Raw genomic sequence first — 72,089 nt, forward strand, 5'->3', positions numbered from 1 at the left:
CCAGTCGGGACCCCATTCCAGGAAAACCGTGATGTCCCATAAGTGCCAGCCGCTCTGAATGTCTGATATATGAACCGACGGAAGTTTTGTTAGTCTTCTCCGTTTTTTTTCATTTTGTGTCTGTGTGTAGGTGTGTGTGTGGGCGTGTGTGAGGTGAGGGAGGAGGGGGACAGAAGGAACTAACCATAGCCCGTTTCATCTCAACTTGGTTCATGGGGAAAGCCCACGATTGCAGCAATCCAGCCAGAGCAACGGAGGCATGTACGTGACAGCCCTCCGCAGGAGGAAGAGACCCCAACGCTGCGTTGTCGCTCGCCTCCTCCGACGCGCCGATTGGCTCACTGGAATCGTAGTCTTGGCCGTTTGCCAAGTTAGGGTGAAGCTGAGTGTAGGTTGAGAAAAAATAAACTAACGTTTCAACCCTCCGGGGAAAGAGCAAAATAAAAAAATAAAAAAAAAACGTTTGCACTAGCATCCGTTTGTTTACGTAGGCGGGAGGGACAAAAAATCTAATTTTACGTGGGACTGTGTGGAAGAGGGGAAAAAAGAGAAAACTTGTGCGCACCTCGCAGGTACGGTCTCTTACCGCACCTCCGAGAACGACGAAGCTCTTCCCGCGTAGTTTTTCTTCGTTTTAGTGCCTTCGCCATGGGTTTCACAGCCAAAGTTCGGATCGAATTGGCCCTGCTTTTCTTCACGTTCAGCTGTGAGTCCTGCCGGAACACCAATTCCCAATGATATTATTGCGGTTCTTTTTTGGGTATTTAGTTCGAATCAACATTATTCGCCTAATCACTAGAGGTTAACGAAAATACAGTAAGTGTGCAGGCGAGCTGTTGTAAGCTTGGCGTTATGATATTATCCCGGGGCTGGGGCAGAAAAAAAAAACAAAAACACTTTACACTGGTAGGACATAAAACGAAAAAAAACAGACAGGGACAGCCAGCCTTTTAAGAAGTTATCTGTCTCCCTTTTATTTTTCGTTCACCGTAAACTTCTTCCCTCGTCTGGCCGGTCTTGGGGTGATGGACTACGGTAGTCTAGATTGCTTTAAAATAATTACCGTAGTTACTAGACGAATAGCCGCACTATTTATGAACAAGGCCCTTGTGCCTAATTTCCCGCAGAACACATATACAGTCAATCATCGCGTTGCGCATAAATAACATAGCGAATAACTAGATCGAGAACACGAGTCTCCATACAAATGCAACATTCACAGATGGTATCTTCGCGCCAAGACGTTATCTCTGCCCTGTAAACAGCTGGAATCATGCTGTCGACCGCGGTGATTGGCAATCCGCGTGATCCGCAAAAACGCGAACCTTCAAGTTTTCTTCATAAGCAGTGCGTCTATTACTAAAGTAAATACGGTATATTACGAGCGATATAAAAAGCAGTTCGCTTGAATTTGGCCAAACATTGCACAGATGTAGCAACGACAATCAGGCAAACTTTAAAAGAACGGTCTAGAATCTTCGGAATATTTTTTACAGTTCATTCTCGTCAACGACAAAGATGCGTGTAATGAAACTGAACAACCGATGATATGATGATATTCTTTTTCTTTTTCAGGTCTTATTCTACTGCCCGAAGGAAAAGGTGCGAAGGTGCATATCGTCAAGCAAAAATCAGGTGAAAACAAGTAATATTTCTCCGGCCTAACTTCACACAGATTCAGGGAATGAACTAACGTATTATGAAAGGATAGCATCAAACACCCTTTTCCCATGACGAGATTTGATACGATTGCCTTCCGCAATCCACATAAAAAAGTAATATTATAGAGAATTATTGTTTCTAAATGGATTACTACGTCTTTGAAGCACTTCAGGTGCCCGAGCTATGCGCGAAAAAGACACATATTTACCGTTCCGGGACGAACAGAACGCAAATGATTTACTTTCACTAAGAAATAAATAACGGCTATTATCAGAAAGCTGGGCTACAGAATAGATTCCAAAGTTTGCACTTTTATATTATGTACATTTAAGCACCCAATGCTACATTGCAAGCAAAATATAGGAGGTAGGTCATGTAACCGTCCTTAAACTTTGACTAGGACATCGAACATTCCCTATGGCTGATGATCAGACGAGCTGGGATGAGAGATTGAATGTATTACTCGAGTGAAGTAACATAATTCAACCAGTGTATTTTTATATTTTTGTTTCTTGATTTGCGTGATAGCTTCTTCCTCGTGCATTAAAAAAAGAATAAATACCGGGACACATAATATTTCTTAACGCCGTACTAGATCTTGGGAACACTCGAAAGACCAATATGCTCAGTTTGCACCGCAGAGAAAACGGGGACGTTATAACCAAAACACGAACTTTCCTGCATTCACTGAATAACTCCGCGCCACTTTCCTGCCCATTAACTGCAAGACTCCTATAAACAACCGTCGGCGTCTAAAATACAAATCTGGTTAAAATCTAAAAGCACCGGTCAACACTCGCTGACTTTAAAAAAAAAAAAAAAAAAAAAAACGAACACCAATTTCTGGTAACTCTTGCTTCACCTAGAACTGATTTTGTTTAAACCCTCTCCTCCTAGACTCCAATATTTCGTTTTTTCTATCATTTTCCCGCTGATAATCACCGTTTTCAGAGTACGTTCGAACAGATAAGCGAAATACACCGATATTTGAGGAATAAGTGAAGACCAGAAGACTTTTGTCGATTTATTTTCTAAATAAAAAGCGGAAAATTAAACGCCTTTATTACGCATTACAATGCAACGTCTGCTCGCTCAGAACTGGCCTTGCAATCTCAGCCGACGTCTCATGATTCATAAAAGACAACATCGTAAATCGGAGACACATGAAGCTCAATACCACGAAAGACATCGCGGAAATACCCGGGGTACTGAGAGATAAACGTATGCCAAACTTCGTTTTGCTCGGTCTAAGAAAGTGGATTTTAAAAATCTACCTTCGGAAATTGAGACAGCCAGAACAAAGTCATAAATTTCTCGGGCGACATGTTAGCTCTTTTGACTGGCACACACGGACAAATGAATGGGAATTGAATGTAAACTAATATTACGCTTAAAAAAGAATTTAATTTTCGGAAGAGTTGGTACGATGACAGAATTTCAACGGCGCTCGAAATAGAAAATTACAGAAAAAAAGGCGCGTTTTGTGTGTGCTTATTCTCAGTCTTTGTGTATGAGCTCTGCTGGAAATGCAACTCGTTAAAAAAATATATATTTCATAATCTGTGTAGACATAAATGCTTGTTAACGAATAGGCTGCCACGGGCCGCAATCCGATAAACCACAGCGTTGCAAAACTATACAGCATGTTTTTTTTTGTTTTTTTTTTCCAAGCCCATGCAGACTGTGTTTATAAAAACCGTGTAAGCTGCACTAATGCAGTGTGTGCGAATGAGTTACACGGCTAGGGGACATAGTATAAGTGGCCAATCGTTAAAATAAGTCTATTAAGCAACTAATATGTCTCGATTAACTACGTTTTAATTAGCAAGGATAAACTTATGCTTCCAATTAGAAACTTGCTGGGAATAATCGCAAACCACTAAGTCAGTAGATTTGAGAAAGACTTAAAGCGCGTGGGAAGCGTAATAATGCGCTACAGACATCACCTGTATAACAAGCACAAGGCTGGCACTGTGACAGCACGCCGGCGTGGTTTTCCGTCTCTTATCATCTGCGTTTTCGCATCGTCAGCCGTGCGCCTGTAACACGAGTGATAACTTTAGCACACCATCCCATCCCGCTCCATGTCTTTCACAAATTCACCGATTCAGTGATCAGTGTTTGATGACGTTCAGCAAGTTTATGATTTGAACCATTAGTTTATTTTCACTAACTAAAAGTTAATTCACACATTTTCGTTAATTATCCGAATTCTCTTGACGATTAACACCCAACAAACGTCTTATCCGCAGAGGCCCCTGTGGCATCCTCCTCTTCTCCGCCTCAAGTGAAAGTCAAGAGCTCGCCGGGTACGAAGAGATTTCCTTTTATCTCGAAAGAAATGACGAAGTACGCGTCATCAATTTGGTAAAAAGTACTAGCTGTACGGTGCTGCAGATTGTTAGCCGGATGGTACTGGGTATTCGAAAACATGATAGCGCTTGAGACGAGGACAAAGGAGACTGGACAACACAGAGCGCCGACTTCAAATGTTTAATCATCGTTAATTTGGTAATATATGCACTGCGAATGTCGGCGCTCTCAGCCAATCCCAGGCCTCGTCGCCGCTTTCCTCGCTCAGTGTAGCGGGAAAATGTATAAAAATGTAGATTTCTCTTCGCTCCTCGAAACGACGATTGTCTCCCATATAATTTTAAACGATCGCACCTTGCATTTTGCATTACATTCGTTATAGGACTTCCCAAAGAAAGGTCGCCGCCATTTTTTTTTTTTTCACTAACCATATGTTTTTTGTTTGTTTGTTTGTTTTTAGGAATGCAATTGCCACTCTGGTTATTTTGCTAGTTTCTATTATCCGGGTTATCCCTTATTAAATGTCCTCCAAACCAGACAGGATTCTAGATTGCGGCTAGAGGAACACGGAATTGTTTTATTGCTTCCTGGGTCCGTTTCCGAATCTAAAGTGTGCGGCTTCGTTTGCACGAAGCACCGTGGAGCCGTCGGGCGGAGCCGCCGATAAAGTGTCGTCACGGCGATTCTCCAGGCGGTCAATAAAAGTGTATGTGATGTCACGAACTAAACTTTGACCATGGAAAAATCAAAGCGGAAGGATGAGAGGTCGGGGGGATGGTTCGCTGCACTGAACGCAAACCGAAACGGGAGAAAATGGGCAGTTCTGTGGACGCCATGGGTGGGAGGTAAAAAGCCCCTTTTGTGGGAATTTTGATCGGCTTCGAGGAGAGGAATATAACAAAAGTGACTGGCCCATAGGGTTCCGGAAAGGCGATAAATGCCCTTCCCCTCCCGCCCCTGTTTGGCCAAAATTTGTTCAACCTGCAAACCCTGCGAATCCTGCAAACCCTGCGAATCCTGCAAACCCTGCGAATCCTGGAAAACGAAACAGGGATACGTCACCGGTAACATCACACCACATGATAAGAATTCCTGTCTTCCGCTAACCGCAAGCAGGAACCATGTCTGGTTTAGACCACTCTTTACTTTTTCAGTTTTCAGTTAGCCGATAACCTCCAACTCCAAACTAACGCCCTGACCAGTGCCACTTTATGGTTGTAAGGAAGAACACAAAACGTTCTAGCAACCTGAAGCCGCCTCTCAGTAATACCTGAGTTTTTCAATACGCCACCGGTCACGATACTTCGGCCAAAGTTTGGTACATGGTCATAAACTGCCGCCAGAAGCACCACTGCTCACGATGGGGCATTTTTGGCTGGCAACTCTAAATTTGTAAATACAAATACTTGTAATCACGAATTTGGTGGGCTAACTGAGACTGGGGTTTCCAAACGAAAATACCCCCTCCGGAACAGTGGTGCACCTGGTGGCAGTCTATGGCCCCGCACCTAACTTTGGCCGAAGTTTGGAGACCAGTAGCTTATTGAAAGACTCTGTTACTACTCTCGCCTGAGGTTTCAGATATGGCTATATTTCACGACGTAATGAGTATACGGGGTGTTTATTTTTAATTCGAACATACTTTTAAAAAACGGGATGAAAGTTAGACGACTATTTATCGGGCTCGGCGGACATTAGATGAGGTTATCATCGACAAGCAAAGTTGACTAACTAAAATTTGATAATTAACTTTTTAACGATTGGTTTTACGGGCAATGCAGCAATTGTAGTATTCACAGCAATTACAATTAGAGCGTCAAAATTAGCTGTTGGGCTAATTGGTTTTGCATATGTACAATATACCGCAGTTTCATCGCATTTGTCACTTTGTTTACCTCTTTCACGATACACACAGTAAATATCTAGTTGTAAGTAGTGTTCTTTTCTATCTCTGTCTCCTTCCTGTTTTGTCCTTGCGCTACATTGTGAACATTACAATTAGAGGCTGGACCAGTTGAAAACCGAATTGGAAAAGATGTAACTTTTTTCTTTTTTTTTAATATAGGCTCGCCAATTTTTTTTGTTTTTGGTCAGTTTTATAGACGTTTGCAAGTACGTCCTCTGGGTGACGCCACCTAGCTGCTGGTGTGGGCAGATCGTTTGATTGCTGCTTGACAGTCAGACGATCCACCCACTCCAGCAGTTCGATGATAGCGGCGCTCGAAGGACGTACTTGCAAAAGTCGCAAAAACGCTCCGCAAGCCCCGCCCACAATGACGCCGAGAAGAGTGATCTAGTCGTTTCAGCCCCGTAATCACTTGTATCGATGGCGTGTCCACCAAGGACACGCTGCCGAAATAGTGACGACAAAACTAAGATGACTACGTCACTTTTCTAAGCGTCATTAGGGAGTTTTAGAATAGCGCACGCTAAAGCTTTGCGTACGCAAAGAATAGCGTCGTCGCCACTGCGCATGCTCCGAACGCAAACCAGGTTTTGCGCTTTGCGTGCGCAATTTTAGCGTGCGCTATTTCTCGGAAATAGCGTGCGTACGCAAAGAGTCTTTGCGCTTCTCCAAGGAGGATTCATGATGAGAAGTTGGCTAAAGCCAAGACGAGCACAGTTAAAAAAATGGCGGCTTCCAGGATTATGTCGGCGGCTGCTTTGGCGGCGTCGTGAGTGCGACGTCGGCGGCATCCTCGCGACTGCGATTTTCAATCCGGGACGACATTGTACCTGGTTTGGCAACGACCCCCGGCAACTTGATGCTTGCGACGCGCGAACATTTCTCGGCGAAGGTACGATGTACGAAGGTCAGTACGCGAGACCTCTCTTGCCGAGGCGACGCAAGCGGACACGACTTGTCAACCGCTCGCGTCGCATTCTCATGTTTAAACAATTCTAAAATAGTACTCTGAACCAAAAAAACTTGTTTTTTTTTTTTTTAAAGTTACAGCATTTTGTGTGTGAAATAAAAATTGGGACTGTATCTTGGTGGCGTGGCAAGCGCGAGGTGCTTGGGCTTTTGCGTCGCGGCGGAGAAACGCTATTCTAAAACTCTCTTGAGTCGCGTGCGCTAATACAAGCGCTAAATTTAGCGCTAGCGTGCGCTAAAATTGCGTACGTTATTCTAAAACTCCCTATTGTGGACAGACATTGCGGCGTGAAATGTGAAACGTGAAAATAGGTCAATAGATATATAGAAAGCTATTAGCGGCGAGGTGTTTCGGTGGCGCCCTCCTATGGTTCCCTCTTGTGACGTCATTACCTTGCGAACAACAAGTTCGATGGTGTTTGTAAATAGCATGGTGGAAGCCTGAAATCATTGCGCTCTCAAAGCAACACTGCCAACACCGTCGAAATTAAAGCTCTTTCATTCCTCTTATTTCCGTCGATGGTATACCCTTTCCGACGTCATAGCCAGCTTTTGGGCCAATCGTGGAAGGCCGACCACAGCGACGCTTTCGGTCGCGCACGTCGCCAATTGCATTATTGCAAATTCTTTCAATTGGTCTGGCATCTAATAGTAATTGCCGTACATTCTGCGATTTCCAACATAACCCCTAAAACCATTCATTAAAAATTTATTTAACGGATTTTATTCAATTAGCTTAACTACAAAGAAGATTCTTCCCTCAGCTACTGTCCACCGAGCCTGACAAATACATGGCGAAAACGGCACTCGTCTAAACGCCTTCGGTTTTAAATATATTCGAATTAAAATTAAACACACTACATTTTTATTTATTTAATGTCTATCAGCGTGTAATTTTAATTTACGAAGCCACTCGTTGCGAGGGCAGATAATCGAGCGAATGGAATTTTTTTGTTGGGACTATGTGCTACATTCACATCGTACTCACAGAATTAAGCCTGTCTATTTACTCGGTAAGCGGGTCTAACTGTACAGTCTCCGGCAATATGAAAGACCCACTGGGAGCGCGTGGCCGAGGCGGTGGCTGGCGGGGGCGCTGCGAGCGCTCCGGGCAATTCCATTCTGCTTCGAGGGGAGGACGCTCACTCGGGGCTCAGCACAATCTGATAAGCGCGTTTCGCTTTAGCTGAGCCCGAGTGAGCGTCCTTTCCTAGAAGCAGAATGGAATTGCCCGGAGCGCCTCGCAGCGCCCCCGCCAGCCACCGCCTCCGCCACGCGCTCCCAGTGGGTCTTTCATATTGCCGGAGAGTGTACATGTTTGTCTTATTAATATTATTAGTAGTATTTCCTCGTCCTTCTGTACGAAGAACACTAGAAACTAATAATAAGAATGGTGATTGGTTCATGGAAATTGATTGAAAACGTTCTGGACCAGAAAAGCAGACTACTTGTAAGTGGGGTCAGGCAAACCTTCGAGACATCAATTAACATAGTAACTGATTACTCTGTTAACACTACCCAGTGTTTCCATTCAGACTTGTACAGTACACATTACAAAAACTCAAATTACTTGTAATCAATTACCTTTTGGAGTAATTTTGTGATCGTTTATTTATCTTTATAAGGAAGTGATCACGAAAGTACTTTGATTACTTTAAGGAGTAGTAAAATTAACTCAAACCGGTTAATTATTTTTCTGCCGTTCGTAAATGGCGCCTTTTCATCGCACGAGTTTCCTGCAAAGGAATCATCGAACCGAATCGGAGGACGGCTTAGAAAAATGGGTCTATTAAGAAAATGAGCAGTTCATAATGCGGTGATTTGTAATTTACTAACGGACAGTACAAAAGAGCGGTTTTGTAACCGGCAAAAACCTCTGCCGCCCTCGGAGACGCCGAACGGTTACTTTTTTTTTTAGAAACCGGTCAATTACTTTTTGTGTCGAGTAATCGAGTAATCTAATTTAATACTTTTTTAAGCGAGAGTAATTTTAATTGTAATCGATTACTTTTTTCGAGTAACCTGTACGAGATTGTTTCCATTACAAGGAATAAAACAAAACATACAAAACAAAAGCACTTAAATCATAACTGAGCATCATGAATCTGCCTCTTAAATTTGTTGTATTTTTTGTTTGGTAAACGTTTCTTTTTCTTTTTTTTTTTTTCTATTCCTTGTTGATGATGATGTAGCAAAGGAAAACGTTCTTGGTTGTTTCTGGACACATAAATAAATATTATTATTATTAATAGTATTATTATTATTATTATTATGAAAAAAAAGAAGAAGTGTCCGAAGGCAGTCGCTCTTTTTTGATCGTTCTTCATATTTCCAGTATTATTCATATTATTTCAACCTGATGTGCTACCGGCGGACTGTTCGTGGCCCACGTCGGGCCCTGGAGTCGCCACGGGCTTAAGGCGGCGTCTATTTGCCGTCTTGACTGCGAGTTCGCCGCCTTGAAGATCACGACTGCGGCCCCATCCACCTCCATCGGTGTCCATCAATCATGCAGCCAGCGGTCGTCGTCTCATCTTACCATCGACGTCCAGCGACCGTCTGAGACTTGATGGTGATTCAGCGACCATGCAGTCCTTTGCGGAAACCGACTATCAACGCACTGTGAGACCTGGCTTTCCCGGTGACCGTACAAGGCTGTCGTCGAATCACTGTTTTGCCGGTGTAGCTTGTCTCTTCAGCTGGCGGCGGGCACACCCCTGGCCGCTGTAAGGTCTTCCGGCCTTGTTCAACGGAATCGCCACCATCAGCACCGTCCTTGGTGTGTGCTGTGTGGTAGCTGCTCTTGCTCTGCTAAATCGTTCCCATCTACCACCGCTCGAGCACCGGCAAAGTGTATGCCTCTGCCAGGTTTTTACCAGTGATTACGCTTGAACGCTTCGAACACCGACCTAACTAGATGGTTGACAGCCCGACTTGCGTTCCACGATGCACGCGCATATAAGCTTCGTTTCGCGCTTAACAAGTGAGCATACTGTTCAATCTTTTAGTGCATGACTCGCAAACGTCGATCTGCATTTTCCTATATTTATAGCTTCTTTCACCTCTTCCGTTCTGCCATGGCCTCCACTAACTGTTCCAAGTGCCACGAGCCTTTACCTGTTGATGGGAGATACCTGATTTGCGCGAGTTGTGAAAACAGCTACCACCTCGGAAAGTAATGTGCCGGTGTTGCTGCGAGCACATTTAACTCCATGAGTTCAGCGAAACGAGAACAGTGGTTCTGCCATCTGTGCCGCACCTCTGTGACTAAGTCGACAGGAGGAAGCTTGGAAGCGGATTCGCATATAGAGTCCGCGTCATTTGCAGCCCAGTTGGCCGAAGTAAACAAGAAAATCGACTTGATTCTCTCTCTCAAGAGTAGCGTGGATTCGCTCGCCCATCTTCCGGCAAAAGTCGATGAGCTGCTCACCGTTAAATCTGCGGTTGATGCCATGGAACAATCTGTCAATGAGGTGCTTAAGTCAGTAGCCTTCTGTTCAGCTCAGTATGACACCCTGCTCAAACAAGTGGCTGAGCAGGATGCTACTGTTTCAGAGTTACAGACCGAGGTGAATTCTTTAAAGTCCTCCATGTCAATCCAATCAGAGGAGATCCAACGACTCAGGTCTGAGCTCAACAACTCCGAGCAATTTAGTCGTCGATCTAACCTTGAGATCCATGGCCTTCCCTGCAGACCCAATGAAGATCTTTCGGTTGAGCTTGATGATATAGCAGAAAAACTCGGCATTTCCGACTTCCATCCTTCAGAGGTTGAGGCCGTTCATCGCCTGCCCTCTTCGCGTGATACCATTCCCATTACGTTGGTCAGGTTTCGCTCTGCGCGTGCTAGGGACCGCTGGTTGAGGTTGCGTAGCTCATTGGGTACTCTCGCCCGTGAACGAAAACTCCCGAAACTTTTTTTTAACGAGAACTTGACACAGACGAACAAGGAGCTCTTTTGGAAAGCCCGGGCGAAAGGCAAAGTAAAACAATATCGATATGTCTGAGTTAAAAACGCAAAGATCTACGCAAAAAAAAAGCAGAGCACTCATTCACATTACTTGTGTCAATGACTTAGAGCTCATTGCCTAGCAACCATGACCTTCACATTTTTTGACTGCGATGATTTCAATTCAATCTTGAGTAATTTTGACTCCTCAACTAGCGGGTTCACCATTTTTCACACTAATATTTGTAGTGCTGGAAGTATTGGGAGCAATTTGGTCTTATAGCCAGTTCCCTATACGATCTTGTCGACGTGTGGGTCTTAACGGAGATAAATGTACCAGCTCCTTCTGTTGATTAATTCTCAATACCTGGTTATCAGCAATTCTTCCATACTCGCCCTGACAGGACAGGTGGAGGTATTGGGATTTTTGTCAAAGATTCATGGGGTACAGAACAGTTAAAAAATACTTTCGTTCATGCAGAGTCTGTCACTTTCAAAATTTTCAACTCGGTATACTCTATTGCATTAGTCGCCTGCTATCGCCCTCCATCAGAAAGCGCTTCGTCTTTTTTAGTTGAATTGAGAGCTTGCTTGACTGACCTTCAGGCCGAGGAACAACTTTGCGTAGTCGGCGACATGAACCTTGACACTTTGAAACCCACAAAGTCAACCGTATGTGACTACTTGAATCTTCTCTCAGAATTTGGTCTCAACTGTACAATTCAAGCACCTACCAGAGAGGAAACTTTGAATGAACACCTTGTTTCTGCTTGTCTAGACCACATGAATATACGCACTCACGGCCTTTCAGTTAAGTCTGCTGTCATTTCGCAAAAACTCGCAGATCACTACTTTACCGCAGTTCAACTGGTTTCTGATACGCCTCTAAGATACGCCTGTCCGGAGACTAAACTTACAGAGGTTGTCGATCGGAAATTATTCGACAAATAATCTCTTCTTATGATTGGGGACGTTTACTAACATATTCAAATCAAGAACTCTACACGAAGTTTATTAATCTTTGGCAGACTTTTACAAGATGCAGTAAAAAAATAATTACTATCAGAAAGGGGCGTACGGAACATATATGGTTGAATAATGACATTATTGCCGCGATTAAGTATAAAGAGATATTATGGACGCGTTGTCGTCGCTCTCCCGATAACATAGACCTGCGGAATGAATTCCGAAGTGAGCGCAACAAAGTCACTGCATTAATTCGCTCCGCTAAACGTAACTATATTAAACAGAAGTTAATAGATTCCCGTTATGATTCCCGTGTAACTTGGTCTGTTGTAAACGATTTACGAGGAGGCCACAGCGCGAAACATTCTGTCGACGAGACGATCACCAGACATTTCCCTTGTAACAAACAGTCCACGGCAAATGCGTTTAATGCACATATTGGGAAAACTTCAAATGTTTCACGCGATAGTGAAGTTTGTCTCTCAAAAGCAGCTCCGGTGAATGTAGCGTCTGCCTTCCTTCCTGAAATTACAGAGCAAGGTCTACATAGTATGTTGCTTAGTTTCAAACCGGGTTTGTCTCCTGGAATTGATAACGTCCGGATGGCTGATTTGCGGAGAAATTATGCACCATTGAGGCATGTGATACTAAATATGTTAAACGGCTTCATAACGTCAGGTAATATTCCAGAAGATCTCAAAACAGCCATTGTCAGGCCTTTATACAAAAATGGGGACCATAGTAGCATCGAAAGCTACCGTCCTATATCTATCTTGCCTTCACTGGCGAAACTTTTAGAAAAACACATTTTCCAGACAATGTCAGCGTTCTTAGAAGAATTTAACCTTATGTCTCCCCAACAGTACGGTTTCGTTATGGGTAAAGGCACCCAACCCTTACTTGAAGACTTTTCCGATGTTCTTCATAATGCATTTGAACATAATCTTTTCACGTGTGCACTCTTTCTAGATATTTCTAAAGCTTTCGACTCAGTCTCACATAAGGTACTTTTAAATAAGCTGTTCAGCCTCGGCTTCAGAGGCCCTTTTTACAGACTGCTAGAAAACTTTCTGTCAAGTCGTACACAACTCGTTTCGATATGCGGAGCTCGGAGTTTGAAAATGTCCCTAAAGGCTGGTGTTCCACAGGGCTCGATACTATCGCCTCTTCTTTTTAACATCTATGTCAATGATCTTCCTAAGGCGGTCAACTTCTGCACAGTATTTCAATACGCAGACGATACTGTCCTGTTGTCGAGTCATGTACGATACCATGAGGCTGTTGAGCTACTCCAATCAGATGTATTACGGCTCATGAACTGGTTTTCAGCAAATGTCATCAGAGTAAACGCGAAGAAAACAAAACTAGTGTGCTTTCGTAGTCCACTAAAACAGGTTCTTTTAGACAAACCAATTTTTCTTCACACGTCAGACTGTGTTTCTTGCGAATGTGCGCCAATTGTTTATGTGAACTGTACGAAATATCTGGGACTTTATTTTGATTGCGACCTGTCATGAAACTCTCACTTCTTCTATATTTTCAAAAAAATACGAGCCGCTTCGTGCACCTTATATAATCTTCGCATACTTCTTCCCATCACAACAAAAAGACTTCTGATGCACGCCCTTGTTTATAGTATTCTCCGGTACGGAATAACTTAAGTGAACTCCTTACTGAATGGCATCCTGCGTAGTGTAGCTTACGGTTCTAGTCTCCAAAGATCTGATAACCTCTTTAATGACCTCTCGCTACCAACTTTTAAATCACTATTTTTTGAAAGAGTAGTGCTGAGGCACCACTGGGATAACACCTTTAAGACCCCCAACACCGTCTGTCGTGCCCTTCGAGACGTGAGACCATATCAAACGCCGCGCATCAAAACACATTTTGGAAAATGCGTTCGCCTCTATTATGTATCCCATATTTTTAACAACCTCCCTTCTGTGCTACTCGACGTAAGTTCTCGAGGAGCTTTGAAACGTAGATTGAAGACTCTTTGCCTAGACATCATTTTTTAAAGTGCCGATTAATTTTTTTGTTTTCATTTTGTTTTCTACTTGATGTGATTTCTGTGCGCTGTGCACTACTCCCTGTTTGTATATATTTCTCTCTGTCACGCGTTCTAGATCTCTGAAAAATTTATACTAACTTGCTTTGAGTGTGCCTTAAGTAATTTGTAAGGAACTAGTCCTACAAGCCTTTATCGCTTTGACGGTTCCGATATGTGTATATAGCTGTATTTGAAGCACCTGCATTAAAATATTATTATTATTAAAATATTATTATTATTATTATTATTATTTTTACAAGAAAAAGGGTTGCTTGCCAGTTAATTTTATAGGTATATAAAGACACACTGAAAAGTCACGTTTAAAGGGATCACGTGCAGGAAGTTCATTTGCCTGTTTACAATGTCCTAACTTTTTTTTTTGTTTATTAAAATGCTGACTGATTTATTTTCAATGTAGTTCAGCGAAATCTTGTAGCAATATTTTGTGATCGAAATGCTCTTTGTGTACTTTACTAGAGCGAGTACCAAATAACCACCACTTCCCTACTACTAGCAGTACACATTACATTTGACTCGAATAAATAATTGAGAACAGCACAACCATAGTGTGAATTCAAAGAACATTTTGTATCGAAGAGGCGTATTACCACGCACAACTCGCCCGCAGTTTTCTCGTCCCGGGAGCTCTTCGGAAAGTTGTTTCTAACAAGCTTAAAGATTACTCGAAGTTGTTAGAAAATAACGGGTAGACTATGGCTTACTTGAATACACAGGGTGCCCCAAAAACAATTTACGGGGATGTTTTCACCGAAAAAATAGAATTACGCATCGCCGAATTACGCACCCAAATCAAGCTCTAGCGATCGAAACCAAATGCCAAAGTTTCAAACTAACCTTTATCTTATTAAAAAGTTGTAATCGATATCCTGAAATTTTCAATGGGAAATTGTGGCCGACGGAGCTCTCGAATACAGGAGCTGAATGGCGCCAGTTATCAAAAATGGGCGCCATTTTGCCCTTTGAATTTTCAAAAAGTCACGTGACTTTCGGTTGAGATAACGGCTAGTGATGACATTTTGGCACCCGGATCGGACTGCTAGCGCTACATTTGGGCGGAGAATGAGCGTTAGCCGATGCTTTAGTTAAAGGGAAGCCTTAGAGGTCCTTGAATTCGAACGAACACTAAACGCTGTAATGTAGGCACCTTAAACATTATGTGTCGTAAGTTTTTTTTCGACCTTATAAGTAGGACCGTCGTATTAGCCAGCCAATAGACCGATCTCATCAGCAAGTTTCGCTACGCCGCCGCAGCCGTGATACATTGTGGGACCTTCAGTCTCTGTGCAGCGGGGCTGCTGCGGTCGCGGGCAGAGATGCAGTGAAGATTTCGCTGACTGCCTGGCTCGCACGAACGCCGTTGGCAGTGTTGTTCCACCGAACTGTTTGTCGTTTGCTCCGTTGTTATGGCAGGTTTCACGTGTTTGCGCTCCTGGCGGCAGCAACAACAGCACCAGACACAAGGGTGTCGGGTTTCATAGCATTCCGAAGACGAGCAGTTGAGAGAAGAGTGGATCGCTAAAGTTCGCCGAGCGGGCAGTAAGGGGCGGTAATGAGTCCGCTTGTTCGAGAAAACTAAGCAATCAACGTTGTGTGCGCGAAAGCAAACTCACGCGGATTCTGATTGTCCCGTTGTTGAGAATGGATTAGGACAAAACTGACAGAACCCACGGAGTGACCCCAGGGTCGGAGGTGCTGTATAATCGTGCTTGCCTCCGATCGTGTTTACGTACAGATAAGCATCTCCTGGTCGGTACTCATTTTCTAAGCATACGACCTGTCTTTAACGGTAACATTCAGCACAATTTTTCTTTGTGTTTGCAATTTTTTTAAGTTTGTGTTTAGGACTGGTCACACAAAACGAAATTATGAAGTTTTTTTGTTTTTTTTTGTCATAGCTTTCGCTCGCTCACCAACTGCGTTTGGGTAAGGGGAATAGACGCCTCAAACGTAGAGACCAAAGACAAGGCTGGCGAGCTAGTGCCGCGAAATGTTTTCAAACCCGGGTCGAGGGTAGAAGCAACGAACAGAAACATGACATAAGATAGCATCGGTGAAGCACACTTCGAATGTGTAAACTAATCCCTCGTTTACAAACATCTCCCGGAACTTTTTGCCAGAGTAGAAAGCCGAATTATGAACAATAAAAAAGAAGCAACGCGAAATGTTTCACAATTCAGGAACCACATGACCTCAGTGTCCACATGCATAAACCTTCCAAGTATTTACATGCGTTGCATAAGCTTACACTAAACGCTAGCCGTATCTTTAACAAACAATCTGGCGGGGCTTTCTAGATATACAACGACAAATGTCGCTAACAAGAGATTACGCAACATTCACTGTTCCCTCCTGAGGCGCGTTTATGTACGAAATCACACGCACATGCAAATCAACCCCGCCATTAATATTCCTGCTCCTGAACTGCATATAAATTAAAAAGGGCTTAAATAACCCGTGAATAATTGCTCAAAAGGAATTCAATGAACCGATGGTGATGTTCTACAGTATTCCCTCCTAAACACTGCAAACTAACTTTGCGGCAAAAGAGTGAGTCAAACTGGTGCCCTTTCGAGTGGGTCGCGTGTTCAAATACCAAGGACCCAAAACAAAAGTTGGGCAACATATTGATACTTCCTTAAAGGGATGCTGAACCGAAATTTGGATTCAACAAAACACGGCGGCAGAAGCGTGCAACGGGATGCTATACAAACACGAAAACATCTTTCATACAGCGAACTCTCGAACGGATGACCGCATTTTTCTAAAAAAAAGAGGAGGCGCATTTGACAGATATGTGGACGTCTTGTTTCTCCGAGAAGAGTCGAGAAGGAGAGAAAACGGCCTCGCGTCTTCTCCGCCTCGCCGCCTTGAGGGGGCGAAGCGGAGAGAGGAGACAACGAGATATGTTGACGTCACGCGCCTCGTCGGCCTCGTAGTTTTTTTTAAATCCAAATTTCGGTTCATCATCCCTTTGAAGCTGGACTCCATGGATACATGGGACGAATATGATGCAAAAAATCAACAAATTTTGCCCCGCGGCTTTTGCTCTGCTCGTGGCATCAGCACAATGACTGCTACGCCGCGCGCAAAGCGAGCGTGCCGTCGGGCGACGTTCGTCCGTTATTCGTGGCATAATTGGCTCCGCAAGGTTCAGCCCTAACCCCCCATTCACACTGGAAGCGGATCCGCGTTCGCGAAGCGGTTGCGAACGCGGTTGTATGAAGATTCAGTGCAATTGCACGCGCATTTGTTGTCATCAAACGCGCGTGCAATTGTACTGAATCCTTATACAACCGCGTTCGCAATCGCTTTGCGAACGCGGATCCGCTTCCAGTGTGAATGAGCCTTTAGAGTGAAAAAAAAAAGCGGAACACTTCAGCTTGTTCTGTCAGTGTCTTGCGTCAAAGAGGAAACAAAGCGACGGCGGCAGCTAGGCTTTCGACCTGCGCGTGCGCACAGTATCCGCGCCTCTACCGCGTCCGTCGCGTCCGTCGCGTCCGTCGCGTCCGTGAACTAAAATTATGGCGGTACCCAAGGGGACCTACGCAAGTTGCTCTGTTTATAGCAGATCAGGTTAGCTGTCCCCGCGAAGCTGGTATGCTTAGCATAGCAGGTGCGTGGGGAGAGCTACGACTTGGTTTATAAAGTCAGCGTACGTAATATCATGTCATAGATCGCTTCATCTGACGTCAATTACGCCACATATCATACTATAGTTATCTGAGGCGACACGATCTCCTCCACGTATCAGCTCAGGGCCGACTCGCCTCGATTCACTGCATCGCCACGATACCGAGGCAGACTACTGCAGGGCGTATGCGAGCATACCGCCACCGGAAGAAGCAACAAAGGCGACAGCAGGGAGCCGGCGAGCGCCGTTCCACAGAAGGAGCTGAGGTGGAACGGCGTAGGAGAACGCTCCAAACCTGCCCTTTTCGCTCAGCACATTCGGTGCTCCCCGGTCTTAATCAGCATAACCGAGCCAGAGATATTTTTATAGTGATTAAATAACACTTTTTTTTGCCCCGTATAATTTAGTAGACTCTGCGCGCTAATTAATCAGCGTCCGCCATTGTTCGGCCACGTAGTATGAGCATCTACTGCATGGGCACGAAGGCTACGTCGGCATTCGACGTGAACCTAGCTCGGATTGTATCGAGAACGATTGCTCAGTAAGCATTCGGTGAGAACTCGGACCCAATAGCATGTTTCGTGGACAGGATGGGGTTTTTAACAGCAATGCTATGACAATGAATGAAAAAGGACCGCGAGCAGGTGTTCACAGCTTTCCTTACCTGCAGCCTCTCCTCAGGGACCGTCCAATGCTCCGCCACAAGAGCCAGCACAGGCGCCACAAGAGCCAGCACAGGTGCCAGAAGAGCCAGCACTGAACCAGACCTCGGGACAAGGTACACAATTTGTTTGCATTTCGGTGCGACTAAGCACTCGTAACGTACGAAAAAACAATTTTTTTTTTTTTTTTTTTTTTTTTAAGAATAGACCATTTTCAGTATTCACTGGGCGCCATATTCGTGGGTGCTGTTTAGAGCGCATGCTCAAAACGAGCCCACATTAATAGGCTGCTATGACCGGCAATCTTGAGGGTGGGGAATGCACGTTACAAAAGAACTGTGGAAGCTCGCCATCAGCACGCGCTCAGCAGTCTGTTCCACAAGCAACACGCGCACGCCTTGCCTGTATAAAAGATCCGAAGTGAATAACCAAAATAAAGCGTCCAGGAACGCGCGTGCAAGATGCCATTTGTTTTAGGTATTTGCTTTGGAAAAGTTGCTACTGCTGTGAGGCCAGCACGTGCGGCGCGTGGAACACCAATCCCTGCATTCCCCTTGGTGCTTGGGTAATATAGCAATAGGAAGTATTCACTGGCGGCCATAGCTGTGTGCACGACTGCTGAGCGCGTGCGGATGGCGAGCTTCCACAGTTCTTTTGTAAGGTGCATTTCGCACCCTCAAGATTGCCGGTCTTAGCAGCCTATTAATGTGGGCTCGTTCAGAGCATGCGCTCTAGACATCACCCACAAATATGGCGGCCAGCGAATACTTCTTATAGGTCTATTGTGCCTGTTAAAAAATACCTGGCACCTCTATGGACAGCATAGATTCGATATGTACTGTCGGCCTAGAAAAGAATGAAGATCGTCGTCGGGCTCGCGGGGCTAGCCGGTGCTCGGGTATGAGCGCGTGAGGAGAACGAGCCTGGACACCATCGAAGACAGTTATCGCTTCTTGCATAGCCACAAACTGGCGCCCCAATGTCGGAACGAAGCGACCCCCATTTCTGAGGTACGTTCGGCCTGTTTGCCTCGGATACCCCTCAGACCCCTTGTTAGCTGCACCGCGCGGTAGAAACCATCGGTAGTGTTCAAATGCCGAGTCTAACTACTCGATCCCGTGTCCGAGCCGATCCGCCGAGCAAGGGCGACGCCGCTTCGAATAGCGACGGCGCGCTCGAGTCACAGTCGAACCTGGAGGTTCCACCACCTGAGGCGGAACTGCCGATGCTACTAGCCGCAACAGCGGCAGAGTCGACCGCCGTGGTGGCCGGCCCCGTTTCGGACCAGTTGGCCGTGTTCCTGGCAGGGCTGTCGAGACTTTTTCCAGGAACACCGGAGTCCTCAACCGTTACCGGTAACCTTGAATCGGCAGGAGACACTGCGATTAAATATCCACGTCCCAAAATATGTCGGTTATGCCAACAGTACTTATACTGCTCTCGTCTTGTTATTTTAGTATCGCCTCAGGTGTTGGCTCTATTTCCCGCGCGCGGCACTCGATGTCCCAAGCTCATGACAGATTGTCCTCAAAAGTAACTATTTAACGCCTCAATATTTAGTCCGCTGGCACTCAAAGTAGAAGGCAGGGTAATGTCGAGAAAAATGGGCATGGCATTCCGCGTTTTCTTGGGATTCTCAACATGGATGGATGAACGAACGGATTGATACGGCTGAACCTTTTTTAATCGGGGGCGGCTCGGGGCACCTAGCCGCATGCCGATGAAACCAGTCGTTATCGGGGACTAAGCGTAACGGATCAAGGAAGATTCACGAACTTCGCAAATTAGCGTAGGTTTTCCGCTAGGTTTAGCGGGCAATTTACCCATAATGCACCGCGCGGTTACGCCAACGGCGACGCCGACGGCGACGGCGACGCCGCTCAAGCTGGAAACGGGCGCCTAAGAGCTGCGCTCTAAAAAGGAGAAGCAACTCACTTAAAGTCAAGTGTGTTTTTCAGGAAGAAGCCCTGTGGCATACTACACAAATTACACTAAAGGCGATGTGCATTTCGTTGAAGTGCACTAAATTAGCCCGTCTGACCGGGGTATCAGCTAGCGCCTCGTAGCCAGTGTTTTTAATGTTAACAAAGCACCAGCAAATTCTAACTGCGGCCGCGATCCTGTTGGTTGGTCGAAGAAGCACTGGAAAAGAAAACGAGAGTACGGAGGGGGCGCTCTCATCGAAGGCGTCCCAACCCGTTAGTGCAGAAGCGTCTGCCGACTGGCTCGCTACGAAGCGAGCTACGACAGAACAGGCGTTTGTCGTATCAACCTCTAGTGCGGGGCCACTGCCAGGGGACACAATGATCAGAACCATTGCGCCGTTGTGTCGTCACCAGGCAGAAATCGAGAAAAGAAAACAAGAGACGTGACAAACAAAACAGTCGGTGCCGAATCCCAGTCACCGCGGTAAAATATGTATTTAATCTGATTACCTCAAATACCTGGTTAATAATCACCTCTTTGCCGTGCGTTCTGTGTTCTTTCAGCTCAAGAGCCTTTGCCGCCTCTCATACCAGAAGGTAGGTTTACTAGCAACCGGCAGGACTAGCTGAGAAAGCACGTACCGTGGTCTTTGCGCTTCGGGCGATGTGAGGATACGGCGAGGGTCCTTCGTTTTCGCGTAAAACCCGATATTTCTTTGAATTCGGAAATCGAATTTCACCAAGTTCTAAATTACTCCGCTCCGAAAATATTTGATAGCTTCTGTCCTTGGAAACAAACCTAGATTCCTGCTGGGTTCATTGAACTGCACTGACATATTTTATATTTTATGTCTACTGATAAGTATATCCTTTGCGCTTTTCTTTCCGCTTCAACCAGCGCAAAATAAGAAAAGTAAAGGATGAACAACTGCACTCAAAACTTAGTTACGAAACGAATAGCAAATATGCTGTTCCTGTATAACTGAAGTGATATCGTTGTGCATTGCAATTGTACGCGTGAACTGAGATGTTAAGAGAACATTAGCTCAATTCAGATATTATCAAATGTCGGACATGCCTAGCACAGGTTGCGCATGCAGAAGATTATGTGAACAACATGGAATATTAAAAATCGAAAAGCCCAAGACAGCTCTTATACCATGTTTGTATGCTATCTAAAAAACATAGAAGTTAATTGTAAAAAAAATCATCTATTGAAACCGAATAATGCTTTTTATTGTTAATTATACACATATATTTCTCAAAATTACCGGAAAGAAAAAAACGAATTCTATAAAAATTGCACGAAAAACCCGATTTCACCCCGATTGTCACTATGGAACAAAGCACCTAATTTTTACACCCCGATTTTTGAAAAGTATAAAATCAGAAAACGAAGGAGCCTAGGTCAATTTTGGGCAGTAACTAGTTACTAGCAGAGGTCGGCATTTTAAGTCGCCCTCACTCACCCTCACCCTCACAGCCACACTCACCTAAGCCCCTCACTCACCCTCACCCTCACAGCTACACTCACCTTCAGCCCTCCACTCACCATCACTGAACCTCACGGCCCTCACGCACTCACCGCCCTCACGGCCCTCACGCCCCTCACGGCCCTCACGGCCCTCACGCCCCTCACCGCCCTCACAGCCCTTACGCCCCTCACTCACTAATGGCCCTCACGCCACTCACCGCCCTCACGGCCCTCACGGCCCTCACCGCCCTCACTGCCCTCACGGCCCTCACCGCCCTCACGGCCCTCACGCACTCATAGCCCTCACGCCACTCACCGCCCTCACGGCCCTCACCGCCCTCACGGCCCTCACCGCCCTCACGCCACTCACCGCCCTCACGCCACTCAACGCCCTCACGCCACTCACCGCCCTCACTCCCCTCACCGCCCTTGCGGCCCTCACACCCCTCACGCACTCATGGCCCTCACGCCACTCAGACCAGCCTCAGAAGGGGCAATTTCGCCCAAAAACTTTACGTCGCAACACCAGCAACACCAGCCCGCGATCACACGCAGCAACCAATTGCTGCAATTTGCCATCGTCATCATAAAATTTTATTTTTATTGTACTATTTAGACACAATTACGCGTTATAAACGTGTTTTTATGCATTTAAATCTCGTTAAGAATACTAATGCACCTTTCTGAAACAGTTTATTTCCAAAAAAAACGATCGATTTCAAACCAGAACCAAGTCTTTCGGTGTAATCATCACCAGCACGAGGTATCACGTGAAAATTTTGCGTCCCTGATTGGATGCAGCCGCTTCAAACGTATTCGAATTGCTCCGAGTTGCTTGCTTATTTCGAGCCGGACCCGATCTCAGCAATTCGTGTCGATCTAGGGAAAGCTAGAGAACAACCCGCCATTAACGCCCAAATTTCTGAGAAAGATGCTCGATCTGAAGGGGGCCTCACGCACTCACCGCCCTCACGCACTCATGGCCCTCACACACCTCATGCTCTCAGCGCCCTCACGGCCCTCACGGACCTCACGCCTCTCATGCCACTCAGCCCTCAAGCACTCATGGCCCTCACACCCCTCACGCACTCACCGCCCTCACACCACTCACGCACTCATGGCCCTCACGCCACTCACCGCCCTCACGCCACTCACGCACTCTGGCCCTCATACCCCTTACCGCCCTCACCGCCCTCATGGCCCTCACGGCCCTCACCGCCCTCACAGCCCTCACGGCCCTCACCGCCCTCACGGCCCTCACTCACCCTCACACTCATGAATTTTCCTGATTCAGAAACTCACTCACCCTCACTTCACCTGTGAAGATGAGGGTGAGTGAGGGTGAGTGAGGGCCCTCATGAGTGAGGTTTGCCGAGGTATGGTTACTAGTAACGCGTTACCGGTAACTAGTTGCTTTTTTCGGTAACTTTTATCTGTAACGTGTTACTCTTTAATACTGGTAACTGTAGCAGTGTTACTTTTTTATTGGGTAACTGTAACTGTTTAGGCCGTTACGGTTACTTTTTCTTACTATATAAATTAGAACCTACTCCGCGGACATGGTGAAATTGCGATCTTGAAGTATTTATCACAAAACTCTTCGCTGACAAAAAAAAATAATAATAGAAAAAGAAGCGTGATTACGCATTAAACAACAAAAAATTGCCTGGTTTAGCCCACGACCGAGAATGGACGGACGAGTCAGCACGAAACCGGGAGATGAAGTAAGCAGCATTCGCGGTGGTAGGGGCGGCAAACCATGTCTGTTTCATTGACTCTGGCTCACTCTTCTCCTGTGGGGACCATCTGCGGGTGTCGGTGGTCGTGCGACATGTCTCCAAGTATTCCGTCCGAGCTGTGTCTACACCCCACCCCCTTCTCCCCTCTCCCTTTCCCTTTGCCAGATATGTCCCTGCTGTCGTTGTTACACCCAGCCGATCGCCGTTTCCTCTTCCCTATTCGTTTTCAAGGAAGTCGTCCCCATATTTTGCAGAAAGCCGGCGCTTGTTTAACTTATTCATTCCCTTGGGAGCCGCTCGAGTAAGCACAAAGCTAGGTTCGAGTGTAACTGTCTTTTTTCGTAGGTAGCCTCAAGAAACATTCTAATGGAAGGACGCTTTGTTGTGAAACCTATGGAGCGCTCCAGATGAAGTGATGACGCATGTATGCGGACTGGTCTTCCACAATTGGCGTTTCGGACACAGACGCCGCGGTGGTAGTTGGACACTCGTGGAGCACCAGAAGGCCTCACTTTGTCTTGTTTTCGGATTTTCTCCTATATTCTTTTGAAGCTATTTTACCTGCTATGTTTAGGCCTGCCTCCGAGCATATCCCGTAAGGAGATTATGTGATCATCTGTGTCCTCCTTCGTTTCGGAGCGAAAAATAAACGAAAACATTCATTAACGCGGGCCGATGACTATTTTGAAAAACAGTTGATTCTGAGTTATAACAAATATTGCAAATAAATTACGCGCATCAAAATGCTCAAACGGCGAATGACGCAAAAAGGAAACACCCTTCGGGTTTAAACTTTTCTAATCTCTCAGTTAACCTTTTTTTGTTACTATGGTGTAACAAGTAAAATAATATTCTTTTGGTTTGTGATTTCTTGTGTCCATTTTTATACTGTAACGAGAAAGTAACGGCGTTACTGTTTTTTCAGTAACTGTAACACGTTACTTTTGGAAGCCGGTAACTGAAACTGTAACACAGTTACTTTTTCCCCCTACGTAACTGTAACTGTAACACTGTTACTTCTTACTGGTAACGTGCTTGTGACTGCCCTAGGTATGCCCCAGTAGAACAAGGGAGACCATTTCAATAATCGGGTTCTGCGGAATCCTTGTCTGGACAGTGGAATTGCGTTCGTTCTGAGCATGCGCAGTACCTCTCTTTTGTAAAATAGCAGACGCAGCTCATACGAACAGAGACCAACGGCTCGGCATTTTCTGCCCGGGTGATGGGCGCTGGAAAGATCTATCGGCGACTTTCCTTACGTGTTTTCGAACCCCCTTTCACGGCTACGTCTTTTGACCGCCAGGTGCTGCGAAGATCTGATTCGCCCAAGAAGGCTGACGAGCGAACCTTCCGCCGCAGCTTTCTGATCCAGCCGCTGTGCCGTTGGTCTCGCTGGAGTCACCAAGAGGGCGTGGTGATCAAAACATGTAACGGGACACTGTTCTTAATCTAAAACAGGGCGATGAAGAAGGACAGGCATTTTCCTCCTATTTCTTCCTCAAGTAGAGTTGAGGCCATTTAAACCGGGGAGCGCCTGGTTCCATGCAGTAGCTCGTAGCGTCCCTGCCTCATGTATACGGCCCATGCCACTCAGCTTTCTTGTTTTACTATTATTCAACAAACAAAAAAAAAACGCATGCAGTAAACTCCGCGAACGGATCTCCTTGTGCATGTAAATGTGGGAATATATCCCTTACAAGTTATAGGGAGTTTCAGCATATGGGATAAAATTATTATGTGCTAATGGCGAAATTCCCGGACGAACTGAATCCGAATCGATTAGTACCAAATAGTTGACGCATTGAATTCCAATCGATTAGTACCGAATAGTTGTCAAAACGCCAAGGTGGTTTTGACGCTTGGGCGTTTCTAGCTTGCCGCCAAAGAGCGTGGCTAAGAATGGCCATGTTTCCATACGTGGTAACAACAATGACACAATGTTGAATTCGTAATTTCTTTACTTGATAAAAAAAAAAAACTCAAACGCCATTTTTTTTTTTTTTAAGTGGTTGTTTAGGTCCGATTGATGTTTAAACCTTTTAAAGCGGAAGCTGTTAGTGGCCCGTCCCCCGGTTTTGCGACGGTGTGAGACTAAAAGAAAATTTCCCCCGCTAAATTTGGCGGACACATTAATGTCAAGCGACTTGACGTCACAGGACCTAGACACAAATTCAGGTTCCCCGCTAAAATTAGCGGAAAAAATGCACGTCCCGTGGCTTATGCGCCAATTCAGTTTCCCCGATAAATTGAGCGGAAGGATTGAACGTGACGAGACCTACTGTCACGTTCAACCGAGACGGACCCCGAAATCAGAGAAACAGAACGAACAGGTTACGAAATTCCACCGTATGTATACATATATTTGTATAAATAAACAAAGCGAAAGGCCTTAGCACACCTACAGTACAGTATAGTCCAAGTCGCCGAGAACTAAATCTCCGCCCCGGGCACACACGACCTTGAAGTGTCCCTGCTCGTGTGCGCTTGCGTGTGTCTCTCCCTGATGAAGAACGTGTTGCCGCTCTGACGAAGGACGCCTCGTTGGTTCACGGTCGACTCCAGTGAGCGGGCCTCGGGTGGGCTTCCACTGGAGCGTAGCCGAAGTCACCTGTGTGTTCGCCGTAGCAACGCTGTTTTTGTTTTTTGTTTTTTATTCCTTCAATACTCGTCCCCCTCCTCGTCTTCCTTCGTTCTTCACGCACCACGCCTCGTTCATCTACTCATCTTCTCTTCTCCGGTTCACAATCGTGACACTCACCCACCAATTCACTTTCCCCGCTAAATTTTGCGGGGAAATTGATGTCACATGACCTGACGTCACGGGACCAACAGGCAAATTCAGTTTCCCCGCTAAATTTAGCGTAAAAATTGACGTCACATGACCTACGCATCAATTTAGTTTCCCGTTCAATTTGGCGGGAAAACACATCCCGACCTTTAGATCATTTATTCATTAACAACGTATCGACGCTAAATCAACGCAACGTCATTTAAATATCAGATCACCGTATGATGCACGATCGGCGTAATGTCGATCGATCGTCATCGTCATATCGTCGAATAAGCAGCAATGCTGACGCCGTCTAAATGCAACACGTCATGTGATCGGCGAGCATTTTTTTTTTTTTTTTTTAGAAAGCTTAACAATGAAATATACTATCTGACTATGAGGATACCCATATGTTGCTACGAACTGGAGTGGCGATTGCGACATGATTTATATGTTATATTTGCAAGCCACCACCAGGAACTGCCTGGCTTAAGGTATGCCGTCTCGGCACTCCTACAGAAATGTTGAAGGCCTGGTGTGCATGTACTCAGTGCCTAGTTGCGTGCAGTATTGGCGAAGGCAACGCCAGACGAGGGGAGGAAGGGCAAGCGCTAAGAAGACTGGAGAGGAGGAGAGAATCTTTTTTTCCTCTCTTACGTTCCTAGTGCTCTCCATTTCTCCCCTCGCCCTCCATCGCCATCCTCTCCCCTGTCGCCTTCCTAGTGCTCGCCCTTTCTCTCTTCCCCTGGAGTTGCCTTCGCCTGCACTGCAAACAAGTAGTGGCACGGAGAATAGGCAATAGTGTTTCTAATTGCTCGATCGCACTCACGGGGTTGATGTGCTGCGTTTGCAATACAAGCTGCGAAGAGCGGACGAGAGCGTCGATCGTTGCAAAGTGCCTCCAGGCTTTGCTCAGCCTATTCTCCCGCTGACCGCCTCACCACACGACGTCGCGCGCACGCGCGGATGCAACCAGTCGGCGGAGGATGCGTCCGCCACAAAATTGCAAACACCATCCATGGTGTGAATTGCTCCCTCTCTTAAATTTAAGTGCTCTGTGAAATAGACAGACGGAAGAATGGCGGCTGGTTCCCTTTGAATCTGGGTGGTGACTTGCGCCACCCAGCCAAATCTGTTCTTGTTTGGCAATTTCACTTCAAATGAAGTCGTGTTTAAGCCATGGTAATTAGATTTAACCTCTATTCGCCCCTTAATTTTAGCCGCCATTCCTTCAATCTTTTTTTTTCCTGGCTTTACTTTACAAAAACACTTTGTTTGACCGCTTTCATCGATTCTCAGGGCGCAGAGGGACTGAGCCTCTTCGCGTGACGCATTTGGATGGCCGAGCCCTTTACATTTCGTAATGGCATGCTCCGACGTTTCAATTCCCTTGCTGCTTGTTGTATTCATTGCTTAGTATATGGCCCTGTACGTTTTAGTTACCGAAGCCTCTTGCCAAGCCTTAAGCAATAACCCACTTCCTGTAGAGTCTAGGCCTTTGGAAACGGGGACCTCACGCCTGTCGAAACCTGAGGCAAACACTTCCGCGGGCTGGTGGTGCAAATGTGAAAGAGGCTAACGGGAAATAAAAGTACCCAGTTGGAGTTGTCGAAACAATTAACGTTCCGCGATTTGTATTCCTTCTGCGCAGAGTGCGATGATGCGAGCTGCCTGCAAGAGTGCCTGATGGGAAGCTTCGTCGACGCTGGTCCGGACTCCATGAGGTTCAGTTTCGCGGCATGCAACAACGGCACCTGCCAATGCACTTACCAATCAGGTTAGACTAGATTGCTAACATTTCAGTTTCCAATTCTCGATCGGGTCAACTGATTTTATGCAACGTGTTTACAATAGCGAGTTCGTTTCACACGCACTAGCACCTTGTGATTTCTCTCCCAGAATCCATCGCACTCGCGAAGTGCCGCACGAAGAACCGATCCCGAACGAACCTTCCGAGTGCTAAGACTGCAGCCCGATGCTGACGCCACCTACGTTGTAGCGACCTCAGACCTGATTTGCGATGACCTCAAACAACTCGACTGTCGTAGAGATATTTACAGACGGCGTATGTTTACGCAACCAGCTCACCACAAAAACGCTGTAGGAAGTAATGAAATTTGAGGGATCTTTTACTTCGTATAACCGTTCACACTAAAGAAAACTCTCAATGCTGTCCGCGCAGAAGCATGTTCAGTTTTACGCGCAAACCATCGAAGGGATACAACCAGGGTGTCGAACCGAACCCCAACCGAAAACCTTTAACCGAAATAAAATCGTAACCGAAATATCAACCCGAACCGGAACGAAACCGTAATTTTATCCGGCGGTTAACGGTCCATGGGAAAGCGGTTCGGCGTAATAAACTGCGAGCAGCGCATATATTTCCTGGTGGCGGCGCGGAGTGAATTAACTAATCGCGACGGTGGCATCATGAGCGCAGTGTTTACTGAACGAAACGTGAGCTATACATGAAGACGGGACAATGGTAATGAAACAAATAAATGAATTTCCCCTCTCCGTGCAGTAAGACTTGGGGTTGACGCGGTGGCGTACACTTGTCTCCTCCGTTTCTCCTTCAATGAACCGCAGTCATCGCTACGAGTCATTGGAGTCAATCCAGTGCAGCTTGAGTGTCACGTGACCTTTTGGGAGAGAGGCCACGCGATGCGCGGGTTGTTGTGGTCACGTGAAACGTTCCCGTCGCTGGATTGGCTGCAATGGCTCGTAGCGACCGATGCGGGCCGTCATAAGGAGAAACGGAGTACATAGACCTCACTACGCCAACAAAAAGTTATAATCTTTTTCCCGCTATACATTATTTTTTTAAGAAAACAAAAAGCGAAAATAAAAAAAAAAGTCGACAGCTGTCAGTGTTGGTTCGTCGGTTTGTTCTGCGGAGGAAAAATCTGGAGCCGCCACTCTGGAGAGGCGAAGCCACGAAGATCGCGACACTGGAGTTGCCATCGCTGAGACGCCAATCTCAACGCTACCTGAGGAAATTTGTGTTTGTTTTGTTTCGTATTGTATTTTAAGTGCAGCGTGTTTCTTTTTTGTTTTTTTCTTCTTTTTTTTTTTTGTGCGTCATTGTTCGCTGTTTTTCACGTTTTCAACTCCGTCACTGGAGGCGGGTAAGTTGAGAGTACGGTGCGTGTGGGTGCTGGCCGATATACTTCACATGCGAGTACTGTACTTTGGTGCTGTTTTCGAGCGCTTGTATGACCACGTAATTTACGTCCAGTGGAGTTTACGATAAAAAGTCGGGATCAAAAAACGAAATTAAACATCTGTTTGTTTTGCTCTCCTCGTTTCCGTGGCACGGCTTTTGTTGACAACTTTTTGTAGTAGTTTTTAATGAAGATGCCACCGAATCAAACGCACTTTTATTTTCTTAACAACTGGGAGTTGTGAACCTTTCTTATTTAGCGCACGAAATGGACGCGCCGCTGCGGTCTAAGGTAGAGCTTTGAACCAGTTTGAACCGGTTCGCGCTTGTTGAAACCGGTCACCGAATCGATATTTCAACTGCACCATTGAACCGGAGCCGAAACGGAGCAAAATGCAAAAACTACTAAACCCAAACGTGAACCCAACCGAAATTATGACCGGTTCGACAAACTGTATACGACCTAAAAGAAGTTCGTTCAAATCTCCCGCACTCAGCAGCAAAACGCTTCGCGGCACTTTTGATTTCGATGGTCGAAGTCAGATGGATCAGATTTTATCCCTTGTGACAGCGGAGAAAACAAGAGCTTTCACACACAAAATACTACGGGGCAAGATAGCTGGCGTAGGTCAATGTTAAACGTGATAATTTTACCCCGGCCTCGAGTAAAATCACCACGTTTAGCCTTCTCGGGTGCCGAATAAAAGCGCCGCAGGTTTCTGCTGGTCGAGCTTTGTCAACTTTTCAAATTCTCAACCGCACACTGATTGGGAGAGAGATATCGTGGCCGCTGATGTGTTTGTCCAGAGCCTTTAATTCACCACTTGTAGATCATTTCAGCATTTGGATACCACAATAGAACGACTCAAAAGTTGAAAATAAATCACAGATTGTCGATTGCCTTGCTTCCACGCGCCCAGAATTCAAGCTCTCGTTCGCTTCCGTCTTCCTAGGGACGCGATTTCAAGGGAAAAAGCTTCACTTCTTTTTTTCCGTTCCCCTCGATGCGAAACACCTTTTAGCAGATATTTCCCCGTCGTCTGCTCTAGCCTCTCGCTCCTCACCTGAGCGACGCATGGTGGCATTGCATTATGGCGCGCGCTCGATTCTCCCGCACGCACGCGGAAAGTGTAGGCACTCCCGGAGTGCCCGCCGAAGCAAACTCGCTCCACGCGTGGGTGTCGAAAGAAATAATACGTTTTACTCCGCGAAAATAGAATGAACTCAGCTCCGAAAGCATCTGCGTAGTTGGAACGGCTCGACGCGTACATGCTTCGCAGTTTTCTTTCGAATAGACGTGTTCCAAAACTCGAAGCGCCTCGTCGCGGTGTAAGGCCACGTTACGCATTGCGGGAAGCAGTGGGAAGCAAAATCCACACGCGCTCCACTCGTGGCCTGCGGGTTTCCATAATGCAACGCCCTCTCAATTGGAAGGGGCCATAGCTGCCACCGTCTATCGCCGGGGAAGCTTCGCCGAGACAGCCGTCTCTGTTGTACTTGGCGAATACGGTATCTCGGTACGTCGGCAGCAGCCCTCTCCCTCACCGCAGCGCGAAAGCGCCATGCGCGTACGTTTTATCGGCCGGGGGGTTTCCTAATCGCTCGGGATGGATTTGGCGCTGTATGCGCCCTGTCCAACGCAAATAAGCAAAGTCAGGTATTTTCTTAGCCAACTGTTTGATCGGGTGGTTGAACGTCTGCAAGTGCACCCGCCTTCCTTTACCTCTTCGCCCGCTACGCTCCTCACCTCGGGACAACACGCGCATTCGCACAGACAACATATCTACGCAGCACTCGTACGCCACGAACTAATAGGACCGATCAAGCAGCGTCAAAAGCTCGTCACTAGGCCTTTTCTGTTTATGATTGGTTCGGCGATAAGAGAACACGTACGGAAACATGACGTTTTGGACGCGGTCTTCTGGGTCCCATCAGCTCATAGCGTCGGCTGCCTCTCAACTTAAGCTGAAACAAAGTGTAAACCATCTCAACTCACTGACGTCACGCAACAGCGGTGGCGCTGCTGTCGGTACTGCGCATGCGCAAACGCTTCACTCCTCCCGAATTTGGTATCTGCGCAAGCGCAGAGCCCACACCTAGTGTGGGCAAAGCGGGCTTCGTTTGTAATTGCAGGGTCCTCCTAATTAAATCATCTTGAGCCGAGCGAGGCACGAAACGGAGAAAAATGGCTCAATCACTTAGGCGCTAAAAGTGCCTACTTTAGTTCCAGACGTCACGTTCACTGAGAGAAAACGCTCATGTTTTACCAGCGAAAACAAACTGGTCAAAACCGTGATTCGGTTTGCATTGTTGTATTTGTACACCTTGAAATCGTGATGACTTCCGATCTCAGTTGGAGGCATACGGCAGCCATGTTTACTTTTAAGGTGCTCCTGTGCGTTCCGGTGGAAAAATGCACGTGCATTTTGTGCCTTCTCATTTACTAACACGTATCCATGAAGTCCAATATTAATGCATTTAAAGCGTAGTTGATTTTTTTGTTTGTCCTAACAGTGTGCCAGCCAGAGAGATGCTTCAACACTTGCACCAAAAAATACCAAGAAAAACTAAACGGATCCACCTGCATGCAAAACCAGTGCTACTGTGTGCAATCCAATGGGTACGCATTTTATTCCTCTTACAAACTACGAAGATATGTCAAACATATGCGATACAATTTCTCGGATAAATGTAGGTATGCTGACGAGGGTGACAATTGTAACAGTAATAATGTTGAATAGACCACACCGATTGATTCTCGGGATATAAGCTACCGTTCCAGAACATAAAAATCTTCCTTTTCTCGTTTTAGGGCTCCCGAATTCACCGACGGTTCACAGCTCCCGCTTGGTTTTCAGAATGAATCACCAGCGGGAGGTAATAACTGAAGAAATAAAGCTGTACCTTCGTGGACTCGTGTTGGAATCCTTAATATTCCTTGAATCTGGCACCTAGCGTTGGGTAGCCGATTGCGTTCGTACGCATCATAATGAATGAGCGAAGTGTCGCGCTGCCCCTTCGTTTTTCGTTATGACAGAAAGTTTTAGAAGTATAGAAGACACAGCAAGACACATCTATACATACAGACTAAAAGGTCAAAGTCACGGCGCATGTCCTGCGTTTGATTAGAGAAGCCGGCTAAGCCGCCAATTCAACACCGGAGTTTCGTCTCCGCGCACGGGCAGTGTGGAGCACGCAACGCTAACGCGAATGCACAGTACGCGCTTCCGTTCGCACGTTTGCGCCAGTTTTAGCAGGTCGTTCCGATAACGATAGCCGATAATTTGCCGCCGCCTTTGCGCCATGCATCGCATCACTACCCTAAGATGATACTTATAACGATACTATAACGATACGTTAACCATGCGATACCGATACACAGAACAGTAATGCGCATTTAGTAGACCGTTTTGAAGACGATACATCCGATACAGTCGATGATGATGATAATGATGCGGCTATTTCCCTTTGAATAGGGAGGACTCAAACAAGGTTTGTGCCCAAGCCTGAGGAGTAGGTGTCTTAATGCTCCCTGAGGTGGATCTTCTGCTACTAGTCCTCCAGTCTCCTTTTCGTGTCTGCAACAAGCCTTTTTGTGTCGTTGGAGACTACCTTCAGCCCCGTAGATGGGCAGACTGCTGGAAATTGTCCGATTTCGCTGTCAGTGAAGCTCAACGCTCCAGCTAGCGCTAACAGCTCATTCACACTGGAAGCGGATCCGCATTCGCAAAGCGGTTGTGAGCGCGGTTGTATAAAGATCCAGTCCACTTGCACGCGCACTTGATGTCATGGAGTGCGCGTGCAATCGTACTGGATATTTATACAACCGCGTTCGCAACCGCTTTGCAAACGCGGATCCGCTTCCAGTGTGAATGAGCGGTAAGGGTTTCGAAAGTCTTGGGCCATCGTCCTGTGACCGGGACGGCTTGAGTCTCGCGCAGTTTAGCACGATGTGCTCCACCGTTTCATCGTTTACCCCACACACCCTACACGTTGTTGACGTAACCGTGGTGTCGAAACGGCGCCTATAAAATAGCGTCCGGAGTGTCCCGGCACGTGCCTCGAACAAGAAGCGGCTATCCAGGCTGTTGTCACACAGCCGGACTTCCGAGGCGATGGTCATTTTCTTGGCGAGGTACACCCCCCATGTCGATTTCGTTGGGGCGTTTCGGAGCCATTTTTGAGTCTCGTAGTCTCGGAACTTCCGACATCCACTCCGTCTCCGTCGACACATCAACAGGCTCCGAGAAGAAGCCGTACTTGTGTTGATGTTGATGGAAGCGCTTCTGCCAGCGGGTCTGCAGACCAGTCAAATTGGTGTGATTGGCCCTCAGACCTGCTGGTCTGAGGACCAGCGGGTCTGCAGACCAGTCGCTTGATGCGCTGGGGCGCTCCCTAGTGGGAACGATTTGCACTTTCCAAAATTAAAAATAACGAATTAAAAGAAAGATGTTTAACTGAAGGAAAATAACAGTTCTTACATTTAATACAATTAAAGAAACATCAATTAAGTTTTATAAGCGGCAGAAATGGCAGAAATGCACCAGAAAGTTACATCTAGCCAAGTAGAGACAAGCCAATCTAGTCCCCCGGTGGCTTGTCACGGGAAGCCATAGGAAGCACGGGCGTGAGCGAGTTGAGTGAGGGAACAACTTGATCCATGGCGACGTGCGTTTTCGAGGATCCCTTGGCCTTAGCTGTTTTGAGGTGGGACGAAATCGAAGAACTCTCCTTTCTGGATATGGGGTAGGTCCGGTTTAGGTTTAGGTCCGGGCGAGGCTACTTGGATGGGCTCAACATAGATAATGAAGCTTTCCGCCAGCAGTTTCGTTTTGGGCAGATGGATTTAGCGGAGCTGTGTAGCGCGCTGCGAGTCCCTGATACAATAAGGACGGCCCAGAACGTCGCCATCCCCGGGCAGGAAGCTCTTTGTATTCTTCTGCGGAGACTCTCTAACCCCAACCGCCTCTGCAACGTGGAAGGCATGTTTGGCCGCCACTCTTCGAGACTTTCGAGTGCGACGACCGCGGTGCTAAACCATTTGACGTCTACGTTCGGGCAGCAGACCGCGGATCTGTCAGCTCACACGTGGCTGAACCGTGCAAGCTTGGACGAGTTTTCCAAGGTAAGCATATTGTAAAGTTAAATTAAAAACACAAAAAAAATTGCAGGTGCATTGTTGGTTTTGCTTTTGCAGGCGGTCCGCGCGATGGAGGCACCTCTTCAGAATTGCTGGGGTTTTGTTGATGGAACGGCCCGCCCCATTTGGCGACCCACGGAGGACCAGCGACTTTACTTATCAGGTCATAAGCGTGTGCATGCCATCAAGAATCAGGGCATAATCTGTGCCGACGGAATCATCGTGGAGATGAATGGCCCTTACCCGGGACACCGACACGACGCCCGTAAGTCAATGGCAAAAACTCGGAAATCAGAACCTACAGGTTCTTGGAAGAAGCGCTCATAAATAGAGGTACAGCCTCTGTCACAGCCAAAATAAGTTGAAACGCCACAAGGCATGACCCTTGGTACTATCAAGGCAGCCTGTCGCATTGTTCTGCAAACCGTGATGGGGGACCCATCACAGCAAACCGTGATGGGGGACCCAACACAGAGTTCCTTCTGCACTGGCGGCTCACCTCTGCATTTCCGTGTCGTCTGCGATTGAGCGAATGGTTGCGACATCTCTTCCTTTCGCCAAACCTCAAAACCCACGCACGATGAAGAATAAATCTGTTGCAGACCTTCTCGAAAGACATTGTGCTTATGATCCCACAATAATTGGTGAACGATTTAGTGGCCGAAACACAGATGTCTCCTTCTATTTGGCACAGATACATTCGAGAGTGCCAACAGAAATTTGCAACCTATTTTAGAGCATTACAAAGAATGGGAACGACAGCGTGATTGTTGGTAACGGTGAATCGCATAGATCACACCTACAGGAATAGGCTCGACTTTAGGATACACCACGCAAAGGGCGTTCTCGTGTTACAAGGGGCAGGAACCGCTAGCTTGCCTGAGCTGCATCGGCGAATAGACCTTTTTCAAAGCACGATGCCGCTGTCTGCAGCACTGGGGAGGCGACGGCGAAGTCAGGCGAGCAACTGTGCTATACCTCTTGCTCTCTTCAGTGTCACGAAGGGGGAGGGGGGGGGGGGGGTGCAGGCGAAGACTGTGTGGCCTACCCTTTGGGATTTTTGCAAAAAGCCTATTCTTTCCCATTGGAGCGGGAGCTTCAAGATGACCCGACCATTGAGGCATCCATCTGTACAGAACTGCTGTTTCATAAGCAGAGAACACAGAAGTGCAGGGTGGCACAACGAGCGCAGAAAGGGGTATGTCTTGGCCTTATCATGCATCACACTTTGCAGAACAGTGCGGCAGGCGGCTTTGAAGGTACTGCATGCCACACAGTCTGGCTTTTCAGCTCACCTTGGCCGTGAGAGTACAGAAGAAATCCCAACATTTCTTAAGAAATACTATTTCATGCTTAAATGCTGAAAGTAAAGCTGGTGTTCTTTGGTCAGGGAGTTAAACTCTTAAACTAAGGTGGAAAAATAACGTGACAGAACGAAGGGAGGCAAACACTTGTCCTGTTGCTTTTTTGTTAAAGGGCGTTGTATAAGCTTGGGACTCTGGAATAAAAGAAGACAAAACTGAGAATGGATCCTGGAATGGCAGTCCTTTACTCCTATCCTAACACGTCAGTTATGACTACTACTGTAGACCTGTTGCCACTGAATGCAGCACTTACACTTGCGTGGTTACTTGTTTCATTAGGTTGCTTGCCATAGTTGCGGATAGTTTTCCACCGTGTTCGATCGGGGAGACAAAAGCCTGCACGCGAGCTGCCAGCTTGGCAGCTCACAAGATCATTGGGCATTCCAGTAAACCAAATATTCGGTAACCATTAAAGGGCAACTCCGCTTCATTTTTGATATTTAGAGAACTATGTAGCCCTCTTCAGTATCATATAGGAAGACCCCATGTCAAATATTACGATCTAATTCCGTTTATATATTGAATAAACTGGCCAGCAAACCTTCAAGCGAGCCAAGTCGCCGAAATCTGCCAACTCTAGCGTGCGGCGCGAGGTGCAATCACCAGCGCAGTCAATGCCACGGAGATGGAGCGGCCAACGTTGAACCACTACGTCAGAGGCATGCATACGTCATTCTCACGTTTTCTTTGTTTTTACTTCTCAGAGCGAAATTGAACGATGATGTCATGAGTTTCTCCTCCGGTGTTGGCTGACCGGGCGTTCACGTGATCACCGTAACACGGATGCGCCTGGGATGCGCTGCCCTGCGCGCTTAAGCGCGATCCAAACCAACGCTTCTTTTTGCGCCTGTAGGTCGTGCGGCTGCGGATGTGACGTATTTTCGTGACGTCGCGCCGCTTCTTCGCTCCTTCCGGGCGCGCACAAGAAAGTTGGATAATTTCAACTTCTCAACGCACACAAAAACGCGCGGTGACGTATAGGGCGCTCCTGTGTCCCGGCCAATCGGTGGAGGGCAAGCTAGTTCCGGCTCCGCGTTTCTTCGCCGCCTTCTCAGAGCAAGTGACAAAAGCACCCGGTCCCCAACCACAATTGGCCCTCTCCTCCCCCCACTTTTATTCTCTTCCAACATAACAACGCGATCTCTCTCTCTCTCTCTCGCCGCCTTCTGGCTGCGACAGACTGGCCTGGCCGGCCAGTCTGTTGCGCGCGTGCGCGCTCGCCCGAAGCTGGCCCGTCCAAACCAAAGCGCACGGTTCTGACTCAGAAAGCGCGCCCGGAAACAGCAAAAACGTCAGGAAATGCGTCACATCCGCAGCCGCACGACCTACAGGCGCAAAAAGAAGCGTTGGTTTGGATCGCGCTTTATCGGTCTGTTTCTCCGCTCCCCTCCTCTTTCGTCTTCTCCCCCTTCCCCCTCGCCCCCGGGCCATCACAGTCCACGCCATGTGGAGCTAGAGCACTATATATCTCCTACGGAGCAGAGTAACGCAATCCTTTGAACCCCGTGTTTTGCCGACAACATGGCCGACAGAGCAGCTAGGCGCGAGTCACGTGGTACTCAGGGTTCCAGGAGGCGGTCCGCCCTATGGGAGAATACATGGAGATCGACACAACACGGCTGATTAAAAAATGAACGGCGAGTTCACACTTTTCAAAACTAGTCTGTCGTGAAGTTAGTAAAACACTAAACACTTTATCAAAGTTTTAACAATATCGGATGCGTGTGCAAATTTTGAGAAGGCAATTTCCAAGGCAATGGCGTTTGAAGCAGACGATTTTTGCTCGCAGCGGAGATGGGCTTTTCGGGTTGGCCGGGGCGGGTCACGTGAATGGTGTGACGTCGCCGTGTCGTCTGCTGCATGATGCCGCTCAGGCAATTTTTAAAAAAAAGTCAGGTCCTTGCGGGGCACAAAACTTAGCGCAAATTATTCTAAAGTGTTCCATTATTATGTTAAAAATGATTGCCATTCCGTACATTCCCACAATACTGGAGAAACAACGATTTTCTCACGTTCTCCATGCATTTCTGACCGCAGTTGGAACCTCCGGGCGTTCGCCGCTAGTCGCCGAGAGGCGGCGTTCTAGATTGCGCTACTCTGCTCCGAAGGAGCTATAGACCATTTCATCCTCCCCCGCATGGGCGCTGCCATCTTGGAATCACGTGACGCGGCAGCCATTAGGTTGCTTCAACTTGCTGCTCCGCTCTCCTCTCCGCGCCTTGGCGGATGCGTTGCATTCGTGTTTTTCGTCGCGTTTCACCGCGCTTTCTTGCTTTACTTCGGAAACTGTAGTCCGATACGTCTACTCGACGACTAAGACATAACAAGGGTTAAAAGGTCCTTATGACAGCGGAACATTCTCAGTAAGAAGCGCGTATATTTATATCGCGCATCTAGGATCGGAAGGCGTCAAGCATGGTCAGCGCAAGGAGACTATCTGTATTTCCTGAAAGTATCGTTCTTTGTATTCATAATATGTTGAAAATAGTTTCTTTTGATTATTTGAGGAAACTCGCGGAGGAGATAGACAACGAACGTTTAGCTTGTATTTTATCTGAGGCTAGAAGTAATAGCACGTCAACATCAGGCGATTTGTTTGTTCATAACATCACACCTACATGAGGTTCTCAATATTTTTTGCTACGTAAACATTCGGTTGATCGGTTACTTATGAAGTTTAAGAAATTGTATACCATGGCTCGCTCCCATTTCGACAGTCATTTAAGTGATTTATTGATTATAATCAGATAACCAGTGCGATCCACTTAGTTTATTTTAACACAAAGGTTGGGACTTTCTGCGTAAGAAACTGCCGCACACAACTTAACAGTAGCGAGCTTTAGAATAGCGTACACAAATAAATAACGTCGTTTATATTTGCAAATCTAAAACGCGGTTTGGGTTCGGCGCATGCGCTATAATGACGACGCTTTTTTTTATGTATGCTGTTTCAACTTTTGTCAGTATCTGAAATCCGCAATATGTAACGCTGGAAAAACAATCTGCATAATAAATTACTTGAGTCCAGGATTGTCAATGGCGAATAGAGATTTACTTTTGGTGGCTGGCGTCGCCGAAATTTACAAAGCGAATATGTTCAAACAAATAAATGTTTGTTCACACAGGTCCGTGAAGTGGTGCCTAGCGCTAGGATTCAGCCAAACTTTCCGAGGTATTTCTCCTCTTGCGCCCTTTAATTTTATATGGCAAATGTGACGGAAGGCAAATGCTAGGTTTAATTTGACGGGCCTGTCACTTATATCATATCTTGGGTAAGCGAATGTTCATATAAAAATAATTTATTTTCTAGGGCCACTATCGCGAAACGCTGCTTATGAATACTTTAGCAAGATTGATAATTTAAGAAATTTCCTACTCGGCCTGTCAAAACATGCTCGAGTACTGAATAATAATAATAAAAAAAAAAGGTCGAGACGATACTACTTGTTTATATCAATTATCTGCCTCATTACACGATACGTTTTTAGTCTGCGAATTTCACTAAAGGTTGGGTGCCCACGAAAACCAAACAGTGTGTATAGTAAGCTCGCGAGTTCATCTGTTCTGGCCGATTCAGAACATTGCTAATCAAACAAGCTGTTGATATGCTTCTTTACATTCACGTGTTAGTTTCTTCATTAGTTTGTTTTTCTGGAAATTTGTGTCATCGGGTACGGCCGTAGATGATGGTAATCTCTCCTGTACATCAGTCAGGCGTTTTGCAACCGACCATAATCAAAGGAGTTGGTAAAAAAAAAAAAGCCCACAATTTAGGCTAAAATAACCTCGTAGTCCTGAAAGTGGTTCAATACCGCTGTTTCATTGGTTGTGTGCTACAAGGAAAATATTCGTATCACAAAATTAAGCAAAAACAACGTAAAACAGCAACATAGCCGAGTTCACGTTGAAACCGAAACCAACCAAATTGAAGCAACCTAATGGCGCCGAGTGCGTCAGCGCCCTCTATCCACCGGTGAGGCAACTACTAAAATGAAAAGGTCTATATAGTGCTCTATGCGGAGCAACCTGCCCCCGTCCAATAAAAAAAAAAAAAAAAAAAAAAAAAAAGTCCTTGCTTGGTTTTTTGCTCCCTCCCGAACGTCACAAGACCACGTGGTTCGCCGTGACGTGCCATGACTCTGACGACCCGAGACCAATGTTGCCTGACGCAACCGAAGTTTCGGTTTCGGTATCTGCTGATGTTTAAATTAGGGTTACACAAATAATATTCTACATTTCGCGAATCTCAAGACGTAGAGTTGTTTAGTGGTGCTTTGTGAATGTGAATCACATGGAAGCCTAAATTTTTCGGAATTGAGCGGAGTTGCCCTTTAACCCACTTATTGACCACATAGTGGCAGCAGTCATAATCGCTAAGGCAGTGCAAGACACTGACCGAACTAGGGCAGCAAGCTGAAACGATGTCAAACTGGTAACCTGAGACTGTGCCAGCTGCCTTGGTGGGAGTGATTTGTCCGCAGAAGTAAAATTTGAGGGCTTTACGTGCTAAAGTAACGACGGGCGACTGGCACGCACCAGCGGAGGATTAATTTATACCAACTGGGTATCCTGATGTGCAAGAAAAAGCTCGGTTACTACGGCACCTTCTCTGCAATAAGCCTCCATCAGATTGCTGGCACCTCGGCGGGGATTCGAACCCACCACCTGGGGATCAGTAGGCCGACGCTTTGCCTCGACCGAGGCGGCTGATGTGTCCACAGCTTTGATGTAAATCCCTTCGCATTTGAACTGGCAACGAATTTGGATGTTTTCAAACTGGAACATTGAACAAGGTGGCTGTGGCAGTGGGAACAGTGCCCTCTGATCTCTAGATGGACAAAGCCAAACAAGGTCAAACAAATCAATACTTTGACTATGCAGTGAGGAAAGAGGCAAAGGACGTGTGGATCTTTCTGTGGCTTATCGACGTGCAGGTGGTGATTGCCACTCTATGCTACTCAGCGTTTTATTGTTGTGTCTCGTCTGACTACTTTTTCAGGTATCCTGCGGCTGAGCGGCTTTTATGAAAGGCTTGAGGACCTCTTGCAGGGCAGCGTATACACGATCTACGGTGACCTTGCCTATTATTTTCGGCCTTTGTTGCACAAGCCATTCATGGGTGCTAGCTTGACTGCCGCAGAGCAGAACTTCAACAAAAAAAATGAGCAGCGTGAAGCAAGCAGTAGAATGGGGATTTGGGGAAGTGTGAAGTCTCTTTGCTTTTGTAGATTAAAAAAAAATCAAAAGCACAGGCTGTAGCGCGTGAGCGATATGTATGAGGCTGCAACACTTTTAACAAACTGCCACACGTGCCTGTATGGCAGCCAGACCTTTATGTACCTTCAGCTGTACCCGACGACGCTGGATAAATATCTTTCACTTCGTCATTGACTCCGTATATTTTGAATTCTTTTTGTGGAATATTTTTTTGTCTGAGTGCCTATAGTCTGTTGCATGTTGCAACTCGAAAAGGTAGGGCGAGGGAAAGAGAGGCTAGGGAGGAGAAAGTAGACGGAATGCTGGAAAGGAGAGAGGGAAACCTCCTCCAGCGTTTCATCTGCTTCCTCCTCCTTGGCCTTCCTTTCCCTTGCCCTACCTTCTTGAGCTGCAACAGACTATAGCATCTTTTATGGCTATTTATCCCACAGGATGACTTCTGTGCAATTGTCTGGTCGCTTCTCTGCTGCATTTCTGTTATCTGCTTCTTGTGTTCTTTTTTAAAGCAGCAACTGTGTTCCCATATTGTTTTTAGTTTTGTGGGTGATACAGATTTATATGTTAAGTATATGCTATTTCGGTTATTTGCCAAATGCCTTCAGCTTCACATACATTTTATCAGCATGGGCTGGAGGATTTTAGAAAAATTCACCGCGTACGATTTCATTATAACATTTCTCGAACCCAACTCGAAACGTAGAGCTGTTCTGCCAAAACTCGTTGCCTTGCAGCCGCCTTTCCTGCAGAGCTTTGCCTCGTTTTTCTGCATGCGATCCCCTCTCCGCTACAATGCGAGCCAGCACCACCAAAGGACATTGACACGTGAATTCAGTGTCTCACCTTGCCCAATTACTTTACCATTCACCGAGCACTCGTTACAATCGTCGGTGAAATCCACGTTGCAAAAATTATGGAAATGTGCATTAACCACTTTGCACCTCTGTCCTCAGGTACATGATAACACCATTTTGCACGCATTGTGCAGACATGATACAGCTATCGCTTTTTTTTCTTCGCACGTTGTAGGCAAAAAAGACACGTTTTTGCACTGTCTTCTGTCTTATGTTATTACTTTGCCTGTCATTCTCAACATAGCATTTGCTGTTTGTTCAATATTACACTCAAAATCCTTTTTTGTATAACAAGTCGCCGTTTTCTCCCCACTACATTGTTTAATAAAATGAAAGATTTATTGTAGTGCGTATTAGGATGGTCATACCACTTGCTCACACTTGCTAACTTTGCCAGTTCATTTGACCATTCACTACCTGAACGTAATGTTCTTGCAGTTGGAGACGATGTCTCCTCTGCTCTGCTGCAGCCTCCTGCAGCACATAAAAATTTTCAAACGCTAAGCGATCCTCGCTTAAGATCACCGGCGCTCTTTAATGGCCAGGCGCCTCTCTATCGGGCGCTCCTCCATGGCGAGACACCTCTCTCCAAGAGCGATCTCCAGTTTTTTTATGCTGCGGTCCTCTTCCGCTTTCTTTTCCAGCGATCCAAGGTGCTCCATGTACCGCTTCTGCCTGGTTGTTAGAAAAATACAACAAAGAAAACAATGCGCACAACATCATAAAAACATAGTTTTTTTTATTTTTTTGCGCATGCAAGTTGACAATTGACTGACTGTTTATTTTATTGGACCTGACCATTCAATGTCAGTGAAGGTACTGCACAAAGAATACTGGGTAATTCATGTGTGTTCAAAAAGTGACTGAGATATGTCTGTGCTAGCAAGCAAAAAATAACAAGTGTAAATGACAGCACGAAACTTCTACAGCAGATTTTGAGAATTTCTACGAATTGGGTTATATGTATCCTCTTTCAAAAGTTTAACGTTTGCTTGAAGCATCAACTGAAAGGTGGCAGTGCTTACCCTGTACGCCCAAAGTCCTAGGTCGTGTGACAGGGGTAAGCGGTACACGAGGCTGGGCTGGTGGCGAGGTAGGTTGGTCCAGCGGCACAGGGGTTGGAACCAGCGGCACGGGGGCTTGGACCAGCTGCACAACCTGGTCTGTGTTGCCTGGTTGCCAGGCGTCGGCGTCCTCCACGCCGTTCATTATTTGAACTAAGAGAGACTGGCAGTTCTCGGGACCTGTAAATAGAGTATTGCATAAATATTTGTGGTATACTATGGCACACGCTGTGGAGCTCGGCATTAAAAATGTATGAAAAATATAACACACGTATGATGGAGTCAGATCTTCAATAGATCATCCCAGAAATATGTAGTGCCTCCCATCGTTCCCTCGATACATCACGAAACCCCGATGTATGGCGCGTGAAGGAAAATGTTCCATGAATAGAAGAAGGGGTTCATCTTCTCAGCATAGCATTCTGCAATTTCTGAATGCAAAAAAGAAAGACTATAACAAAACAGTATGCACCGACTTTGTGATGTGTTTGTTTCGTATTCTTCGTGTTCTGGACTCAGAGTGGTAAGCGAGAATGATTTGTGCTGCGACCAGGGTGCACAGAGCGTACGGTCCGGCCCGAGCAAACATCCGAACAGCCCTAAAATTGAATGCGCCGAGCGATGCCATGGGGGTGACAAGTGGCCTTGTGCGATTTTCCAGACAGGTCTATTGGACCACCGTTGCACCAGAAATGAGTCCCAGGAAATGCTGTTGTCACAAACCAATATTATCTGCTCCCACTGCAAGAACACCTATGCAGCAGGGACACATCCCGAAGATATCAAATATGCACGGTGCAACAAAGGTGTGTTCATTGGTTGCAGCAGCTCAATGCTAATTTCTGCTTGTCTGATCACAAAACGACATGATCGATGGTACCCCTCCTGTCCTCGTACATTATCAAGACGGAATGAAATGTGAATGCTGGTACGCGTGGCCTTCAATGCATGCTACGCTATCTGGAGGCGATAAAACTGCGGAGTGAAGAGGTGCTGCGGAGGTGTGCACATCGAAGAAAGCGCACACTCTCGCAGCCCCCTCTCTTCTCCGCAGTTTTATCGCCTCCAGATAGCGTAGCATGCATTGAAGTCCAGACGTAACAGCATTCACATTTCATATTGTTGTGATAGTACATTGGCATCTTCCCTGGGCCACCACACTGTGGAGATCTCATACCGATAAAACACTGTCAATCACAATCAGGCACGTAATTGAGTATCTGTATGAAAGCACCCATTCAGCTGTGAACCACTCTCATCCATTTCAAGCTTACTCTGCCTGAAACACCAATGTACGCTTAGAACACCTAATCAGAACTCGACAGCATACTCAAAGCTGTGCTCTGGGAACTGCAGATGTACCCAAGTAAATTACACTTCTACTTGTGAGTAGCAGGCCATGTATGTCGTCCTCAGTAGGCTATTCAATGGGAACTCGCGAGTAGCCTAATATCAGTCGTAGACAAACGCAGTTGATGCAGCCGGACATGACGACCTGACTGGGTTCATGACGCACGTGTCATACTTACTAGACTGCCGTGCCGCTGCATTATGATTGACCGGCCTGTACGCGGCTGCAGCCGCAACAATTCGCGCAGTAGTAGCAGCATCGCGAGCAGCCCGATCTGTCGCCGGCCGGGCTGTGGTGGCTGTGGCACATTCTGGCGGTCCCAGCGTAGCGGTGGAGGTGGTGGTGGAAGCTTCCTTGGTGGCTGTGGCCTTCCTGAGCACTGGCTTAACCTTATAACCAAATTCACATGCCAGGTCAGCAACAACCTGCAGCAGCTGCTCTTTTTCAGTGTACTGCTCTTCCGTTCCGGATGTAAGGGTTTCAGGGGGAGAGCGGTATCAACAAGTGCGCCTGCCTTCCTCAGGTGCAGATTTTTTATTTCAGTCAACGACCATGAGTACATCTCCGTGTCGCGAAAGCTGCAACGAGAGCTCGGTGATTTGGAAACGCGCTTTCCTGCGCGAAATATCTAGCGGCACCAGGCATGTGCATTCCCAAACAACAAGTTCGCGCTAGCTCGCAGTTGCGCCAGCTCTTGGACAGGGTATGGCAGTATGCTAAAACGCTTCTAAACTTTCAAACGGAACTCAAAAACGCCTTACTTTCTCAAGTTTGTGCGGTCGTCTCGCTTGAACAGACCGAGGAGAAGATCGCAGCAATCTCTCACTCCGCGAACATTGAAGTTGCTCCCCAGTGCTTCATTCAGGTTGGCAGCCACTGTGTCCCACTGCGAAGAATTCACAGAAGGATTCACCGCAAGAACTTCCCTTAAAAGGTGGATATCCTCGACAATCGTGAACCGTTTTCGACCCGATAGGGCAGAAAGGCTCGAGTGGAGCGGCCATGATCGCTCAGCTTTCTTCGGATCTCGTCAACTCCTGCGAGGCACGGGAGTGCGCGCGATATTTCCCGATATTCCCGAAACCTGCGCCCGATACACCCGATACTCTTACGCATGAGAATAGAGAGTTTTAGCAAATCGTTTTTTCGCCCCGATAACGATACCTCCTCTCCCCTCCGGCGGCCTTGGGCTTGCGTCGTATCGTTATCGGCTATCGTAATCGGGGCGAAAAACCATCTACTAAAACTCTCTATTGGCTCCGCCGCAGTATCGGGTATCGTTTTCGGAGTGAGAAACGATATACTAAAACTCTCTATTGAGAGTATCGGAGGTATCGGAACGATCTACTAAAACTCTTTATTAGAGAGTTTTAGTAGATCGTTCCGATACCTCCGATAGCCCCGATAACGATACTATGCATGCACAAGGGAGGCGGTGGCGGAGTATCGGGATATCGTTATCGGAGTCATGGGAACGATCTACTAAAACTCTCTATTAGGGGGTTTTAGCAGATAGTACGCTGTGGAAAGCGGGCCCAGCGCGCGTGCTCGATCCATGCTTCGAAGTGACATGAGCTCTCTCTAGCAAAGAGCGACTCTATAGATGCGGTCCACTAAGTCTCTATCGACTCATCAGCTCTTAACGTCCGTTGCGCTCTGATTTAGATGAAGGGCCGCGAATTTCGGGCGCCACCAACCCGAGGCAGCCCAGATCGGACACGAGTGCTTCGTGAGCGTTCGACTGGAACTCGCGTACAGCCAGTGGGGCCACCCATTTGAACGCGGACGCGGCTCTCGTGTCCAACCTGTTATGCTCCGCAACGGGCTCTGGTGGGTGACGTCGAAACGCTATGCCTATACAGCCTCGCTATCAGAAAGTCTCAGTCCTTGCCCCTGCCAGTTTGAGACTTTTAATCGAGTGTCTGCTCACGGTTTTCAATGGGTGGCTTCCCTGCTGTGTTCCAGGCTGCCGCAATAACAACACCAGATAAAAAGGCATAGGAATTTCAGTATTTCCCCAAAAAAAGCCGGCTCCGACAAGACTGGCTAAGAAGGGTAAACGCAGCAGGACAGTATGAAATGTAAGTAAGGTAGCGTGTTTTTTTTTTTTTCTATTTATTTCGCGGTTTGCTTCGCGATTTATATCTACCACATTGCACGTTAGCTAGAGGGTTTAATGTTACAGGGCACGAGACATAGTAGGGCACGCCGGAGTGTTCCGTTATTTGGGATTTTCCTGAGCACTAGCAGTAGCAAACGCCCCGCAGCAACACACAAACCGCAGGCCCTAGCGTTCGGAACCCCAGTCTAGAGGCAATCTATTAAGCTGGTTTCGTTTGAAATCAAGCACACTTGCCAAGGTGTGTATTTTGATTTAACCCCAAATAAATATACCGGGTGTATCAGCGAAGACTGACAAAAATTCCTAAATTTAGTGTGTTTGAGGTAAAAGGATCATTTTCTCGGGACCGCATTACCGTGGTGGCGGACGTCAGAAAATACGCGATACTTACTAATTAGCTCGATTAATAATTAAAAATGACTATTAACGTTTAAATTAGTCAAGATAGACGTATGGTTTCAATAAGAAACTTGCTGAGCGTCATCGTAAACCACTGAATAAGATTTTCAGAAAGAATTTGAGCGCGTGGGAAGCGTAATAGTGCGCTAAAGTCACCACTCCTGGAGTAGGTATGTACAAGGGTAGCGGTTGCGATAAGCGCCCGCGTGATTTTTCCGCCTCTTATCAGGGCCCCAGCCTTGTACCTGCTTCAGGAGTGGTAACTTCACCGGACTACTACGCTTCCCACGTGCTCAAAGCCTTTCTGAAAATGACTGATTTAGTGCTTTTTGATGATGCTCAGCAAGTTTATAATTTGAACTTATGTCTATTTTCACTAATTAAAAATATAACTAGTAATTTCAATTAATTAGCGAACTAACTGGTAAGTATCCACCGTCCGCCAATACGAGTAATGCGGTCCCGACAAAAATATCTTTTTACCACGTTTACACTAATTTTAGACATTTTCATTAATCTTCACTGAAACAGCCGGTATATACATATATATATACAAAAAACAAAACCGCTTTTCTTTTTCTACTGAACGTTTTTTCGCTCAACAAAACATCTAAAGGCGGAGCAAAGTGAAAACCAAATTTTTTGCTTGAAATATCTGTAGGTAGTTTGGTTGGCTGGCGTAAATACGAAAGACATGTCGAATTTGCGGTATTTATTGTCTCAATGGATGGACACGGCAGATTTTTTTTTTAACTGGAGATACATATTTGGACATGCATCATAGCCAAGATACAAACGCCGTACATTGTACTTTTGGCAATCTCGTACATATTCGGAGCCTTATATCTCATGATGCGTCATAGCTACTGCTATGACGCATCATTTTATACCTGGGCTAGGAACTGGTTTTATTTTTATTTAATTCAGAATCACCGAATTTCAATATTAAATCTGAAAACTCATGAAAGCTAAACTTTTGTTAAAGGGTAACTGAAAAGAAAAAATCTGTATTTTTAAACAGCCTAATTGGGACAAACATGTCACAAAACAAATCTTCCGCGAAAAAAGCATTTTTCTAGCAATATTTAGGCCAAAGGACGTGAATTAGTCGGCGTCACAACCTATCCACATTTGAAACTCCCGCACTTTCGACGCGCGCAGAGTGGCTGTTATACATCACTCCGTGACGTATAGCAGCCACTACGTGACGTATAATACAAACTTTGTGGCACACGATTTAAAACGGACGAAATAGCCGCAAACTAAAATCAATCAAGCGCCATAAATATTGATGTAAAAAACTTTGTTTTTGTTGCAAACATTTTTTGTGACCTGCTTGTCCCATCTAGGCTGTTTAAAAATACACTTTTTTTTTCTTTGCAGTTACCCTTTAAACGTTTGAATCCGAATACAAAAGGTCAAACATTTGGACAAAAACCCCGAGACTGGGACAAAAAGGGACGGACAAACACAAAGTCTCAATTTTGAGACTTTGTGTCACTTTGTGACACAAAGTCTCACTTACTCAAAGACTTTGTGTCACAAAGTGTCACACTTTGTGACACTAAGTCTCAATTTTGAGACTTTGTGTTTGTCCGTCCCTTTTTGTCCGTCTCGGGGTTTTTGTCGAAATGTTTGACCACCACCAGCTCGTTTGCGCCCTTGCCTTTTGTTAAAAAAGGTCCATATCCGAGCTTTCTTTATACTATTACTTCAATAGATATGGCCTTCCTGGAGGCAAACCCTAAGTTCCCCCTTTTTTGTTGTATTCCCTATAGAAGCGGTCAAATAACCGCCTAGGCGCCAGAATCGGCCAACTGGTAGTTTCTACTGGTTGACTTTTTTGTAACATGATTCATCAAAATGACACCACTAAATACTATTAGCCTCGTGTTATATGCTCGCGATATCAACCGGCACTATTTTAGTTTTATTATAGTTATCACGAAATGGTCCTAGATGAAGCTTGAAATTTTAGAAAAATAAAATTCGGCCATCATTTAGTTTGTTTTTTGTGCGTGCGCGTTTCTGTAAAAGGGACATTACAATGAAATATTATTATAAATATTGCTTATCGCATTTCCTTTACTTGGGTTCATTTGACTTCCCCTTTATTATGCATTTTTGCAGATACGGTCGAACCCCCATCCAGGCACTAGAATCGGGAAACTAGTCGTTTTCTCTGATTGGGTTAACATCGTGCTCACGCATAATAATAGCGTTTAGTAAACGGTACTCCCAGGGGGTCCTATTCCTGGGATGTCGACTGTTGTTATATTTTTAGCAAACAATTGTGTGTTAACTTAAAATTTATCAAATATAAAATTAAGGCATCATTTAAGTCTTCTTTTTGCGAAAAGAACAAATGTCTTTCTTGTTTGTTTGTTTGTTTGTTTGTTTGTTTATTTGTTATTATTATCCATCCATCACTTTACCTTTCTATTGGTTTAGTCCGCAATCCGCGAATTTAGTTTTTTTGTAGAAGCGATCAAATAAACACTGAGGCACCTAAATCTCTGTGGCGATGTGTAAACGTGGTAATTTAAACATGTTAGCTTCACTTCAACCGATGCATTTTTAATTTCAAAAGGTTAAAAAGCGCAACAAAACAAGGACAATAAAGACACAAAGACGGCAGGACGGGCGTCCGTCCTGTCGCTGTTTTATTTTTGCTTGTTAAATACCATTTGCGTCTAATCCTCTACCTAGACTATTCACCGGCATTTTTGTTTTATTTATTACCCCCAAATATTTCAGAATAAAGGTATAAACATTATCAAAAATAAATATATTTCATTGCTTAGCCACTCTGCTGCCAGCACACACTGCTGTCAATTGATTGAACCGGGCCGTGTAGTTTGCAGCGATGCGGTGTGCAACGGAATATTTTTGCTTGATGACATGTTCTTGAAGTCGTTCTCAGAGACCCAGTACCGTGAAATGTTTTTTTTTTTTAAATAAAACCGCATCTGTAGAATTGTAAGGCTTACATTAATATTTAGCACACTGAAGGGAAGTGCAGGGAAACAACCTGCAACGACTTCTTTCTCATCCAGGTACCTGAATGTCTGTTAAAGAAATTCGTCATATAATAAAAAAGCAAAAATAAAAACTAAACAGAAACCTGTTATGACTCGGAATAATCATAAAAGTTATGAGCGAAATATGAACATAAACATTTTGTTTCACTAAATTGTATATTTGGTATCAATTAATTTTGATATGGGATAATAAACAAAAATAAAGAATTATAAGTCAAAAGTACACGTATAGGACCAGACGCGAATAGTATTTCGTAATGGAAATGTAGAATGCATCCCTTCGGGTGCCTCAGTGTTTATTTAAAGGTTGGTATATAAAACAGGAACGAATGACGGATTAAACTCATAGAAAGATCAAATGATCGGTAAATATTATAAAACGTTATTAGATAGAAAATTTTCTTTTGGAATGAAAGAGCCTGAATTATGGCTAAATTTTAGTTTTGATAAATATTCTAATATAATATCAAATGCAATAGTCAACATTGCAACCATAAGGCCATCTGTGTATAGCACCTAGTAAACGATATTTAACATGCATGACTTCTATATGAACCCAACCGGCGAAAAGCACTTTCTTCCCGATTCCAACGCCTCGATAAGGTTAGACCGCTTCCAGAGAACATGCAACAAAAAGGGGGCAGTCAAATAATTTCGATAGAAAGGTAATGCAATCAAAATAAGAATAAAAATTTTAATTAAAAACATAATGCATTTTTTTATTAAAAAAAGTGAAATATGGCTCATTTTTATTTCCATAACAATTTAACATTTATAGATGTTATTTTGGGATAATAAATGTAAATCTATAGTGCCAGTCAATAGCCCGAGTGTAGAACTACAGTCTAGTATTCTACCTCAACGGGCGGCGAGTCTCCCAGCTGTAGATGAGAAATTTAGCCTGTGCAGTACAACCGCTAGCCTGGGGTCTTTACCGTGCACCACGCAGTAGCACGACCGGACTGGAAGAACGCGCTGTCTAAGAGAGCGGGCGCTTCCAGTCCGGCCGTGGCAGTAGTGATACACGACCGCGCGCCGGCACGATGCTCATTCAGATCGGAACGGCAGGGGTAGGGATTGAATCCAGGAATCCTCCCTGGGTTACAGTGTGCCTGAGTTCTGCAGCGCGAGCTTTCGCTCCGCGTGCTAAGCTGGATTGGGGTAAAGCCCCTTGATGTGTTTGCGTTTGTCTCGCAAGTAGCATCAAATCCACCAGAGCACGAGGCCCGTGTCTCGAGCGGCCCCTGGAAGCAGATGGCGGCGGAGCACCTGCTCCTAGCACGTGTCTTTCGCGTTTCCACAACAATGGTTGGCGGTACTTGAAAGCGTGAATTTTATAAAGTGACTTTAGATTGGAGCCCTGGGTAACTCTGCTCGGATAGCTCGCTGCGTCAGTTTTGAAAGTGAAAGGGAGGCGCGCGGCGTTGAGGCATTGCGCGTTGTCACGGCATCACTACGTCCTGCACGCATCGTCTCATCGTCTCAGACAAGGCCTACGAACAACTAGGTCTTCTTCAACGGTTCGTCATCACACTCGCATGGCACCCACTCACTAATTGACCCCGTAAGTGTGACGTCACCGCTCCAAACAAACCGTTGCTAGGGGCGTTGTAATGGACGAATACATACGACTGGATTCCGCCTCGAAAGAGCGCTCGGTCCAAAATCGGACGGGGAATTTAAGCGTCTAAAAAAATGAGATAAGGGAAGTCTAGGTTTCACACTTAAAACAACAGATGTTTGCTGAGAATCGGCTGTTTCTGAAATATTTGCGACGGCAACTTCCGGTCCTCGAGACGCCTCGAGATGCCCGTTGCAGGCGACGAATGCACGACAAACGCGCGTACAGATTGACTGAAGTACGCCGTCTGAACGGCGAAGTTCGAACTCCTCGAGCGATCCAGGCAGCCACAGGTCCACTATCTTCTGATACCTTCTAACGTTGCAGGCACACCGTGAGTCGGCGCATCAACTAGAAAATTGGATCCGCAGATTTCACGTCGAGCTGAGCCGGGCGATTTCATATCAACGAGATAGCTGCTGACACCTGACCGTCATCGGACACGGACGCCTCCCTTTCTGGTCACCCCACTTCCGAACACTTGGACTGACCCTACACTGACTTCCTGCAAGCGCCTACAAATAACCGTGCTGCCAGCTGTAGCCCACTTCTTGAGCGATCCAGGTAGCCACAGGTCGACTATCTTGTGATACCTTCTAACGTTCCAGGTACGTTGCATTCGCACACGGTACCATCTTCTGTAGAACGCACCTGGATCACTCAAGTGACAGTTCTGCCCTCCTTTTCTGTGCGTGCAAGCGTTATTTTACGTTGAAACGGGAGACAAACAACCATCGTTGCTAAACTCCTCGCTGACGTCTGTACCAAAGTAGACGCTAACAGCTCAGAAATTAAAAGCGAACTGGCTGGCGTAAAGTCGTCCAATGCAGCATGAATTGCAGGCGTGCAAGCTTCGATGTCTTTTATAAATGCCAACTTTGAAGGATTTAAAACGGTGGTCAAAGAAATGCAAACTAAGATAGTCACGCTAAAGCGCGAACAACTGCGAACCCGCAACGCCTGTACTGACCTATACAAGCAGCTGTCAGAAACAAGGAAAGAGCTGATAGAGCTAAAACAGAACAGAAGACTGAGTAACATCGAGATAAAGGGAGTCCCTTTGCCACCGACCGAGTCTCTCCATGAAATAATCGTAAACATCGGCGAGAAGCTCAGCACGAAAATTGCAAGTCAGGACATAGATGCCATCCACCGGGTACCGACAAAACATAAAACTAAATCAAACATTATTGTTCGATTCTTCGCACCCACTGTTCGTGACGATGTACTACAAGCAGGGAAGAAACAGCGCCTAAATGCGGCGGCTCTCGGCTTCCAAACAAATGAACCAATCTACATCAATGAGCACTTATGCGTGGAAAATAAGACCTTGCTTGGGAAAGCCCTGCAACTAAAGCGTGAGCAAAACTGGAAATTCACATGGACTTCACGGGGTGGGATTCTGATGAGGAAAGTAGAAAACTCTAAGGTGATTAAAAATACCTGTGATGACGACCTCGTACAAATTGTGCAATGCCCCCCCCCTCCCCCTCTGCTTCTATACAATAAATTGATACTTTAAACTAAAGTGCTATCTGTCACCTCGGTGAATATGTTATAGTCAAAGAAAGCTTGTCTTTTCGGGCTACACTGCAACGTCAGAAGTATTCACAACAATGGAGACGTCCTTTGCTTTTCTATCCCAACATTCGTTTACCTTTAGACGCTTTGCACACGCGCCAAATTACAGCCGCCATTGCTGACCTTCTTTTGTCTTACCGAGAATCCGAGCAACTGAAACGGTAGTTGACGATCCTCTACAAAGGCCGATGCTTTAGAAAAGGACACAGTTGAATCTAATGTGGCAATAACCTGGCCTGCTATGGTAATGATGAAGTGAAATAAACGAAATAAGAGAAACAAAAACTGAAGGTCAGTTATGGCGGCGTCCATGCACAGCTGCTGCAAAGCGTCTATATAATAGGCATAACCGAGACGTGGCTAAGAAATGACGAGTATTTTCATATTCCTGGGTATGTTGTGGTTTCGTTACCTAGAATTGCAATTCATAGAGTCGGTGGTGTTGCACGTACTGGATATTAAATCGCCTATATTACTTAACGATGACCCTCATCTAACAAGTTCAACTAACGATATAGAAGCTCTCTTTTTGGAACTTTGTTATGGTGTCGTGGTGGCTGTAGTATATAAACCACCGGGTTCGTCTATGTCCTCGTTCCTCAATAAAATGGAAGACATTCTTACATTTATACACAAAGCAGTAAGAAATCTGTCATTTGTGGTGACTTCAACATCGATTTGTGTAAAACTGCGCCCACAGATTATCTACTTCTTACACAGTCATTTAACTTCACGAATGTAATAACAGACCAACAAGAGTGATACCCGATTCATCCACGCTCAATGACCACATCTTATGTAATCAAGACGCACATGACGGTGCTGGTATATGAGACAAACATTGCCGATCACTTTCCAATATTCATATTGCCATCTATAAACGCTGAAGAAACACCTCACCTTAGTACACCCTATTTAAGTTATCACATTAATTACAAACTTTTGCATTGAAAATTATCGGCATTTGACTTTCATTTACTATTTAATTCTGATATCAACACCGAATTTGGAAATTGTGTCACAGTATTGAAAACTGCAATCGCTGATTCGTCAAGCGAATTAAGAAAACCACATTATTCAGAACCGATCTGCCACTGGATGACTCGTCAAATTTTATGCACACTTCAAGAGAAGAACATGTGGCAGCAGAAACTGAAACGTCATAAACATGATTCTTACTACTTGGCACAATACAAAATGCATCGCAACCTAACTCTGTCACTGATAAGAACTCGTAAAAAGGAATATTATTCTAATCTTATATCCAAAAGCCATAGGAACTTCAAAAAACGTGGAATAGCAAACAACTCCTGTTATAGTCACGGATGAGACATTCAACTCTTTCTTCACTAATACTGGAGACAACCTAGCTAACAACACAGCCAGCGGCAGTGCACATTCCGTTTCTCTACCTGACTTTCTTCCAAACACTTTTATTTTTGAAGAAATTACGACTATAGAAATTATAAATCTAGTTAATTCAATGCCTAATAAAAACTCTGCAGGTTCTGATGGCATCTCAGTTAAGGTCTTAAAATGCAATATTGATGTACTTAGCTCTCGATTGGAACATATCTTTAACCATTCTATAACAGAACGTGTACATATATCCAGATTCACTAAAAATCGCTAAAGTCTGCCCAATTCACAAATGTGGAAACGTAAATGAACCTGTAAATAATAGGCCTCTATCAGTTTTAAAGGGGCCCTGCAAGAACTCTTTTTACTGGTTTTTAATTTGCACCGAACCTGAGCGCACTGAACGTAGTAACTTAATAAAACTTTTCTTTTCTCAAATTTCGCTCTATTTTAAAAGTTTTAGGAAAATTAAAATGACAAAAACAAGCGAAAAATAACCTCCTTCATGACGTCCTTGGTTGCATCAGCGGCCGTAAACCAGAGGAGGGGTAGCGAGCAGAGCGAGCGCTCACGGCTGCCGTACTCCGTGTCGACGTTCGAGTGGGCGCCACTAAAGCATGTTCTGGATAGGCTGTATGAAGCGGGCAGCCAGGGCGGCTCGCGTTGCATTTGCTGCGCGATTAAACACTAATTTAGCATGACACTTCATTGGCCACAAACGACAGCAAACACGGGGTAAAGATCAGTTCAGAACGGCAGTCACTTCGCGCTGCCATACCGCCAAACGGCCAAACAGCAAGCAAACCTGCACCGAAGGCCTTCGGAACGCTCGGAACCGGTCGGATGCTCGAGTCCGAAAACAACCGCAGCGCCGCCGCGTACATCCGGCACCTTTCTTCGCTCGCGCTCGTCACCTGCCTGATCGCACTACCCCTTTCAAGTATGCGCCGCCTTTTTTGTGGCGGCGCATACTTGGTGGCGGGTATGTCGACGGGTCTTTTACTGATGGCAAGCGGTTTCATAGCCTCACTTTCCTTGCAGTGCGGAGTGAATATAGATTTCACACTTATGGCTGCGGTCCCACGGCAGCCATCTTGAACAAGGCGTTAGTTCAACCAATAGATGGCGACACGCACCCATGGGGTGGCCGAAACATTGGTTCACAGTGGGATGGCTCGAGCATCATCACGTTCCCCTCGTGGCCTTGCTCGCGCCGCTGCCAGAGAGAGAAAACCTTTATTTTCGCTCCAAGTCCGGAGCTTTCCTTTTTTTTTCACCATTCATCACCAAGCATGGTTTTGACATGTCGGACGAGGAGGGGCCATAGTGCAGCCTCGAGTATCTTGGGTGGGTTGGCCCACTCTGTCCAGGTCTGAGGGAGGTGGTGGGAAGGGAGGGGTGAAAGAAGTAGGTTACGCGATGTGTGGGCATTAGGGCAGTCCCACAAGTAGTGTATGTTAGATGGATAGCCGGTACAATGTGGGCAGACTGGTCGGCCAGGACGTCCTTGGATGAAGTGAGTGTAGTGTGGTGTCATGAGAGTCTGTGTTTGTGCACGTCTAATAAGGGTAGAGTCAGACCGGCTAAATATGAATGAGGGAGTGTGTAAAGTGGTGGTGTGTTGTCTGAGTTCGAGCAGCAAGGTTGTACGTTCCTTGTGCATTTGTTTCCGGTGTTCTTTGGGGTCAAAGGGTTCGGGCCAGAGGGTGGGAGGTCCCGGATTAGAATTCTCTCGGGAGAGTGTGTGCGCTCGTAGATTTCCTCCCAGTCCCTGATGACCCGGTACCCATTCTATATTGATGTGTAGGTGCGGGTGTGCGTGAAGGTGTCGTTGTAGTATGAAGTGTATGTGGAAAGGTAAGTCATTGTCTCGAAAGCAGCGGCACGCTCCCTGGTTGTCTGTGCGGATAAGAATTGTATCGGTTGAGTGGGTATGTTCTGTGATGGCTTCGGCGATGGCGAGTATTTCTGCGATCGTCGGGGAAGGGACTCCTTCGTGTTCACGGGATGAAGATGATCGGGGTCCAATCACTGCCGTTCTGCTCCTGGTAGGTGTGTGGCTCGCGTCTGTGTATACGTACACGTCTGTGTCTGAAGGGGTGCGTGAGAGTACCCGGCGGGCATGAGCTTCGCGGCGGGGTTGGTGGTTGTCAGGAGACATGTTCTGTGGAATGGGGAGAACAGTTATGCGTGGGAGCGAGTCCCAGGGTGGGGTCGGGGGCGGGAGGGGTGGAAGTTTGGATGTGTCGTATTGTTGATGGGCGAGGATCTGGCGCCCCTGTTGTGATGTTATCAATCGCTGGTGCTGTGCATGTTCGTGTATAGTGATGCGATCATCTAGCGAGTTAAAAAGGCCAGTGTCTGTGATTAGATGCACAGGCGCAAATCGGGGGACTCCTAGAGCCAGTCGCGTGCATTTCCGGAGTGCGGTTTCTAGCTTTTTTTGTTTGGGTTCGAGTTAGTGTAACATATGGGAGGTGATACATGACTCGTGTGTAGACGAGCGCCTCGATGGTCTTGCGGAGCTCATGCTCCTTGAGGCCTCGACTGCGTCTCGTAACGCGTCTAAGCATGTTGTGTATCTGGTTAATTTGGCGTATGATGTATCCTATCCACACATCGCCTTTCCCATTCTGTTGGAGATGGAAGCCGAGAACTTTAATAGTGTGCTTTCGTGGAATGGGTTTGCCATCTATGTGGAGGTGTATGAGATCTCTATATGTTTCAGCTTTCTCGCCTGTGTCATTGGTAACGACGACATATTCGGATTTGTCGGGTGAGCAGGTGAGGCCTATAGTCTGAACGTATTGGTGTATGATATTGAGGCCTGCCTGTATGGTTTGTTCCTGTTCCGCCGGTGAGCCTGTGTTTCTCCAAATGGTTATGTCGTCCGCGTATAGATTATGGTGTAGGTCGGGGATAGCTGCGAGAGCCTGTGGGAGGTTTTTTAAGGCCAAACTAAAAAGAATGGGAGAGAGGATGGCTCCTTGAGGCACACCTGCGGTGAGTGTGTATTTTGGTGAAGTATAGTCATCGACTTGTATCTGTATTGTGCGGTTCGTCAGGAAGGCTGCGATGTAGTTGTACATCTTTGACCCAAGCCTCGTGTCAATGAGGTTATCCAGAATGGCGCGGTGTGTGACGTTATCAAATGCTTTGTGTAAGTCTATCCCTGCAATCGTGCGTAGTTGCGATGAGCTAGGGTATGTGTAGATATCTTCGTGTATGCGCATCATTGTGTCCTGTGTGCACACGTGCTTGCGGAAGCCAGTCATAGTGTAGCGTAGTGCGTCGGTGTTGTCCAGATGCCATTCTAGTCGATTTAGGGCCATCTTCTCCATAAGCTTACCTGTGCACGATGTAAGGGAGATTGGTCGGAGATTAGTAATGCTATCAGGTGTTTTTCCTGGTTTGGGTATGAGGATCACGAGCGACTCCTTCCATTCCTGTGGAAGAATGCCCGTATCCCATGCCTCGTTGATATACTGGAGTGAGTCCAAGTAAGTCTCCGGAAGGTTTCGGAGCATCGCGTAAGTGATTTTGTCCATGCCGGGGGTGGTGTTCCTTTTTAGGCTATGGAGAGCCGATACTAGTTCGCTCATGGTAAAAGGGGAGTTGATCCCTCTGGATTGGTCCTCGAGTGTTTCGGGGGGTAAGAGGGAAGTGGGAGGGGGTGGGTTTTTTGTGGGTAGAATAGTTGCTGAATGTCGTTGGCGAGATCGTTCTTTGTCTTGTTGGTGTGCATTTGTAATTTCGTAATACTGTGTCTCGGTTTGGATTGACCTAGTAGCGTACGCAGGATTTGCCATACTCGTGGCGTGTGGAGCTGGCCGTTCAGTTGATCGCATAGTTGTAACCAGTTCTCCGTGGCAAGTGAGTAAGCGTAGTCCTGTGCCTCCTCGGTTATGGTTTGAATGACTCTTTTGAGACGTCGATTGGTCTTGTTTTTCCGCCATTTCTGAACTATCCTATGACGCTTGTCCCAGAGGTTGACTAAATGGGAGTCCACGAATGGATGGTCTATGTCGCGGGCTATCGTTTTTGTGTGCTTGCTGTACGCGTTGTGCACTGCTTTTGTCCAGGCGGAGAGTGTGGCAGGAGTCGAGGAAGCGGACTCTAGTTCTTCTCGAACCCGGGTCCATTTCGTGATCTTGGTGCGGGGCCCCCGGTTTGGCGTGTTGCGGTCCCTGGCAAATGTTAAGGTGGTTACTAGTATGCAGTGGTCACTGCCCAACGTCTCCAATGTGTTCTCCCACGAGGCTGTTGGGTTACCTCTGTACCAAGTCAGGTCTGGGTTGGTGTCGTGCTCGACACTGTTTCCCACCCTTGTAGGTATTGTGGTGTCGTTTAGAAGAGAAAACCGGCTGTCAGACATAAAGGCCTCCAGTTTTCGCCCGTTGGGTGTTGTGTGTGTGTAGTCCCAGGCGGTGTTGTGGCTGTTGAAGTCACCGGCCACGAGCAACGGGTGGCCCCTGTATGCGGCGGAGTGCTTCGACAGCCAACTGAGAGATACATTGTGGTGATTTGGTAGCCAATAAGTGTTGGTAATTATTGTGTCCTTGGAGTTTGAACCCAGGCGGCATTGAACAGTGACATGTTCCTGTGTCGTTGTGTTAATGTGGGACGTGTCGATCTGCACAGCAGCTACATGATTAGCGACGTACGTGGCCACAAGTGTGGGTGTAGTGGTGCCGGTGTGTGAGGCTTTGTCTCGTCGAGTAATACTGGGTTGCGTGAAGAGCTGATAGCCTGGGAGAGCTATCGACCCGATTGTTTCTTGTAGGAGTATGATGTCTGGTTTGACTGCGGCATTCTGAATGTGGTATGTGAGGAGTCCTTTTTTTCGTTTTAGTCCGCGACAGTTCCATTGCCAGATAGTGCTGTGTTTTGTGTGAGATGAAGATGATAGGGGCTGTGTTGCATTGGGTGTAGGTTGCTTAGCCATCGTGTGAGAGTGGGGAGCTGGCCGCTGCCTCGGAGACGATGATCTTGTTTGGGCTATCCGGAGTGTCAGGGGGTGTCGTGTGTGGGCGTTTTCGTAGAAGCATTTCGTTCCTAGCGAGAGTTGCCTGGACATCGGCTAGAATTGAATCGGACTGTTCGATTCGTTGGGTGAGGTGGGCGACTTGTTCCGCGAGACTTTGCATAAGTGCGTCGCGTTTCTCCATGGTTTCCTGTAGTTGAGTTATATTGTTTTGCATGTGGATCATGGTGGCTTTGATTTGTTTCAATTCAGCGAGGATTGGTTCAGTGTTTGGAGTGGTGCTGGGGGGTGTGGGGAGCGTGAGGAGCGGGGTTTGTGGTCTGGTTGTGTGTGGCTGAAGACCTGCCTGCATAGCCTTGACAATATTGTCCGTGATTGGGGCGGCGCGCGCCTGTTCCAATGCCTGGCGGTACGTGAGGTGGGGTTGTGTTGTGCTGCTATTTTCTCTTAGTCGCTGTTCTGGTCCCTTGAACGAATTTTCTTTCGAGATATTTCTGGTTTGGTTTTTGTCGATGGTGGTCTTGTGGCGTCGGCGAGGATTATGATTCAGTCCTCTGCTTGGCGCTAATGCGACCGCTTCGGTCGCTGGCTTTTTGGTGGTGGTCTGTGCTGTTTCAGGTTGATGCCCCGGGCTGCGGCTGCGGCTGCGGCTGGAGTTATCGAGTGCCGCAAACCGGTTCAATGTAGGCAGGGCAGGCCAGTGCACTGTGCTGTGAAAGGTTGGTGGGTCCTTGCGGGGCAAATGAGTTGTCAGGAATCGCTCGCGGCGGTATTGTAGGCCTGCTTGCATATGTTCGTCGGCTTGCGCACGGGCTGGGCATGTCGGTGTTCCGGGTGGGTGCTCGCCCTGACAGTTCAGACAAAATGTTTCGCACGTGTGCGGTGTTGCGATGCCTGTCTCGATGGGTAAAATCGTGCTACATGTGGGACACGTTATTGATATTGTCTTTTTGGGGCACACATCGGCTTGGTGGCCGATCGCGTAGCAGTGGTGGCATTGGAGGCTGCGCGGGCGATAGGGGTAAAGTCGCATCACGACGCGGTTGTACAGCGCGTAGCGTGGAAGTTGGGTGCCCTCGACTGTAATGAGGATGGAGTTGGACGTGCCAATCCGTCTGGTGTGGAGAATTTTAGGGCCTTGTACTTGTAGTTTTTGTCGAATGACTTCTTCAGATATGTGTGGTTGGATGCCGTGGATCACACCCCGCGCGTTGGCAGCACTGACCGCGAGGTAGGTTCGGACCGGGTGTGCGGCGTCGGCGAAGCTCACTTGTTGTAGTTGCAGCAATTTTCTTTCTACGGTAGGGCGATATGTGTCAATAGCGACAAGATTTTGAATGTCTCGCACTTTGATATATGTGTCTGAATGTTCGTTGGAAGTTAGGGATGCGGCTTCGATGATTCGATCGCCGATTTCGTGGTGGGGTAAGGCGGATAGGTTGAGGCCGTCGGTGAACTTCACGATAATGGTTACGTAGTTTGTGTAGCGGGTGGCTTGACCGTTGGCCGGTCGCCACTCCGTGTCCATGGCTTGGGGAGATGATTGCATCCTAGTGGGGTCACGAGGGAGGCCGGCCTGAGTGAGGCCTCGCGGCGCAAACTCGGCCTCCGAACGGTTTTAGGCGTAGCAGGCCTAGTATGGAGTTGGCTGATGTGACGAAAAGTATGACGACTTTGGTCAAATTGTCCCACTCACCGAATGGCAGGAGGGTTCCTGGATCCCTGTGTTGTCGTTTTGTGAAATCGGTGCGAAAATCTTGGGTTTGCAGCGATATTTGGGGAAGCCCGAAGGGCCCGTATTGACTTGGTGGCACCACTTCTTCTTCCTCCCGCCGCTGCCAGCTGTGCTCAGCTATACACAAGTAGCGTGGCCCAGCAAACGGATGTATGCGAGAATGTCAGGCTGGGTATAAATTGTTCTCTGATATAGGGAGATGCGGTTCGGCGGTTGCAACGGGCTTTCGCAATAAATCTCACCAAGAAGCAATCAAATGTTGATTGGCGTGTTAATATTCTATCAATGAAAATTTCCTCTGCAGGAATGCACGCTCAGTAGACTCAATCATTCAAGACACCAGTGGAAGCGGACGTCAAGTAAACTGCTTCGTGATTTACGGCACTTACCTCACCATTTTAATGACGACTAAAAAAAGGTCACAAAATATTATGTTTTACGGGGTCCGGAAGATGTCGTAAAGGTTGTTACGTTATAGGTTCCCAGAAAAAAAACGCCGTTGCAATAATTTCGGAAGTACCGACACACATAATTTTTAAAGGTACAGCTTAGGAGGAATATGATGAAAACCATCAGAAAAAATAGGAAGACGTTAATTTGCAATGAAGACGCTATGAATGAACGGCGTTTAGCGACGGCAAGTTATGAGCGTTCGGGAATTTATAAGTTGACGTGATTGCTAACTATGCACATGCGGACAATGAAGAGCAGTTTTGTCGGGAAATAGTGTTGCGGTGATGACCTGATATCGGACGACTCATGGCAGACGAACCAGCAAGTTTCTTCTCAGCGAATGGTAAGTGTCCAGTGTCAAGCACAACACGTGGCTACAGATGTTGTCGACGTTTCAAACACTTACCGCTTTCGACAAAAGTCCTGGCACCTGGGCTAACTTTGTGGAAAGACTCGAAGTCTTCCTTGAGTCCAACGCCATCATGAACAGTAACTGAAAACGATCCACTATTCAGTCGGTGGGTGGCTTAACGTATCCACATCTGCGGAGTCATGGGCGATGCGTACTCTAAGTGGCTGGAAGTTTACACGATGCCTGCCACGACGTCCAAGCACGTCATTGACTTTCTACGGTCTCTTTTACCTACTTTTGCCCTACCGAAAATACTTTTCTCTGATAACGCGCCAAATCTTGCTTCAAATAAAATAAACAAGTTTTTGAAGAAAAAAAAAAAACCGGCATCATGCATCACATTAGTACACCATACCATCCTGCAACTAACGGGCAAGCAGAACAGATGGTGTGCGAAACAAAAAAAAGCCATTTTGAAGCTTACGGAAGAAGCAGTTCAGTGAAGAATCGCCAGGTTCTTGTTCCGGCAGCACGCGACGCTCTCATCTTACACCGAAAAAACCCGCCGAAGCAATATTCGGCGGACGAAGAGCCACACCCCTCGATCTCATGATATTATGGCTTACGAACAAAGATCGAGAGATTCCCAGATCGGGAGTAATGGCAATTTATTCGGTCGGACAACTCGTCTACATGAGGAATTTCAGCGGAAGTCGGGCCTTCCGTGTAAAACTTGAGTAGAAAAGGCTCTATGTTGGTTGACCAGGAGGTGTCATCTCTCTGAATACGTTGGATATCAATGCCTTTAAGTTTAAATATAACTAAATCACAAAACTCTCAGAAGCTATGGTGGTGATTTGGACCTTTCACACCAGGCTTCTTTTTCTTGACGAAAATAATCCCTGGAGAAGGGGAACAAGAGGGACAAAGGACAAACATAAATCTCCAAACACAGCTAGGTGACTGGTGAGCGACCGAAAAAATCCGCCTGGTCCGGGGAACGAACCCGGAACCTCCCCATTACAGGTGGAGCGCTCTACCAACTGAGCTAACCAGGGGTTAGACGTCAGTAGAACAAACGGGTTTTATCAGCCGCTACCAGTCTAACACCAACAAGGGCGAAGCTTGCAAATTTAAGGTTATAATTATAATGCAATTAAATGCAAAGGTGCAAGCGAGCTGGACAAGAATGACGAAAATAATCCCTGGAGAAGGGGAACAAGAGGGACAAAGGACAAACATAAATCTCCAAATCTCCTTTTTCGGTCGCTCACCAGTCACCTAGCTGTGTTTGGAGATTTATGTTTGTCCTTTGTCCCTCTTGTTCCCCTTCTCCAGGGATTATTTTCGTCATTCTTGTCCAGCTCACTTGCACCTTTGCATTTAATTGCATTATAATTATATCCTTTTTCTTATTTTCGCCTCATACTCCTTTGTGGTTTAAGTATGCTTCAAGGATATTTTGGAACGGGGACACTTTACGTCAACGAGGCCATTTGTTTCAAGTAGTCAATCAGGGAATGGTGCTAGAAATCCGTCCCTCATATTAACAAATAAGCCGCATTTCTGCGCAGTGCAGTTTTCCTGTTCCACGTACAGTTGTAAACCAGCATCCTCATTGATTCTACCAGATACTGTTGCGGGTGAAGAAAGTCTTTGGGTACACGATACTTGAAACAAGTCTGGCACTGTACGTTGTGGTTCGACACCCACTAATATCATCGCCCTTATAGAGCCTCATCATTTAATCGTTACCTCGACACCTCATATTGCTCTTCATCAACAGTAAGTACAATAGGCTACCACCATATTACATTCCAAGAATTAAAAAATTTAGTCGTTCAGTCCTTCAACAAGTTTATTATTTATATAATGTTATTACGTTACATTACCTCGAGACGATCGACGTCCATCGTCGATCTTTAAATACTTATACCTGTATATAAATTAGACGCACAAAGGGGGGGGGGGGGGGGGGGGTCTGTGGCCGAGCGCATGGTCTAGCGCACACCAGCTCGGAGCACTTGGAGCGAAAGCTCGCGCTGCAGAACCCACCCCGCCCCTGCCCGTTTCGATCTGGAAGAGCATTGTACCGGCGTGCGGTCGTGTATCACTACTGCGTGGTGCACGTTAAAGACCCCAGGTTTGCGGTTGTACCGCACGGGCTAAATTACTCATGTACAGCTGAGACACCAGACGCCCACTAAGGCAGACTAACTTCCGGCTGTATAAACATGCACATAACAATTTGCAATTAGACGCATAATAAAAAAGAACACAGCGTGCCGCCTCTTTTCTTTGGATGCCTTTTTTTTTAAAACCAGCGCAAGCTCGTGCGTTATCTTTTTTGAGACGGTTAGAACGGTCGCACATAAAACCCGCGTTTCTCCTACCCGCCCGCTTCCTCCTCTCATTATATATTTGGTTATAACTAAATAAGCTATAATAATGGTGTATTATTCGTATTTACTTTCAGTTTCAGTCAGGGAAAAGAAGTTTCGCGGGAACTAGAGCCAATAAATGAGCTGCGCTTAGAGTATCGGCACTCTCTTCCCCGACAGTGTTGTGAACGCCGCCATTTTGGTGCTTGTGCAGAGCAGGCACAACTGCCGATCGTCATGATTCAAAAGTGCGACATCCTCAGCATTAGATTCGGTGTTAGGAAGCTCATGTAATGTTGCTTTGCTTTGTCGCAAACTGGTTACAGTGGAGGACGAAAAAGCGTTTCTTGTGATTTCAGATAAAGCTTCAAATAACTAAGCCACAATAAGGTCAAGTGTCGCTACTCTGAAGCGCAGCTTATTTAATGACACTATTCATGCTCTTGTTCAAGAGGCTTGGGAGATCGGTGGCCGAGTCATTCCATTTTCGAACGCGCGAGCGCACGGAGGTGAAATCATGAGCTCCGAAGGAGCGGCGATAACGGCCCTCGCCGGCCGCGGTGATACTGTTTTTCCCGGCTCAAGTGAGTACAGGTTTTTGTTGCCCCAGCTTCCATCAGGTGATTCAATGAAGAAAGCGGTCGTCCTTCACTGCGACATGGCCGGGAGGCCATACAGGATTGAGGATTTCCGGCAACCGCTCGACGAACTGGGGGTCCTCAGGGAGGTAGCCGGAATTGGGGCGTACCAGATGTCCCATGTCTGGCTGCTTGACCTGAGGACCGACGCGGCCAAGCTCAAGCTGGTGAACGCAGGGCGGCTCGCTGTCAAAGGACGCACCTGCATCGTCGTGGACCCCTCCAGGCAAGAGGTGCGCATCAAGCTGCACTGGGTGGCGTTCGACGTGTCGAACGACACCATTCGCAAGGCTTTCTCGGAGTACGGCGAGGTGAAGGACGTCGCGTCCGATCGCTGGAAGGTGCCGGGCTTCAAGGGAGCCGAGTCTACCACCCGGATAGTGCGGCTGGTACTCCGGGAGGGTGTCGACCTTGACCGCCTCCCCCATCAGCTGCGCTTAGGAGGCGGCTTGGTATTGGTCGTCGTGCCTGGGAGGGCCCCAGTATGCCTCCGGTGCCGTAGGACGGGGCATATACGTCGAGACTGCCGGGCTCCCAGGTGCTCCGAGTGCCGCGCCTATGGCCACGAGCGTGACGACTGTGTCCGCTCCTACGCCCGAGCCGTGGGACGAGGAGTCAACGAAGACCACGTCGACGACATGATGGACGAGGAAGAGGCGGAGAGAGCGGCCGCGCCCGTGAAAACCCAGGCCGAACAAGCCAAGAGCGACGACGCTTCCGGCACCTCCCCCGAAGTGAACAACACCGTGCTGCCGGACAAGCCGTCGACTACGGCTCATGCAGATCCACCTGCAGTCGAGCGCTCAACGGTACCTCCAACAGGGAGCGCCGGCGGGGCAGCTGGTGCTTCGCCATTGCCAGACGAGGTCTCCATCACGCCAGAGATGGACGTCGAGCTGGGCTCTGCGAAGCGTAGGCTCGAAGACGTCACGGACACGACTGGTCAGGAACTTCGGCTGCGTCAGCTCGAGCGCAGGTGGAGAATGGTGTCGGGCGGGAGCGGAGTGGATGGCCACCAGCGGTCCGGCGCAGACCGAGGAGGACCACGCGACAAACTGTCGCAGTGAACGGCAGTGTAGGCGGGTTGGTCCTCACTAACCCATGGTCAGACTTGGACGTAGTTCAACTACTCTACTCAAACTACTGTAGTTTAACTACTTTTTCGAGTAACTTGGTAACTTTCAATTACAACTTGATTTGGGTAATTAGTAGCTTAATTTAACTACTTTTTCAGGTAACTTCTACTCAAGTTACTAACTACTTTCGAAATTATATTGTGCTAATTTTGCGCATCACGAAAGTTTGAGCGCAGAAATGAATAAGACGCCGGCAGATAAAGTGACATTCCCTAACAAGGGGCCCCCTTGTTCGGGAAGGCGTCCTTGGGTCAAGGTGGCGACGAGCAGCCAAAACATAACACCGGCACGCACGAACGCAGGAAGGGATGCTTAACAAGCCTTGGTCGGGTATTGACCTAATCCGGTAATGCACGCAGGCGCCGCGTTTCCAGCTGCAACCGTGAAAGACGGGGACACTCCGAGAGTTGTTGTCTGTCTTTAGTGAGTTCTGACTCAAGCGGTAGGTTCCACGGGAGGCGCCACTGGAATGACCTCGCAGCTGGGCGCCTGTTCCCATGGTCGCCTGTCGTCAGCGCATACGCCTTTGCAAAGACGGACTCCCCCGCGCACAAACCCTGGCACGGATAATCTGTTCATGGGAGCACGTTCCCGCTTCCAGCTGCAACTGTATACGAGCGACGATGCTTGTTCACGTAATCCTTCGCGTCCTTCCGACCATCCATTCCAGGGAGACCTCCTCTTCGTTAAAAACGATTTACTTGTCAGGCGTGTCAGGCGCGTCAGTATATCGTAGTCGCCGGCAAGGATTGCGAGTTACCCTTGGGAGATCCTTTTGTTGGACCCGGCGTCAGCGGCGAAGTATACTTCGGTTTATCTTCTGTTAAACCAAATTTTTTTTTTCAGTAGCGTAACACTAGCACTACAACGGAACGCGCAGTCGTCCGGATGATCTCATCGTCGTGGCGCGAGACTTGAACCCTTGAAGGTCTGGTGCACTCTGTCAGCTTACTCTCAGAACGACGTCGGAAAGAGGGGCCAGTCATAACAACCTCACCTTGGCGAAGAAAAGGGAAAAAGGAGGAAAGTTTGTTATAAAAGACCCTCTACCCGAGGCAAACCTCACATGTTTCGTCATGGACACCTAAGATGCCGACACTCGCTTACCCGACCCTGCACAGCCTGTTTCTCAAATTCAACTCTACCGTTCCATTGAGTGCAACGGTGGAACGTCTATTTAGCTTGGCTGGGGACGTCTTTAGAAGGAAAAGGGGAAAATTCTCCTATCAAGAACTTTGAAAGTCAATTGCTTCTGCGAGCGAATAAACTATTTTGGCGAAAACGCAAGCTATAAATAGACTGCATTTATTTTAGGCTGGCAGGGTTTTTCATTGATCAAAACTGCTGTTCATTTTGCTTCCACAAAAATATAAAAAAGTAACTTCGAAAGTAACTTCAAAGTAACTCGCTACTTTTTACAGTAGTTAGTAGTTTACTCAATTACTATTACAAATGCGTAATTTCTACTCTACTCCAATTACTTTTGGCGTCGATACTCAGTAACTTAACTTAACTACCTTTTTTGAGTAATTTGTACATGTCTGCCCATGGTCTCCTTACAAAGTCCTGTCCGAGTAGCGACCCTTAATGTCCGAGGCCTCTCAGATCGCAGGAGGCAGAGACAACTCTGCCGTCTAGCAGTCGAACAGGACCTCGACATCATCGCTGTGCAGAAGACCAAGGTCGAGAGTGAGGACCAGACCAACTTCATGGTTAGACCTTTTTCGGCGCGTTACGAAGTGTGTGTTAGTCACGCGGTTGGGTCGTCAGCGGGCTGTTTGTTGTTAGTGCGCCAGAGTTTGGGTGCAACAGTCGAGGCGGTGACGACATGTGATTCAGGGCGCTTTGTTGTATGTGATTTTTCTCTTTCATCGTATGATTGGAAGGTCATTTGTGTGTACCCCTCCAATAGGGTTGATGAGCGGCGGGAGCTTTTTGATTTCATGCATCAGTATTGCAAAAGTGATCGCCTTATTATTTTTCTTGGCGATTTCAATTGCGTCTGCTCTGCTGGGGACAAGTCCAGCTCAACGCCCTATCGCGATTTAAGCACCGAGAGCCTTCTGAGGTTAATCAACGAGTCCGGCTTTCATGACGTCGGGGAATGTTTGAGGAATGGCCGCGAAATCAAGTACACCCATTTCCAAGGGTCGAGTCACGCCCGTCTAGATCGAGCGTACGTTTCTTTAGATTTGATACCATTATGTTTTGAATATCGCGTGCACCCTGTTTCCTTTAGTGATCACTGTCTAGTTTCCTTTTGTATGCGTAGTAAATCCCAAGCCAGGAAAGTCTTCAGCTGGGAATTATGGAAATTGAACGCGAAACTGTTGGAGGATGACGTTTTCACTGCCGAAGTGCAGGCCGCCGTTGAAACACTGGAGAGCCAGAAAAAATCAGGGTATGGTGTGAGATGGGGGCTTTTTAAGCAGGAAATAAAAATGAAAGCGTTAGAGCGGGCAGGCGTACTTAAAAGCACTGAAAGGAGCAACGAAATGTTATTGCGTAATAATTTGCGGATACTGCTAAAGGAAGAGACTAAAATGCCTGGGGCATACAAAGATGATATTTCTTGTGTGAAAGATAAACTCGAGATTCTAGATCGGGAACGATATTGTGGGGCGATTGTTAGAGCCAGAGCCGAAAGATGGTCAACAGGCGAAGCGCCAACTAAGCGTGCGCTGAGCCTCGAGAAAGGTATGCTCGGCGTAACGAGATAACGGGGGTAGAGAGGAACGGATCACTTACGACCGATAAGGAAGAAATCGAACTCGCATTTTTCGAGTATTACAGTAGATTATTTGCGTCCTGTCCAGTAGATGTCCAGCTTTTTAAAGATGAATTTTTGGGTTTCATGCCGCGCATAGATGACGAAACGAAAGAATTACTAGAATCGACCATCAGCGTAGAGGAAGTGGTCTTTGCAATAGAAGCCCTAAACCCGGGAAAGTTTCCTGGCCCAGACGGCCTAAGTGCAGTTTTTTATAAGACTCAGAAGCACGAGATTGCCGCAGCCCTATCCAAGGTATTCAATAAAGCATATGATTTGAATATGTTGCCTCCATCTTTTATGTCGTCGCACACAGTGTTAATTCCCAAAACAGATGACGCAGTTGAGTTGCAGCACGTCACAGCGTATCGGCCGATCAGTCTGACTAATGTCGACTGCAAAATTTTAATGAAGATCTTAGCAAGGAGATTGCAATCTGTAATATCGGAAATAGTGGGGCCCCATCAAACTTGCGGCATTAAAGGAAGGACTATTTGCACCAACATCCACAAAGCACGCAGTGTTCTGGAGTGTTGCGACGCAATGCGTACTTGCGTTGCGATGCTCCAGGTAGATTTGGAAAAGGCTTTTGATCGCGTGCCTCACGACCTGCTTTTAACCATTCTCGATCATGTAAACGTCGGCGCTGTTATCCGTGAAGGTGTCAGCATGGCGTACAACGGTTGCTCGACGAGACTTATGGTGAACAAGTCGGTTGGAAAACGTATAAAAGTGAATCGATCCGTCCGCCAAGGGTGTCCTTTGTCACCACTTCTTTTTTGCATTTACATAGAATCCCTTTGCATTAGTATTTTTAAAAACAGTACTATCAGTGGTTTTCAGCTTCATGCGACCGAAGTTAAAGTGTTAGCGTATGCTGATGATATTGCAGTGTTTTGTTCCAACCGCGAGAGTATTGTTCAAGTCGTTCACACGCTTAAACGTTATTGCGAAGTCAGTGGCAGCTCTGTTAACTGGGCCAAGTGCCTGGGATTTTGGCATGGAGAGTGGAGCTCTACTCCTAGTTCGTTTGCCAACATGCAGTGGGTGACCACCCCCGTAAAATATTTGGGAGTGCCTCTAGAAAATTATCGCCATAGCGAACCCTATTGGCGACGGCAGGTAATGGAGCTTCGCGAAAGAGTAGAAAAAAGTCGCAGGTATGATCTGTCTATTTTTGCACGGGCCACAGTTTGCAATTTGTTTTTTGTCAGCAAACTGTGGTACGTTCTACAAGTTTTGCATTGTTCGCGGGTAAATGTGCAGAAATTGCACCGGGTATTTGCAGTGTTTATTTGGGGTTCCACGTGGGAGCGATCGAGTAGGACGAATCTTTTCCGGCGCGTACGCAATGGGGGGCTTAGTTTGACGCATTTGTTTTTACGTCAGGTTGTTAATCGGTTCATGTATTTTCGGGACATTAGTGACCCCTTTTTGCGCACCGCTCGTCAAGTGAGAGTTGCAAGCAGGTTGCCTGAGTTGATTGTTTCCTCGTCATCGATGTCGGGTGGTATTCACGGATATTTAAAGGAAGTCGTTGCCTCATGTAAATTTCTGTTATCTCGTTTTTCAGTTGAGTATTTGAGTGAGGTTCCTCGGAAAAGATTGTATAAGGCTGTGTGCGATACTGTGTTTCCTGTACCTCTATACAGAGCCTTATACTGTGCAGGCCCAGGGCAAGATGTCTTGAAGCGCGTTAAGCGTATGGTGGTGCCCGCAGGCACCAAGACTTTCTTCTTTACATTACATTCAGGTACACTGCCGGTCAAGACATGGCTAAACGAGAGGGGACTTTTTGTACCGTGGGGGGATCACTGCTTTTTATGCAAGAAGCCAGAGACGGTCGAACACGTGTTTCTTGAGTGCTGGGATGGGGTCTTCTTCTGGGACGTCCTCCAACGTACCCTGAAGAAGGACCTCCCCCTGGATGCGCATGGTATCCGTTATCTATTGGTTAAAAACGAGGAAGGTTTTCCCTTTGACCTGGTTATGCTGTTGGGTCTGCACAGTATTTGGAAGTCCCGAATGGCTCTACACAACGCTGACAATAATGTACGGGAGGCGCGGGAATATTTTCGTGAAAGTGTATCTTTGTTAGTTGAAGTCAACAGAGCACAGAAGTGCGAGCCTGAGTGGCTTCCGCGCATTGAGGAACTTTTGTCCATGAAACAATTTTAGCCTCCGACGCCAGTTACTTCGGACTGGTTTAGTTTAGCCTTGCCCTGCTTCCTATGGTTTGAGCGATATGCCTGCCTATTTGACAATGTAAAAAAACCCGGCAATAAAGAAAAAAAAAAAAAAAAAAAAAAAGATCGGTGGCCGAGTGGTTTAGCGCACACCAGCTCGGAGCACGTGGAGCGAAAGCTCGCGCTGCAGAACCCAGGGATCCTGGGTTCGAACCCCACCCCTGCCCGTTTCGATCTGGATGAGCATCGTACCGGCGTGCGGTCGTGTATCACTACTGCGTGATGAACGTTAAAGACCTCAGGCTAGCGGCTGTACCGCACTGGCCAAATTTCTCATCTACAGCTGGGAGACTCGTCGCCCCTGTGAGGCAGACCAAGTTCTAGGCTGTATAAACACACACACAACCCATTTTTTTTTTTTCAAGAGGCTTGTAATATTTGGAGGGGCCATGACGTAAGCCCCGTGGATTCCACAAGCCACTACCTTTTGACACTTGCCTCTTCTTCATTGTTCCCGCTTGTGCCAGTAAATTCGCTACGGTTCAGAGTAACGACACTTGGCCATATTGTGGCTTAAAATCATTGTTGCCGGTTATATGAAGCTTTATCTAAAATCACAGGAAATGCTTTTCCGTCCCTCACAAATGTTTAAACAACCCGCGACAGAGCATTGCAATATTGCATCAGCTTCCTAGCACCGCATATAATGCTGAGGAGGTCGTACATTTGGATCATGAGATCGGCAGTTGCGTTTGCTCTGAGCAACACCCAAAATGGCGGCGCCCAAAACAATTTTGGGGAACGGAGTGCCGATACTTTAAAGCTCATTTAGTGACTCTAGGCATAAAGTGAACTCGGGTGTATTCTTTTCCTCTTCGTCTTCATTGTTTATTGATTTCAATCATATCGAATAATGAACACAATATGTCACGCTACGCTTGTGTAATTATTTGTCTTGGATTTATTAGCCTGACCCAGTACTTAAACCATTCAGTTATCGATAATAAATCTTCCAATATATTTTTTTAAATGTGGGGGTAAAAAGACACGGAGATTGATAATGATACAGACACCAACGCCGCCCTCGGAAATTTTTTGAACATTAGAAATCAGCAGTTTGTCTGCCATCCGCCAGGTAGCGCAA

The 72,089-nt window shown here is 46.6% G+C and overlaps 2 protein-coding genes and 2 pseudogenes across 2 annotated transcripts; all 4 read left to right on the forward strand.

Moving 5' to 3' along the window:
- The first annotated feature begins 648 nt into the window (after window positions 1–648).
- On the forward strand, window positions 649–32,088 carry LOC120844086. Its single transcript, XM_040215693.3, has 7 exons — window positions 649–706; window positions 1,576–1,635; window positions 3,915–3,971; window positions 18,138–18,245; window positions 27,689–27,814; window positions 31,715–31,820; window positions 32,013–32,088. Exons 1-7 carry the CDS (start codon window positions 649–651, stop codon window positions 32,086–32,088), a joined length of 591 nt encoding a protein of 196 aa, XP_040071627.1.
- A 1,772-nt stretch (window positions 32,089–33,860) lies between these two features.
- On the forward strand, window positions 33,861–42,276 carry LOC115326585 (annotated as a pseudogene).
- A 9,950-nt stretch (window positions 42,277–52,226) lies between these two features.
- LOC120844061 lies at window positions 52,227–52,892 on the forward strand. The gene has a single exon (XM_040215662.1). The coding sequence runs from the start codon at window positions 52,227–52,229 to the stop codon at window positions 52,890–52,892; it is 666 nt and encodes a 221-aa protein (XP_040071596.1).
- A 94-nt stretch (window positions 52,893–52,986) lies between these two features.
- Window positions 52,987–53,902, forward strand: LOC120844062 (annotated as a pseudogene).
- Window positions 53,903–72,089: the final 18,187 nt, after the last annotated feature.

Source organism: Ixodes scapularis, unplaced genomic scaffold (genome assembly GCF_016920785.2).
Source record: "Ixodes scapularis isolate PalLabHiFi unplaced genomic scaffold, ASM1692078v2 PGA_scaffold2__306_contigs__length_199485367, whole genome shotgun sequence".
NCBI classification, from domain to species: Eukaryota; Metazoa; Arthropoda; class Arachnida; order Ixodida; family Ixodidae; genus Ixodes; species Ixodes scapularis.

What these genes read in the sequence shown, in the direction of transcription:
- LOC120844086 (XM_040215693.3), top strand. Translation starts at nt 649, where the DNA reads ATGGGTTTCACAGCCAAAGTTCGGATCGAATTGGCCCTGCTTTTCTTC. An exon ending in GCTTTTCTTCACGTTCAGCT is followed by an intron (nt 707 to 1,575) that starts GTGAGTCCTGCC and finishes TTTCTTTTTCAG; the next exon opens with GTCTTATTCTACTGCCCGAA. An exon ending in CCAATGCACTTACCAATCAG is followed by an intron (nt 27,815 to 31,714) that starts GTTAGACTAGAT and finishes TTGTCCTAACAG; the next exon opens with TGTGCCAGCCAGAGAGATGC.
- LOC120844061 (XM_040215662.1), top strand. Translation starts at nt 52,227, where the DNA reads ATGTCTTTTATAAATGCCAACTTTGAAGGATTTAAAACGGTGGTCAAA.